Below are 72,089 nucleotides of genomic sequence, written 5' to 3'. Positions count from 1 at the left end.
AATTATTTTAATCTAATGACATCAACTTTGTTTGATGCACAGAAAAGTGTTATAAGATTGTATTGAGTTAAAACGTATCAAATAGTATAAACAATATTATTTAATACATCAAAAAATTTTTACATAATTAAATTAAAAGTACTATTTTTGAAATTTGATCACTAATTATATCAAAAATTGTGACGAAGATAAATTTTAATTTTACATTCATAATTTAAAATTAAAAATATATTTAACTCATTAATTTTATTTACGAGTATTAACCTTTCGCGTAAAAGATAATCACCAATATTTTATATTTACAAATTAAACTACGCTGTTTAACAGATTTTATGATCGAAACACCGAGTATAATTGCTTCCACTGCTTTTTATATAAAAACCATTGTTTTTAAATATTTTAGGAATAAAAAATATTTGTAATTTTTTGAGGGAGCGAAACTAATATGAAAAACATATTTAAAGTATTATATACAAATCAACAAAATCAAATTAAATACTCATTTAATAACCTCGAGATGAACTTTCATACAAAGCATTTAAAATATATATAACATTGTACGACTTACAAAAATAAAATAATCTATCTATTTAAACATATTTGTATCGTGCATACCTAATAAAAGGACTAAAAGACAAAAAATTTTAAAACAAAAACAAAAGGCCACGAAAATATTAATTTAGAATGAAGCAACATTCTTAACATTACTCTGCCAATATATATATATATATATATATATATATATATATATATATATATATATATATATATATATATATATATATATATATATATATATATTATATATTGAGAATTGGCATACAAAAACAGGAGAAAAGAAAAAAAAAGAAAAAAACTTGGGAGTAAATATTGGGCAGTAAAACTAATATCTAAGACAAAGGATTGTATAACACATTCAGAAAGTGAAACCTGCCACCAAAGGCATAAAATTTTATGGTAATAATAATACATGAAATTCAGCAACAGAAAGAAATAGAAAAAGAAAATTGGTGAGACAAACTAAACTATTTAGCTTCAAACTACATGCCATTGCTTTCATTCTTCTTTCTCAGCAGATCATAGTAAACCTTCGGCTTTCTGTACTCTGACATGCACATAGCCTGATTCAACAACACAGTGACATATTTTTCAATACCAACCAAACCAATACTTATCAACTTTGCAAACTTACCATATTCTCTTTCAAGAAATAAATGATTAAAAAAAAATGTTTAGAGAAAGGAATTCTACCTGCACTGCAAATGCCAAATGAATGAGTGTGGCTTCAGACCAAGGCCTCCCAATAAACTGGAGTCCAATAGGCAAACCTAATCTGTCAAATCCAACCTGTGAAATGCCAAACACACAATTTCTTTATAAACTAATTAATAAGAGTTTCATTTTTTTAGAGAAATTATTGTTAGTTTACGTTTAATAATTTTAGTTCATGAAGATATTTAAGTTTACCCAAGATACCAAGAAATAAAGTAAAAGTGAGTATAATCCTACCGGAACAGTGACAGCAGGAAGTCCCAGAAAGTTTCCTGCTATGGAATAACGAACAAGTGCAGCTGAAAATTGTGGCAAAAAAAATCAGATTCTGCAAGGAATTTTTGGTGATTCATACACATAATGCTACCAATAACTTCAACATATCATGCAGAGTTTGAATTGATAGTTAATCAGATGAATTTCATGTATGGTGTACCTCCATTCACGTAGTCAAGTTCACCTGTCTGAATAGCATCATCTTGAATTGGATATGCAGTCACACTGTTACAGATAAATGTGTTACCAAAGTGAAAAACACAAAGAAACCATGTTTGAGGAAACAGGACAAACCCAGTTGTTGGAGAGACAATGACATCTGCCTCGGCAAATATTTTCTTGTGAAATTGAAGTTGACGATTCCTGTTCATTAAAAGAAAAAATAAGATGACATTAATAGTGAAGAGTAGTAATTTTATTAATTGGCTTAATTTTTCATATATTACCTCATTTTCTGAGCTTTAAGATACTCCATGCCGCTGAAAGCACCATATATGCTTTGTGCTACTCTTACATCCCATCCTAATTCTGCAAAATTCCTTTGGTAGTAATTTGGTGATGTCAGCAACCATACTTCTCAAGCTAGAGGATAATGAGGAAGGTACAAAGTTTATAAGATTGCATACTTTTCTTTAAATGAATCAAGTGCAGTGGAAGACTCAGATCCGATTGTTATATAGTGCGCCAGGCGCATTGCTTCTATCTCTGGTATGGTCACGTCTATGATCTTGCATGTTTGACACAGAGAGTTAGCAAGTGATGATTGTGATGTGCTGTTTCTCAATTATGGGTTCAGTAACAGTATTACAAGTTCTTTAAGAATTTCTGGCCTAAAAAGATATGATTTTTTGAAACCATGCTAATATATCAGTGGTCACTATTAGCATTTTTATATTTTTCAGTACCTTCCAATTGTAATGATCCTGAAGCTTGAGCAGAGTTTTGGAGCAGCATATTCTGACATCATTGCTGCAATCATCAAACCACTAATTGGTGGAAGTAGTGGTTAAACAACATGATGTTAACCTATTTCTAAACTTTTTAGAATCATAATGCATATATTTGTAACTCGCAACAGGACTCTAACCTTGCCATATTTTGCTAACTTGATGTCAGATATGGATTTTGTCAAACTCAGTCGTGGAAGATTTATATTGGTCTGAAGATTAAATAATAAGAAATTCAAAGATATTGGAAATTTATAACTTGAAAGTGCATATCTAGTCAGAACCATATGTGATATTAGAAACATCGAAAGACTTAAAAAATCATTAATTTGAAAAACAAGAACTTACCAATACACTGAAAATCTGCTGATATGGAATTTCACCACTGATAGCTGCATAACTATAAACAATGAAACAGTAGATGTTGAAAAACCAATCTTAAAATTTCGTTGAAGAAAGGATATCATAGAAAGGACTACTAACACAATCAAAGCATCCTCAACTGTGCCTGCTAGTATTCCAACCATTCCAACTGTCCAATTCAGGGGAAGAACTCTGAAAATAGCAGAAGATCATTCTCCCAAGTTATTACATTAAAATCCTTCAAGTATTTAAACACGATAAAACAAATATGAATATCTACCCATCATGTGGTATACGTGCAAAAGTTGGTTTTAGTCCAACAACACCGCAAAGAGATGCTGGCATCCTTACAGATCCTGAACAGATAAATAAGCAAACATCACAAGTAATTCATCAACGTTTCAATTATTTGTACTCTTACTAACATTGGTGCACTACTAAGAAAAAATGAATGCTGATTTCAAATACCTCCCCCATCAACACCAAGGGTAACAGGACACAGTCCTGCAGACACCAGAGAAGCAGATCCACTAGAAGAACCTCCTGCAATCTTACTGCTATCATATGGGTTTCTAGCAGGCCTACAAAGTAAATAAGAAAACATGCTCTTATCAGCAACTAGTTCTATGAACATTCCTTGAATATGAGTATAACACAAGGTGATCTTACCCATAATGTGGATTTATCCCACTGGTTCCAGACCCAAGTTCATGCATATTGGTTTTTCCAACAAGTATGGCGCCACATAACCTTAAACGCTTAACGCAGCAAGCGTCATCGTTACACGGCCTTTCTTTGTGCAGCCACGTTGTACCTCCTTCAGAACAACATTTTTAAGAAATCAGCACATAATCATTTGAATAGAAGATTCCTTAGGTAAAACAATAACCTGTTGTTGGATATGGCAAACAGTCTATCTCATCCTTGATAGCAACAAGAACTCCGTCTAACACTGAAATTGGTTCCCCTGCTCAAATAGTATTACATCAGGTAAGTATCTGAACATTGTTGAGTACACATAATATATGAATGAACACAAATGAAGCTAAATCCTAATAAGAACCTCTGCAAATATGACAGTGTAATTTCTTTTAACGCACTCTTCATTATTGATTGAAAATTAGTGAAAAACAGAGAATTGTGCTGGTCTTACTTCTTACATATTGAGATTTACTTCTGATTTCATAGTTCGTAGTAAATTTTAACTACTAACAAAAAGTGTACTTGGAGTTTCTTAGAAAATGTGTTTTTAGCAGTCCTAGAATATAATTCATTAGACTTGTACGGTTGGCAAATGACCCCATACGTTAGTTGAAAGTGGAGTCAGGGAAGGTTAAGTAGCATACATCTTATCTTTGGATGCAGAAAACACATGTGGCCATAATTATGAGTTGCAATAACAATAACAATAACAATAACCCCATCGGAAGGGGTCACTTAAATGTTGAATTGAAATGACATTTGACTTGCTCTGAAGTACCTCTTCGATATCGATGAGTTGATTCAGCTGCTTGTCTAAGAATATCATCAACACTGTAGTGAATAAAGAATCCCATTTGGAGAGAGGGTTTTGTGGATTCATCAATAGCCGCAATAAACCGTTCAGCAACCTGCAAAAAATTAAAGTAGAAAGAGAGTCAATGAATATATTAGTACATCAAAATTCCAAAGTCAGAACGAACTAGAAATGTGAAGGACTTGTGGATGCAGATTACTCATTGTACACGAATACTATTTTTCAAGTTCTTAAGCTTTTTCAAGTTTATGCTTTTAGTCATTAATCTAAATTTTGAGTTTCCAAAGCTTCTGAATAATGTCCCCTGAGTAAAAATGTAAAGACAGAAAAAGAGAATAAAACTTAAGTATATCGAAAGATGAAAATACCAAGCTTGGAGTTATGTCCCCTGACCGGTAAGCTTTGGCATAATCCATTATTGTCCAGCGGCAGAACGAAGAATCTGTTCCATCAAGTGTTTCCTGTGAAGATGTAGGCAAACAATCCAGTGCAAGATGAACTTTCTCCGGAGGAGGTAAAGAAGAGTCTAAGCATTTGACTTCTCTTTCTTTTAAGTCTGCAAGATTAAGCAGAAACGGTGACCCACTTTCTCTTAAGGCAACCTATGGCCAAAATTTTGCAATCAAATATTCTCATGTCCACAATCTCTCAAACCTTCAAAATCATGCAAGGGAACAAAGAGAGGTGGTTCTTGGAACTCTGCATTTGTGATGAGCTGTGAAAATGGAATAAAACAAAAAAGCACTTGCTTAAAGATGTTCTTTAGAATTTAATCTTGAAAAACAAAAGGTTCATGAAATGGAACACAAATGGTCCTGGAGCTAGCATACCCGGTGAATAAGATTGTTTCCCTTCAATATGAACAGTAGGAAGGTTCCAATTATTGGACACTCCAATAGATGAGTGAAAATCTTGACTAAAAGTCCAGTCATGCGGGGAGCTGTGATGGCAAAGATCATTAGTAGTGTTTTTGTGGGTGTGCATGGATATCATCCATCACTATCAACACTTTTACAAGCTAACATTCTGGTTCAAATATCAAATCAAATGCCATTAATGTTAAAGCTTAAAACACCAGCACATGCAGAACCTTTCTGAACCTGATAGAGTGACACATACTAGGGGGGCTAGTCAATGTTATAATTGTCACAAGAACTAAATGGAAAACCATAGTAGAAGAAGAACAAATCAAGATACCATGATGGTAGGAGAGAAAGAAAGAAAGAGAAGACAGTGCATGGTGAACCTTTGACATTAGCTTGCAGGTAGAATTCAGTGCTATAGAAGCCTAAGTCCACATCCTTCACGGGAGTGTAAACCACACCCTTACGGTTCAAGAAATCCATTAGTCCCTGAAGGAGTTTTGGAGAAAAATGTCAGAAGGGTAGATAACTAGTTATAGGAAAATTTGGCGGAGATTACTAGAGGAATGAGGTAGAAATTCGATGTGCTTTTAACTGTCATGTTGATGGATAGAATCTGGTATGAAAACTAGTAGACAAAGTGGTTTGCGTGAAAATGGTAGAATTTATACGGATAAAGTTAAAACAAAACCTTACAAACAGTTTTGGTGTCTCTTTGGTGTGGAAAAAGCTCACCTACTTTTGCATGAACAAAACTTCATAAATTTTCAAAACCAACCATAGGGAATACCAATATAACCCTTTTGTTTTTTCTTAGGTTTAATTGGTTACTTTTCCTTTTGTTCAGATGTCAGTTTGATTTTTACTTTTAAAATTTAAAAAAAAAATATCAATTAAATCCTAACTTTTAAAAATAATTCTCAGTGAGATCTCTTTCAAAAAACAATTATTAAACCTTTTTCTTACCCACACTTTACAAAGTTAGATTGACTTTCACTGCCAAAATGCTTATTGTTTAATTACACTGTCTTTCATATACATTGCCCTTACATCTTTTCACTCTTTGTATGTATCATTTTAGTCTATATCTTAATATTCAATAAATTATACTCTTTCTTTCTTATTTTATTTTTAAGGTTCATCATAATCATTTACTTCAAAAAATCCATTTTAATATTCTAATTGTTAAACTTGATCAGTTTATACTACTATTCCAAGATTCTGATGAACTTGAAGTTATACAACACAGATGATGTTTTTAAGCCAAAAATAGTTAAAAATATAAAGTGCTGTCAAATGAATAATTGAAAAATAGATAAATCTTATATCAAACTCTTGTGTCACTATCTGTTAGACACATTTCCATGCCATCTTTATCATGTTTACGATCGTTTCTTATTTTACTTTTCGTACTTTTCTTATTATGTAAGAAGTTTTATCAGTTAAAAATTGTTCAAAATCATGTAAAAAGAAAGAACTATCTTCATTACACTAAATTAGACCAAATTTAAAAGATAAAGAACTAAATAAGGTTTAACTTGCCCTGTATAAAAATGCTCATATCATGTAAGAATTATAGTGTATAGCTACATACTCCAAAAAACATGTTCAAAAGCAAGTTGTTTCCCTGAAAGTGAGTTGAAATTGTCTCAACCAGAAAGCCAAACATATATCATCAATAGAATAACATAGAAAGAAATATTAATTAGCTCATTGGTGAAATGAATGAACAAGAAAAGAAACTTTAAAAGACAGAAATAAGCCAACTTTTGGATGCTAAGGTAAGAGATGGCAATAAATTGGATTTACAGAGGAATTAATGAGCATCTGCTTCCACTTGATTTCACCAATTTAAAGCACAGTGTAGCATGGTAGTATTAGTGAGATCTAGAAAACCAATTGTGTGAATGTGATGCAATAATTTTGGTTGCCATATTGTTGCAGTACTTATTTTGGTTCTAGGGACTCGGTAGAGTGTGCAGGTTGAAAATGGTGCTAATTTGATAGAGGCCTGCTTCATCTGTGTGACTACGAGGTTCCTTGTGATTCCTCCAGCACCACCATTTTTTGTTTTATTTTATTATTTTGGGTCCTAGGGCACACCACCAAAGTTAATGCAATTTACTATATGAGTTGTTTCTACATTTATAGTGGTCCACTGCATCACATGAGCCTGTCCATTACTTTTCTTCTTCCTGCAAAAATTGTGAAACCAAATAGCTTTGGTTGGTTAAGGGTAAAATATGAGTACAAGAGCACATGAGATTAAAACAACTTTAGTGATGGGGACATATCAAGTTTCCGTAAGGGAGAGTAGTTGCTGCAACTTAAAGTGTTATGAAGATGGTGATAATGCAATGCAATTACTACTGGGAGCTCATAATATGCTGAAAAAGACAAGGAATGCATTTCTTCATCAAAGTGTCTTGTGTTGGGTCTATCTGCCAAAGCGTGAACCAAATATTTATACAACTTCAGATACTCGTATACTATCACCCACTATGATTAACATAAAATGTTTCTGTATATTTATGGAAAATAACATACAAATTATTTTATTATTGAAACTAAAGTAAAAAATATTATTTTTTCCAATTAAAATTAAATAAATGTTTATAGAAACTAAAACAAAACTAAAATGTTTATAAAGACTAAAAACAAACAAATGACGTATATACCAAAGATTGCAATAAAAGTAATATATTAAAGTAGTATAGTGAAGTTAATTGATAAATGTTGGATATATTTTAAAAGAATTTGTGGTTGCTCAAATAATTCATTTAAGAAATGGTTAATTATATTTATTAACATAGAAATGGTTAATTATATTTATTAACATAGAAAGAAATACATTTGTGAATATATCAGTTATTTGATACTTAGTTCTGACATGAATGAAAGTCGAAAGTTATTTTTTAACAAGTTGACGAATGAATTGACAATCAATATTTTTAGGTTAAATTACTCTTTTGGTCTCTCTATTTGTCATGAAATTTTATTTTGGTCCTCACGTTTTTCGTTGTCTCAATTTGGTCCTCATTTTCTTAAAAATGACTCAATTTGGTCCTCACCGTTAACTTTGACCAAACGGTATTAAAGTCAACGCCACGTGCCAATTTCTGGTTTTTTTGAATTTTTTTAATATTTTTTGAATATTTTTTTATTTTTTTTAGTTTTTTTTGAATTTTTTTAATTTTTGACACGTGTCACTTCACAGTTTTGCCACGTGTCAAAGTGACTCAATTTGGTCCCTATATTTGTTTTTAGTTTCAATTTAGTCCCAATTTTTGTAAAAGTGAAGCAATATTGTCCTTCCTCAAATTGACACTAAATTTACTTTTTTATAAATTTTATGGTGATATTCTTACTAAAATTAACGTTTTTATTAAATATTTTTATAAATATTTTAAATTAACTTTAAATTCTACACAAAACATTAGACTTTGATTTTGTTTGAACTTGAAATTTAGTTCCTAAATTTATGTGTGACAAGTTATTTGATTTTTAATCTTTACCAAGTTTGTATAATATGATACACTTGATGTCTTTATATATGATGACAAAATTGTTAATTTTTGAAATTAAGTTTGGGATTTAACTTTATTTAATAATAAAACTAAAAAAAAATTATTTAAAAATATTTCTATAAATATTTAATAAAAATGTCAATTTTATTAAGAATATCATCATAAGTTGTATACAAAGATTAAATTGAGTCTCAATCTAAGGAGGGACAATATTGCTTCATTTTTACAAAAATTGGGACTAAATTGAAACTAAAAACAAATATAGGGACCAAATTGAGTCACTTTGACACGTGGCAAAACTGTGAACTGACACGTGTCAAAAAGAAAAAAAAATATAAAAAAAAAATTCAAAAAATATTAAAAAAATTCAAAAAAAAAACCAGAAATTGACACGTGGCATTGACTTTAACACCGTCTGGTCAAAGTTAACGGTGAGGACCAAATTGAGTCATTTTTAAGAAAATGAGGACCAAATTGAGACAACGAAAAACGTAAGAACCAAAATGAATTCCATGACAAATAGAGGGACCAAAAGGGTAATTTAACCATATTTTTATGCTTGAATCTTTCATGGTGAGAGGGTGAAAGGGGTTAAAAACAAGATACACGGTAATTTTGTTATCACAAAAGAGCATAGTTGTGTCATTTGAAACTTCAAAATGTTTCAGTAATTGTTGTAATCAAATGACTTTACTAACCACTAAAGATGTATAAAACATGATATTTTGGTTTTGTTGATAGCTTTGAAACAGTACCTTGTTTGATTGACTTCAAAGAAATTAGATAATCACCAAGAAAAACACAAAAATCAGTGGTGAATTTTTTGATATCTAAATAAGTGCCCTAGTCTGCATCATCAACATATATGCCGAAAGATGAAGTTTGTTTTGGTTGGAAAGAAGAGACTTTGACTTGAAGTGGACTGCAAATCCTATAATAGGTGACAAACTACACCTAAATGTGTGATTAATGGATTATGTATGTACTAACTATGCTTGTGAAATGTTTGGTTTCAAAATCGTGTACACAAGCTTTTCAATTAATTTTCTATACACATAGGGGTCCTCAATAGGGTCACCATTTAGGAGGTTGGGTTTTAAATTGGAATCCATAGATAATATAATTTGTTTGTTATTCGAAAACCATTATCACCAAGTAAAGATAAAGCATTTTTTCTCCGACTTAAAAAGCTACCCTTATTGAATTTGGCAATTTCAACTCTAGAAAGTATTTATGAGAACCATGAATATTTAGTTCAAACAAGGAAAGCAATGTCAATTATACCTTATCAATACAAGAAGAATCAACATCTTCTATAACGAACTCATATTTCATACAAAAGCTTTCTTGATTTTTTTTTTATTGAACTCATTTCACATTTCCATTTCAAATGAATAGAAGATCTAGAAATAAGATTAAGAAACATAATTCTTCTAATAGAATTTAAATTTAAGTGACTTAGTCTAATATGTCACATCACAACTTTCAACATTTGCAATAATCAAAATAAAACTATTAGATATTTTATTAGAAGATAAAGACATAAAACTTAACAAATAATAAGAAGCAATTTTGAAATCATAAAAATCATAAACTATATTTTTAAACTAATGAATTTCATAAAAAAATACATTTATTATTAATCATTTAAAATTCAATTATTTATCACAAAAATATTTACATACAATTTTTTCACAAAGATAATTTTAATATGACAAATATCTTATAAATATTATTAGACAAAGCATTTAGAATACAATTATCACATAAGATAATTTTTTTTTTTTGTCGGAAACATCATAACAAACTAATCAATAACTCTATATATCATAAAAAACAATTTCAAAATTTTATTTGTTGTTGCAAGCAAAACAAAAATTTATCCGTAAAATTCTTAATTTTTTGACCTTTGCAATAAAAGGAATAATGATAAATCAAGTAAAGTTTTCTCTCTAAGATGGTTAGAAAATAAAATCAAAATAGAAAATAATAATAATAATAATAAAAAAGACAGATATGCATAAAAGAAAATTGACCAAGCCAAAAAAACAATAGGAATATAGGATAAAATTTTAACTGAAAACAAAATTTGAAAGAGTTTAGTTGAGGCACGCTATAAAAATATTCCAACTACATAAAATTGAATAATAGATGTTCTTTTATCGACATACAAATAGGGATGTCAACGGGGCGGATAGGGTACGGGTAGTAGTTCTCCCGTACTCTACCCGCTGGAAAAATATTTGCCCCGTACCCGTACCCATATCCGTCGGGTATCTGTTATGCAGGTACCTGTCTATTTTTTTCATATCCGCGGGTATCCACAGGTATCCGCGGGTATTTACAAAAATATTTTAAAAAATAAATATTTAATCATAATTAGTGCTTAGATCAACAAGTCTCCTTTCTCCGATTGATTCTTGAAAAACAAACAAATAAAAAATCACTACCAATTTATATTGTAGTTTATTTTTGAATAAAATATTAAAGAAATTACTAACTTCATCAATGTCCACCTCTTGCAACATTGTATAAAGTTTCATGTTGTCCAATTTTAATCTAGAAAAGCCTTAAAACATAAGAAGTTCAGTAAAAATTTCTAACAATCACTTAATTAAAATATCTAAGTAAAAGTGTTAATTTCATTACCTTCCATGTTGGTCCATAACCAGTCTTAGAGACACATCAATACCTCCACAGTATATGGAAGTAATTTACTCATTTGTGGGGTAAGAATCTGACCACCATTATTGGATGAAGACTCATAATGTTGTTTACTAATATATATAAGGTAAAGTTTAGCGGGTACGGGTATCCACGGGTACAGATACTATGATACTCGTACCCGCCCCGTTAACATGCGGGTATCAAAAATACCCATACCCGCAGGTAGCGGGTATCCATTTTTAATATCCATTTCCTATCCGTTACGGATTTTATCCGTGAATACCCACGGGTACGGATTTTTTTGACATCCCTCCATACAAACAATTGAGTGCAACGAAAGATTCATTAATCTTATGGACATTATTATTTTAAAAACACTTTTATATAAGTTGTTGTTATGTGTTTGCATCATACAGATAAATTATATTTATCGATAGAAGAGAGAAAATACTAATAAATCTGATTAAAATAAAATAGTTAATAATAATAAATCTTATTAAAATTAAAAATTGTTCACCCACAAATAATATTTATTTATAAAATTAATGCTACATAAAAATATAAATAATAATAAAATACATACCAATTATCTATACATTCCAATTTTTAAAATGTTAAATGGAAAATAATTCTTTTACTATTATTGAACAAGCTGCGCAAAGTGTGAAAGATAAGAAAGATGCAATAAGAGTGAATATGAAATTAAGAAGGTTTTTTTGTAAGCAGGAGTCAAAAGTAGTTATAAATTGTAGATATTATACAGCTAAAATTGCCTAGTCAAGAGGGCACATATAATTATGGTGTGTACAAGTATTACTTTTTTAGTGAACAAGACAAAATATAATTATAGTCATTTACCACTCATCACATGTGGTTAATTAATTTTCGCTTCCTAGTCAGATCAAAGTAATGGTAATGATAAATGAAGATAAGATATTTAGCTCAACACCTATTCAACATTTACAAAACAATAATTTTGTTTTAAGCAATGAATCAAGTGGGAAAATTAAAATATAATAATACGTAGAAAATGAGTTATATTTTTTAATTGAGTTTTTAATGTTTAATTTTTTGTAATTAAGTAATGTAACTGTTAATGTTATTTTTTTCATGTTATCCAGTTATTTTTTATACTTTTATATTCTTATAATCATATAATTTTATTATAAATAATTTTATGAATCCATTCTTTTCTACCTCTTTCCTTTTGCTATCTCCAAATAATTTTTTTCTTAATTCTTCGTGAAAAGTCTATATTTTTCTACTCAATCATAATTCACAGTAATATTGACAATAACTTCAATAATAACTTTAAACAAAATTAACTAACTAATTACACTTTTTTTTTTCAAAAAAGTGAAAAGTAAAAGTGGTCGGCAAATTTACTTTATAGGACTACTATCTTTACAACATGATAGATTCAAAATATATATATATATATATATATATATATATATATATATATATATATATATATATATATATATATATATATATATATACCATTATTTTTTATGAAAACTTAAGTTTAAGTTTGATTTTAATATGTCAGCTAAGATATACAATAATATCCGACATGAATTTATATAAAAAGTTACAATTAGAAATTATTATAATGGTACATTTAGTGAACAACGACGACTATATCACATGAATGGTTATAACTCCAAAAAAAAAAATGAAATGACAAGGAAATAATAAGAAAGGAAGAAAGGATAAATTATTTATTTTTCTAATCACAATTATTGTTAAAAGGGCTTTTCATATAATACCCAATCAATTATTATGAAAATGACGTTTTATTCTGTAGAAAATAAAATTCCTGAATATTCACTACATTTTTGTAGAAAATAAAATTCCTGAATTATTGAAAATGTTATTTTTATTCCCCTCTCCATTAACTTTTAGCAGTCTTTTATACTCTGAACAAGTGACCCTCTCTTTTCTTTCTATACCACTTGATTAGAATGTCCTCTCCCTTCATTTAAATCAAATAAAGTACAATAAAATGTTGCCATCTTATGATCCAACCATTTCTGCCCAATAATTAAAACGTAACGTAAGACCTATTTCAAAAACCCCTTTTAGTTACTCTCACAGTTAACCAATAATTTCGGTACAATTATAGTATTTCTTTTAGTAATTGAGATAAAATTTATGTAGATTTATGTAGGACTAATTATGAGAACTTATTTTGATATTTTCCCAAAATTTTAATTAATTGACTCTACAATTTAATTTTAATTTAAATAAATATTAAAAATAAAAAGGTTAACATAAGTTAACATATACTAACTTTAAAAAAAAAGATTAAAATTAGACAAACTTAATATTAACTAAACCATCTTAACTATCTAAAAAAATTAAATGAACATTGAATGAGATAAATAAATAAAAAATATACATAAGATTATGATTATAATTTTTAAATAAAGTAATGTTAAGTATGAGTATGAATTTTGAGATTTCAGAGTTATATTGACACCTAAAACTCATAAGTCATTTGCTCATAAAAGTTTAAAATATATTTTATTAGTGCAATAATTTGGACTAAAATAAATACAATGTTATTAATACTAATTTAAATAAATAGTAATGTCTAAGTAGTAATTAAGTATTACTTTGGCAAGTGAAAAATAAGGAATCAAACACATATGAGAAGACTAAAAATCTTAACCTTTTTTCACTTTAGACAAGTTTTAATGTGATGGATGTTGTTTGTAACTTGGTGGTGGGGCCATGAAATCGTGTAAATGGAAGAGTACCCTTTAGTTGTGAGCATGTGGCCCTTTGTTGAGGTTGTCAAAGTTGCATGGGAGGCTGTCGATGGTGGCTCTTCGGTTGTGAATTCTATAGTTGAAGGATTACTCTACCTGTGAGGAACTCATGTATGATGGAACATGTTGGAAATTCAAATTCGAATAACTCACCTATATTTAACTCGTAACTCGAATTATCCATATCCAAATAATTGAAAAATTAAATGGTTGGATTAGATTTTAAAATACTAAATTTAGATTATGTTGGAGTGATCAGGTTGGATCCGAACTTGATCCAACTTAATCGTTGCTCAACCCTACTAAAGGTCATAAAGTTTTGACCTTGTTCTTAAAAGTTACAACTTCAAGGTATTATGAGAATGGAATCTTCAAAATGGATAATTATGTTAAAGCTTAAAGAACGATAAAACTCGTTCATCCATTAACACGAGTTACTTATATCCAAGGACAACTTAGGGGTTCTAAAGACCTAAAACAAACTTAAGAATGAATCTTTTTTTAGGTCGTTTTTCTTGGAGACCTCAAGCAATTAGTACTAAAAATAAAAATTGAGGCCTTTTTATCTTAGAGACCTAAGTAGTGGCATCACCTCCTTGAGCCTTGAATCGACCCTTCTTGTACCGTAGTTCTAGTTTATGATCTTCGAAGACTTGTTTACCTAACCGAACTCAGATACTTGATTTCGTGATACTTAAAGTTAGTCATGACATACTTAAAGCTGACATCAAGATACTTAAAGTTGAATATATAATAGAGATAAGTTATTTTTGTTTTACCTCAACAATTCCAATAAAAGTTAATTTAGATTTAAAGGAATAAATATTCTAGGCAAGTATATTTGTTCCTAGTCTTTATCCAACATAATCTCAACAAGCATTTTATAATACATATTTAAAATTAAATATAATAACTAGGTTTAATTATGTTTTAAGTCACTGATAAATTTGTAAACTGAAAATTGCTAATAAATTGTTCTGATCTATTGAGTCCTTAACATTTTAAAAATTTTCAATTGAGTCTTTATCATTTAATGGTGTAGTTAACTGTGTGATGTGGCAGTTATCTTGATTGTCACCCTCCTAGAATGTCATCACATAATATATATTTTGTTACAAGAGGCCGGCCGTGATATGAGATATTTTCCAAATATTTACTATGTTGAACGAAAATTGTTTTTAAATTTAACTAAAATTATAAAAATAAAAATAAAAAATAAAAAAGAATAAAATTATAAAAATATAAATATGTAATCATAAAATTATGAAATACAAGATTATATAATGGCGATAACTTAGCAAGGTGACATAACAAGATAATAACCACGTCAGCGACTTAAGAGCCACATCACCCAATTAACAACAAAAAATTAATACTGAAACTCAATTCCTCAATTCAAAAAATTAGATATATTAACTATTCAATATATCACAAAAATTCATCAGGAACTGAATTGACACTTTCCAAATTTATGAAGGACTTAAAACATAATTAACCCTCTAATAAATAAATATCTATGATTCTTTCAGGATAATTATTTATACATATTTCACAATCAATTTTTTTTTATTAATATAAATTATTTTATTAATTATATATTATCTTCAAGTTTTATATTTCTTTTTATTATTGGTTAAGAATTTATTTTTATAAGTTTAATAACATATTTATTTTAATAATAATCATAGTAATTAGACTTTTAATTTTTATAATCATAAGACAAAAGTGGGTGCATGTGTTTTCATTTGTCATATTTAATTTAATGAGTATATTAAAAAAATGGTTAAAATATTTAGTATTCATATTTGTTCGAAAATTTCAATAGGTCACTGTATCTCGTCATATTTATTAAATTCATTCAATTCAGTCTATTTTTTTTTAAATCGAGTAATTTTGTCTCTAACCAAATTGAGACTAAATTTAACCTTTATATAAATATTATAGTGATATTTTTATTAAATAGTTTTAACAATATTATGTTTATTTAAATTTATATTTACATCAAATTTTATTTTTATTTTGTTTTAAAATTTTAAATATATTTACATCAAATCTTCATAACTTTCACTTGTGTTGTCAACCTGAAATTGTAGGGAGTTAACACCAATAGAAACACTACCACGTGATGAACAAAATTGGTTCCACCTCACCCTTACTGTAGAATGGTTCACAAGAGTCTTTAACTGTGTGCGTGGTTGATATGATTGGTGTCCACCCTCACTATAAAAATGGTCTTCATCAATTCCACCATTTTGGTCGTCAATATCCACTAAAGGAATAATAGGATCTGAGACCTTCTTTATTTCATTTTTCCTCTCATCAACCACAACTTCTAAATTGGCTAGGGCTCGTCAAAGTTCAGCAATTTGATGTTCTTAGTTTTCAATAACAACCCTAACTTCATCTTTATTTGTGGCTCCACCTATTGTAACATGTTGTGTTTTACTTCTCTTAAATTGATGACCAAGTACTTCATACGCTTCTCTCACTACTGAATGAACAAGCTCTTCCTTTGACACATAAATCAGGAACTATCTGCCAAATAGGTAAAAAAAACCACATTTCAAAAATCAAACCATAACACATAACTCTAAATAAATAAACCCAATACAACTTACCACATTCTTTTCCAAACTAGTTTTTAAAGCACTGTCACCTACTTTAATATTCATCATACGTAACAACCTTGGATATTTCTTTCCCACACATGCAGCCTTTCTCTTCACAAATAAAAACTGATCAAAAGCCCAAAGCTGAAACAAAAGAAATACAATATATTTAAATGAAACAAAATAATTAATATAAAATAACTTATGTATGTTCATGTAACTAACTATGGTTCACCTATAATAAATAAACACAACCCACAACATGGAAGTGTTTTCTATGTCTTTGCTTCTTCAAAACCATGGACCCATTTGCACAAAATCCCAACCAAATACTTGTAAATTACGCCATCCTAGTTATATTTACCTAGACTTTTCAAATCGTCCACAATTTTGAAAAGTATGAGAAATATTGTTCCATTTCTATTAGGCAAAAGAAAATCCGATATGCCTAATAAAATGTAAAGCCTACAAAAATTATCTTCACCAACATAGTGAGACTGATTCAAAACATAATTATATATGAGGGTAACAGTAACCTTCTTCTCACTAAAATTCTTCCTAAATACACTATCAATGTCAGCCTCATCAAATCCATTCCATCTCTAATAATCCTTAATCTCAAACCTAAACATACATCTAATAACTTAAATGGCACAACTTTAGAGTTAAGTAAAAAACCACATCTTCTTTCTACCCACAAATTACATAACACGCTAAGAACATTTCAACTTATCTTAACAAACTCATTCAACAAAGTGAACCACCAAAATGGTGTTCCTTCAATACATAGCTTTTGCTCCTCAATTAAGTTCTTATTCAATAAACCTAAATATTTGGTCTTACAAGAATGCCTGAAACAAATCTGCAAAATAACAATAACATATAACCAAAAATTAGATCCAAATATGTCAAAACACAATGAATAGATGTTTAGATGTATCACGTACAACTCACTTAACTCAATTGCATCACTGAATCTCACTTCACTACCTTCACTATTGTCATTATCATCACTACAATTACTATCTTGACTCTTGTCACTATCTTCACTCATGTCCACTAATCTAAAATAAGGAACATAATACTCAAATCACTTCACAACAATCAAAAGTTAAAACAAAACCATCAAATGTAATCATACAAAACAACACAATCTCAAACATATAAACACATCATCAAAATTAATTGAAATACAAATGTAAAACCCCTAAAATGTAAAGAACAACAATGTACCCTAACAGAATTAAATGAATGACACAACATCCACACTAGAAAATTCGTACCCAAAATCGAAAAACTCACAACCCACAACAATAAAACTTCAACTGCTTTCAATAAGTGTAGGGTGACCGACAATGAACCACGCAAAACCAATGACATATGTTTTCGTCTTCTTCCAATGTGCGGGTCAAAGTTCTGCAACCACAACAAAGATTTAAATGCTTTTAGTGGTTCATGACTTGCATAACATGAAGATCACAATCATAAATGAACACCCAGAAGGGTTTCTGATCAAGCACGAAGGGTTTCCGACCAAGCACGTAGGGTTTTCGACCAATCACGAAGGGTTTCCGACCAACCTTTGAACAACACAACCGGTGAACCTTGTCGCATACAATAGAGCCTTCACCAACAATGATTGATTCAGACAACTTTTCTTGCCCACAACTTTTCGTGCGAACTACTTTGCTCCATAAGTTTTTATTTTGTGACCACCGTGACCGCTAACCTAAGTTGTTATGTTTCTTTACACGAGCTTTCCCCAACCCTTTTTTCATTCTCACACTCGTAGGTAGATGACAAAAGAGAAGAAATAGAATGTGTTGTAGCCATGTTGGTCTTGTGAAAAAGGTCTTTAATGTATTTGTTTTCAGTGAGGAGAAGGGACTTGTCAAGTAAGTGCTTAAATTCAATTCCAAAGAAATACTCCAGCTGACCAAGGTTTTTTGGAGAAAAGGTAGAGTTTAAGCTGAGTAGTAAGTTGCTAAACGAGAGAAGAAGAGTTGCATGTGATGATGATATCATCCATATAAACCAAAAGAAATACAATTTGAGATTGATGCTTGTAGATGAACAAGGATGGATCACATTTACTAGCCTGAAAACCAAACTGAATCAGTGTAGGTTTGAGTTTGTAAAAACATTGGCATGGGCTTGCTTCTATCCATAAATAGCTTTATTTAGTTTACACACAAGAGATTTATCAGCAACCTCAAATCTAGGAGGTTGAATCGTATAAATTGTCTCTTCGAGAAGGCCATTAAGAAAGAGATTGTTGACATCTAACTAAAATAACTCCCAATGATAAGATAGAGCAAGAATAATGATAATTCCAATAGTAATAGGCTTAACAACTAGAGAGAATGTGTCATGAAAATCAAAGCCAAGGACTTGATGAAAACCTTAAAAACTAACTAAGCCTTATAATTGTTGATGGATCCATCTACATTTTCTTTTATTCTAAACACCTATTTACACCATATTGCTTGTCGATCAGAGGACAAGGGAACTAAATCCCATGTGTGATTTTTTAGTAATGCATAATACTCTTGTTGCATAACAAAAAACCAAGTTGGGTCAGACACAACTTATTTAATTCCTTTGGGTTTAGTATGAGCCAACAATAAGGAAGGACAAATTCATGGACAATGAATGTCTGATTTGGACTTCGTTTGCATAGGATGATTATTAATAATTCTAGGAATAGGTTCAATAGGAGCACTGGACTCAGGATAAGAGGGAGAGGGGGATGCATATTGTGACACAATGGGTGACACAAACAAATCAATATTTTGATTAGGAGGGAACATGTATGAGAAGATACAAGAGATTGTTGTAAGGAACTTGCAACTGAAATAGAATTTGGAGGGGTTAAAGGAGTGGGGGACAGTGGTAATAGATCATGATTAAGGTTAAAGTATGGTGAGAGAGAAGAGACAAGTATAGGTTGTTGTTGAAAAATATCACAATAAGGAAATTGATGTTCATTGAAAATCACATCTTTAGGAATGTAGATTTTACCTGAAGAGGAGAGACATTTATAACCTTTATGAGAGGAAGAATACCCAAGAAAAGCACACTCTTGTGATCTGAAGTTAAGTTTGTGAGCATTGTAAGGATGGAGAAAAGGAAAATAAGCACACCCAAAGGTTCTCAAAAACATGTAATCAGTCTGTTTTTGAAATAAAATAGTGAAAGTAGTGTTAAAACCCTAATGTTTTTTATAGTGGCTTACTTTACACCTACTCCTTCTACATCTTCGCCCTTTCTCACTTCTCTTGCTGAGAAGCTTGATAACACCAATTATCTGTTCTAGCAGCAACAAATTGAACACATCATCAAAACTCATAAGCTTCAACATTTCGTAGTCAATCTCGTCATTCCTCCGCAATACCTTATCGAAACATATTATCAAGATGGGAAAGTGAATCCTGCCTATGAAGCTTGGAAAGTTCAGGACCAATTGTTGCTCACTTGGCTTTATCCTTCTTATCGAAATCCGTTCTCTCTTGGGTCATTGGCTACACTCATTCATATCAGGTATGGGACAAAATTAATGAGTACTTTCATTTGTAGACGAAGGCACACATTCGTCAACTTCGCACCTACCTCCGAACCACCTCTCTTGATGACAAAACGATGAGCGAGTTCTTGTCTCAGATTAGGAATCTTGCTGACAAGCTTGCTGGTGTGGGCAATCAAATATCGCTTGCAGAACATTGGATGCTATTTTAGAAGGATTACCACAAGATTATGCCTTTATGATTTTTGTCATCGAAAGCAAATTTACGACACCTCTTATCACTGAGGTTAAGGCTCTTCTTCTCGCCCATGAATATCGCATTGCTCGATTTAACAAAAAGTCCTTCTCTCCCTCTATTAACTACTCACAAGGCTACCGCATCCTAACTCCTTTGATATTGCCACTCACTCTCATTTTGTTGTTGGATTTGTTCATGGCGGCGGTGGTCGTGGTAGTTATGGAGCTCGGGTGGTAGTAATAAGGGTCATTGTGGTGGGGTACTAATTGAGGGCGTGGAAGTTGTTTTGCCAACTTCCAAAGTCAAATCTTCTTGAAATATGGTCATACTGCTAATATTTGCTTTTATAAGGTTGATTCAAGTTATCAACCTCATGAGTCTCTTGTGCTTTAATACCATCTTAGATTAAAATATTAAACAATGTCTTTATTACTTTCAATGCATCGAAAGCAAAGAACAAAAGGGAACATTTATAGTAGCTACCCTTGTTCAACAACTGTCTACAATGGCGAATCTTCATAAAAAAATTTGAAGGGACCAACATAATATATTCAAAATTTATATATTTAATTATTGCTATTAATTTAACTAAAATATATATAATTGAGTATTGAATTTCTCCTTAGAAAAAAATGAAACTTTTTAAGTTATATTTGATATATAATCCATTTTAAATAAATTTTTCTAATTTCACCTCTTTCACTTTTTCACTTATCGGATACTCTCATATTTTAGAATGTTTCCTGATTAAGTTTAAAGAATTAATATGAAACCCCTACCTATAATTCTTCAAATCTTAAGAAATGATTCCTCTAATTCAATCATTGGATCTTAGTATCATGTTTGAAAATATGTAAAGAAGGTAAAAAAGTAAATCTATCTTGTTTCCATCTTCACGGATATCTTTCCTTCTCTCACTTTAAAAAAATGAATCTATTATTTTATTTTTCATCAATATACTTATTTAAAAAAAAAATAAGACTAAAAATAATTTATCAAAATTTAATCGAAAATTAAGAGACTTAAATACTAAAAAAATTATATGATAATCAAGCAAAAACTAAAAAATGGTTACAATAAAACATATATTATATAATGTTTACTTCTATATTCATAAAAATATAAATATACCAAAAACTTATGAGATGAAAAAACACTGACTATTAAATTAATATTTCACTATCAAGAATATCAAAAGACAAGAGAGAATTATCTTTTTATCTTAAAAATGCAAGAGAACACATGAAAAAATGAGAGCATGAAGAATGAATTTGTGTCTAACTTCCTCTAAAAAAACAAAAGAAATTATGCAAAATTGAAAGATGAGTAGAATATGTAAGAGACTTAAAAATGAGAGAGAACATAAAAAATATCTTAATAATTTTTTTTCTTTATTATATTTAATTTTATGTTTTATTATTTATTAACATTAAATATTATACTTTATAAAATAATAAAAAAAAATTGAAATATACTTTTTAAAAAAAATTTAAAAATTTTGGAGGTAGGCCATTCTCCTTTAAAGATACACAAAAATCCACAACTGACAGTCTAGGTATAAAATCACAATATTACAATTAGCAAAACAAAATCTCATTCTATTGAAATTAAGGGAGAAAAACCATACCATAAAAAAGAAATATTTTTCATATTTTATTCTAATAACAACAGGTATTGCCACTGTTATATTACACAATATTAGCTTAACAAGTGACATATTTTTATTTTTAATTTTTTTTAAAATATTTAAAATTAAAAACTTAAAAAAATTAATTTTTTTTAAAAACTACACTCACACATGATACTTTTTTAATATTTTAATATTATTAATCCGTACTAATAAAATCTGATTGCAATAAATTTTTTAAAATAAAAATCAAATAAAAACAAGCATGATAATAAATAATAACCATTAACCCGCATGATTTCTGTTATTTGAATTAAAGTAAGTATTATTTTATCTGGATTAAAGTGGGTTGATTTGTTCCGATATCTATGTGGAATTTTGTAAGCATTTATGAAAGGTGGAGGTTTGACTTTGTAGGTTAGTATGAGAAGGTTGTTTTTGGAAATTGGAACCTGTGGATAAAGTGTGATTTGGTAACTTGGTGTTTTCTAGTTTGTTTTTTTTTTTTAAGGGTTGAGATATGATAGATGAAGATAGCAACAATTTCCACCGGTTGGATTATTCTAGTTCCAGATGAGGATTTTTTCAGCATTCAGCCAAGGACACAACACATTTCCAGTTTGAAACCAAGGTCTGGATGTAACTTTTGTTTCATAAACCTTCTTCCGGGTTTAAAAAAAAAAGGCCATAACGAAGCAGAGATCTTTGTTCCCTTTGTCTAAAACATCTCTCTGAAACCTTCAAGTAAGCTAGACATGAGGGAAGGGATTCTCTACACCTGCTCCAAGGAAAAACCATGATAAGAGAATCATCCGGAAGGAATATAACTCAACCTTGAATTTGAAAAATAAATAATTAAAAATATGAATGATCGAGAAAATTTTGAGTTATGTTTGTTTCAGATGAATGAGATATTTATAAGGAGTCATATCAATTGAATTTTCGTGGGAGGTGATACTTTGAAAGATATTCCTTATTGTATAATAGTTGTATAAAATGATAAATGGTCAAAATATCATGACTCTTCAAATAAAATTGAAAATATATCAAACGAAAGTAGAAAAAAAAAAACCTAAAATGTCATGACTCTTGAAATAAAATTGAAAATATATCAAACAAAAGTAGAAAAAAAATTACTAAAATATATATGGAATTGAACTCTTCTTTATTTAATGTAATGAACATGTTTATATGGAGATGGAAAAGTGGGTCGTCACCCCTACAATCAGGCAAATCAGGTTGAAAATATTTTTGTTTTGGCTCGACCAGTTTTGCCCGACTAAATCGACATGAACCGAGTTAAATTTTCGGTCCGTTAACCTATTTTAAATGGTTTACTTATCCATCAAATTAGCGGATCTAAGATAAAAATTATTACCTTTTTTAATTTAAAATTGAAATAAAAAATAATTTAAGAAATTGATTTTTCCATTTATATTTTTTAAGGACGCAAATATAGAATATAGTTCTAACATAAATTTTAATCCTTACCAATTAAATTTTATTTATTAGTTAAAATAAAATAATTTAACATATAAATATAATAATTATTTTATTTAAAAAAAAATCAGTATGCCAAAATAGTGAGAAACCATTTTTGTTTATTAAAATAATAATATAATTTCTACGATAAAACAAAAATCACAAACATATAATAAGGTAAAACGAAATTTAAAAACAAAATTAAACTAAAAAAGGAAAGTGAAAGAAATAAGACTATTTTATATGTTGAAAAAATTTAGAAATATTAAAATAATCGAACTATGTTATGAGAATTATATATTTGTAGTTTATCTAATATATCTAAATATATCTGTGTTTTTTTGAGTTCGATAGTTTTATTTTCAAGAATAGAAGCTTGAAAAATAGAAAATCTAGCCCATTTCAAATGATTCGGGCTTCATAGCTTTCTAATAATCCAGTCCAATTCATGACCAACTCATAAAACGGTATCTAGAACCTTCTGCCTGGTGGGAACATATTCCAGATAATTTCCGAATTTTCTAGGAGAATCTTCGAACTTACCAAACCAAAAAACATTTTCTGGAAGATACGAGATTGACCCATGCTTTCATTTAAATACCTCATGTGTCCTCTCAGAAGCAAGTACAAGAAATTCAGTATCTGCTAACAATTCACACCTTTGCAAAGTTGAGAACAAAGCATCAGCTAAGGAAAGAAGAGAAAATGTCGCTTATCCCAAGTTTGTTCGGTGGTAGAAGGAGCAACGTCTTTGATCCTTTCTCTCTTGACGTGTGGGATCCGTTCAAGGATTTTCAATTTCCATCTTCGTTTTCTGCTGAAAATTCTGCCTTTGTGAACACCCGAGTGGATTGGAAGGAAACCCCAGAAGCGCACGTGTTGAAGGCTGATATTCCAGGGCTGAAGAAGTAGCAGGTGAAGGTGGAGATCGAAGATGACAAAGTTCTTCAGATAAGCGGAGAGAGAAATGTTGAGAGAGAAGATAAGAACGATAAGTGGCACCGCGTGGAGCGTAGCAGTGGTAAGTTCTTGAGGAAGTTCAGGTTGCCAGAAAATGCGAAAGTGGATCAGGTGAAGGCTTCCATTGAAAATGGGGTTCTCACTGTCACCATTCCCAAGGAAGATGTCAAGAAGCCTGATGTTAAAGCTGTTCAAATCTCTGGTTAAAGTTGAACTTAGAAATCTTAAGCTTTGCTACTCTGCTAAAAGAAGTATGGCTTATCTGGTAACATTGTTATATATATGTTGAGTATTGGAACAAGTGTGTCTGGTTGTGAGTGATGTTCATGTGTTAAACTTCAAATGTTTTAATTATCATATACGCTCTTACTTTTAATTATCATATCCTTCTATAAATATATTAGCACCTAATTCCAATTTCCCATTATGAGGAAACTCGTGGGATCAACACTAACATTACGTTACTGCTGATATTTAGTTTAACGCATATTCGACAACATCTTCAATGTATATTGCTCCTACAAGGAAGAAAAAAATATTTGGAATTCTCCGAAGATGTTCTTGTTAGAGAAAAGTTCATTATTGGAAACTACTATTTTTAGAAATGATCAAAGATCGAAATTCAGATCAACTGATACCACTAGTTGCTTGAAAATATTAAATCAGAGAACATAACCTTATCGAATTCATTTCAAAACTTCAGATCGAAAAACTTTCTTAGTCATGGACAAACTACAAAAAAAACTAAAAACACAAGTACAGACAAATGTCACTGCCATATCTTATATGGTCACTGAAAATACCAACAAAAAGTAACGTGATGCTAAATCTAATTCTATTTTTCTTGTAATATACTTCGGTTCTATCGCAAATGGAAATCCCAAGGAACTAAGACGAGAGAATTATTTGGTACATTCCCATAATATTTCAATTCTAACCTTAAGAAGTTCACACCATTGATCCTAAAGAAGTATGACAAAAATCAATAATCAGAAATCAGGTATTTTATTCTTGAGACAATCCTCATGATTCTTGATGGTTTGGGGTCACAGACAACCTACACTAATGATTGATAAATGTGCATTCATAGGTCTTCTTCTTCACTGAGCATTCAGAGTTCTGAAGTGATTGGAGCTATAAAACCAAAAATAGATAAATATGTTCCATATTTGTCCAAAAAAACCAAGGGAATTCAAGTGATTATAGACCCCGTACAAGCGTTGCCTGTGAATAGATGGAAACAACAGCAAGACATGGTATCGTTGACAGCAATTATGTTTTTGGTATTTTAATTACAACTGCAAAGATGGAAACAACCAATTCTGTCGTTGCATATAAGCTTTTGTTGAAATGAATGGTTAGAATTTCACACAGAATAAATGGTATTATCAACTTTTAGTCACTTTAGTTATTGAAATGTGCTACATCTTTTTGGCTAAAGAAACATAGATGGATATGAATATAGGTGGCTACAATTATATTTAGGGAGTTGTAGGTCTTAAGGTAACACTAGCTTAGAAACTTGCATTACCTTTAAGTAGCTCTAACTGCATCCATACATCATCTTCCAGATCTGCATTAGTGTGGTGTGGTTAAGGTTATGCCCCTTCCAACATTTCTTCCAACACCACCCCCATTACAAGACAAAACCAGATGAGCCCTTTTGTTGCCCATCTCTTCTCATCATCTAACAACACAGCATTTTATTTTTCTCATTCAATTTTTTTTTAATCAGAACGTAGTACCAATTACACTGTGAACCCATCATGAATCATCCAAATCACAAAAATTGCCATACATCATAAATGGCTGACTTTTATAGCAACTGTAAAAGTCGGATGATTTCCAACAAAAAATTCATGAAAAAAAAAAAGCCTAAAGTAATAGAACACTTACGAACATGTCATGCCAAACAGAAGATGTCACCGGTCATTAACAAAATATACTGCAAAATCCTCAACGGAGCATTTCCAAAATCCAAGTATGGTAGCCTCAATTCCCTCACTCTGCATGCCCCATCCACCGGTGCTCCAAGCCGAACCCGGTTCACATCCACCCTTCTGAAGAGGTAAAAAGCGCCGCCGCGCCGCTGGTCGGAACAAGGGTTTTTCTTGGTTTTATAAAAGCTCCAACCTTTGCCAGCAAGAATCCGACAAAACTCCTCCATGGTGCCGACCCGATGGCCGAGGTCCCGCGAGTAGAGAGAGAAAGAGTCGCAGTCCCAGTTGCCGGCGTTTCCGGCGGCAGCGGCGGCGTCAGGGTGGGAGCTGAAAAGGACGATCTTGAAGGCGCGTGGGGAGAGCGTGAGGAAGCAGCGAAGGTGGGTGAGTGGGGTTGCGGAGAGTGAAGGGAAGGGAATGGGAACGGCGTCGCTTTGGAGGGAGCATGAAGAAGAAGAGAAGGATAATGATGAGGGTTTTGATGATGATGATGATGGGTTGGAGAAGATGATGTGAGAGAGTGAGGGTGTAGGGTACAAGTCCAAACCCAAGTCCCTTGCAATGGTAGCAAGCCTATATGTGTCTGTAATAATCTCTTTTGTTGGGAGAAAAATCAAACCTGGGATTTTGTACCTTCTTCTTCTTCTTCTCCTTCTTCTACGATGGTGGGGTTGGGACGTGCCACGGGCTTCATCATCAATTTCACTATCTTCATCATAATGGGTGTTGTAATGGTGGTGATTTTGGGTTAGCATGTGATGAGGGTTGTGGTTGATGGTTTCCCCTAAGACCAGAGAACGAACCAGCATTAGTGGAAGCATCTTTCTTTTTCTTTCTTCGCCTTGTATGTGTGTCCACTTTACCTTGGCTTAACGAATCATAAGTCACACCTCACAAGACATGTCTTTGTCCTTCTCATTCTTTTTTTTTTTTTCACCAAATCTTCACTCCTACCCGGTTAGTTCTTTGACTTTTAGTAAAGCAACTCTGAATTAAATTAATTTTTCGGTTCTATTCATTATCCTTAGTATTGCCACCTTAGTTGTGTGTATTTTATCTTTCTAATGCATAAATGAAGGCATGGTATAATAATACCAATACTATAATTACCAACCGAAAGGTAATAATACTTTGCACTCAAAACCCTCTTTACAAGGAAAGAGATGGGTGCTATATACATGACTGTTGGTATATGGGACCGTAGCTTTATTAGACTAATTATTATGTTGGATTTCTGCATATAGTCAATGAATGAATGGGTATTTTTCCTTCTTTGTCCAATATAGATGAATGATTTGTAAGTAATTTTTATTTTTTATCCAATTACACGATCTATTTTTGATATAATACTCATAAAATAAGATAACTATACTATATTTAAGAACATAGAAATAACATACTGAATTTTTATCAAATTTTTATTTTATTTTAATTTAAAGATAAAATAGTTAATATGTTAATTTAGATTATATTTAAGAATGGAACACTTTCTTCCAAACAATAATTAAAAACTAAGAAATAAATAATTACCTGTGTCACCGGCTAAACTAAAACTTTATCCTACTGACTTTCCTAGTTCTGTCGTTGGGCCTTCCTGTTGTTTCAATTGAATGAACAACCGAAGACATCAACGCCTGGGTTACCATTCAACTGCAAACACATATTTCTTCCTATACCCCCATAATTTCAATCTGTACTTCCATAAATTTCAAATTTCAAATTTATCCTTCAACTTAGGATTTTCAATTTTCATTTTGGATTGTGTATTCCAAAAATATTTTATATTATATCATCTGAAATATTAAAAATTAGTATTTTTTATTTCGAAATATAATATAAATTAGATCTAGCGCTGTTATGGGATTTCTCCTAGCTGCAAGTACATGGCCATCAACGTGTTTAAGATATATTATGGTGATGGCTGGTCTTTTTGAGACCATAACTGTTTATGGTGTTGGTGGATCTTCTATAACTTTGTTTGGAAGAGTTGATGGAGGTATGTAATGTTGGTGTTGATTCCTCACAATGTTGGTGACAGTGTATGTATGGGAATGTACTGAGAAGAAGAAGAAGAAGTGGAAAAGAAGAAACGAAGAACATAAGGTTAAACTAGCCATTTCACCATACCATAGAGGTTATCGGGTGAGGAAGAAATACTCCGACCAAGTATGTGGTTTTTTTAGACACTGTTGTTATATATATTTTTTTTCTTCACAGTATCTAAGTTTTTGGATAAAATCATAGGAGTATGATACAAATACAAAAGAAACTGATAATATATTAGCTTTAATTCAATAATGTATAAAATTGATCATAATAAGTGATAAGATTGGAGAAAAATCAAGTTGAATGGATCAAGTTAGGGTTGGAGTTTATTTTATAAAAAAATTCAGGTTTACGGGATTAAATAGAACAACCCTCACCCGAATCTCGATTCTTTTATTAAAACATGATAATTGGAATTTGTATATTTATAATTATATTTTAAATATTAAAAGTTAGAAAAATTGTGTTAACTTTTTTAGAATTGCAATCTAGAACTAATTAAAAGTAATGTCATTGCTTTTATTTTTTATTTTTTAGGTTAAAGTATTCTTTTTCTCAATTTTTGTCAAGTTTTGTCGAATCGGTCTTTTTTGCTAACATCGTTTAAATTATTTATGATAATGACTGTCACATGTCATCGTAGTTTTTTTTTTAATTTTTAAAATTTTTTTAAATGTCACGTGTCAACCCAACAATGTGTCATGTGTTATATTCAATTTAGTTCTATATTCGTTATTTTTGTTCAATTTAGTCTTAATTTTGTTTTAATAGAACTAGTTTTGTCCTTTTTTAAATTGAGATCAAATTTATTTTTTATATTAAATTCATATTTTTTATTAAATATATTAAAATTTACATCATTATAATTTGTATATAAAAGTTAAATTTGATCACAATTCCGAGAGGAACAGAATTGTTCAATTTTAAACAAAATTAGGACTGAACAAAAATAACAAATATAGGGACTAAATTAAATATAAAACATTGACTCTGACACGTGGCATTTAAACACGTAGACATTTAAAAAAATAAAAAAATTAAAAGTTTAAAAAAATAAAAAAAATTTAAAAAAATTATAAAATGACACTGACAACCACTATTCATTACCATCAATGATTTAAACGGTGTTAACAAAAAAGAACCAAATTGAACAAAATTGACAAAAATTGAGACTTATTTAAGCACAAAAACAAAATTATGGTTGATTTGACAAAACTTGACAAAAATTAAGACAAAAAATATATTTTAACCTATTTTTTTAAGTTAAAATCTATTAATTTCAATCTACATTGATAAGTTTTACCGTAAGAAAACTCATGCTTCTTTATTCATCCAATCATCAATGTAAATACATATTATAAGATCTTTACATAAATTAAGTTAAAATTATAACCACTAAAAATGTCAATCAAATAATGTTCATATAACTATAATTTTGCTCATAAGAAGAATAAGAATATATCTCCTAATCAGTAATAAAATAAAATAAATATTCATAATAATAATATATCAATATCTTCTAATCAAGTTCCAACATGAAGATCTTGAAGATCTTGAGTGTTTAACTGCATAGAAGAGACTCAAGTTGTATTTTTTCAAAGTCTTTGAAAAAAATGTTTACTTGTTGTACCTTGGTAGGAACATGCTAGGGACAAATGATGTCAGTTATTATTTCATTACAAACAAAATGACAATCGATTTCGATATGTTTTGTTCTTTCATGAAAAATTGGATTTAGAATTACATTTAGAGTTATATGTAATGTTGATTGACTATCATAATACAATTGTATTCCTTTAAAATCAAGAACCCCAAATCACCAAGTAAATGTTTAAGTTATTTTAACTCACATGTAGTCGTAACCATAGGACAATATTTAGCCTCTATAAAAGAGTGAAAGATTATTGATTGTTTCTTAGTTTTCCATGATACGGGAGAAGAACCAAGAAGTATCACCTAACTAGTCAAAAGATGTCTTGTAAGTGGACAACCTGCTCAATCAATATTAGCATCTTGTAGTCATAATTTACTATCAAATTATAGAATACATTGACCCCAAATGTTTCTTCAAATATCAGATAATCCTTAAGGCTTCTTCTTAATGCTCTTTATGAGGTTTCTATATAAATTGAGATAAATTGTGTATAGAATAAGCAAAATCACGTATAGTTACAAACAAATAGATTAATCTCTCAATTAGTCTTTGATAGGGTTTTGGATCTTCAAAAGGTGTACTAGAAGCCGACACTAGCTTTTGGTGTTGTTCCATTGAAAAATTTACATGCTTGACACCTACTAAACTTGTGTCTTTCATAATTTCCAACACATATTTTCAATGACAAAGATGAATCCCTAAGGGATTACAGGCTATTCCAATCCCTAAAAATATTTTGAGGCTTCCAAATCCTTCATATGAAAACAAGCATTTTTGCAATAATTAAGTCATCCACGTAGCACATAAAGATGTGTTTTTCCCTTGTGCAATATAAACAACAAGTAATCTAAATGGGATTGAACAAGCCATAACATTCCAATGTCGTAACCAACATAGCAAACCAAACAATGGAGAGCTTGTTTTGTGCCATACAATGATTTTTTCAACCTACAAACTAAATTTGGATTAAAAAAATTTTACAACACGTTATGTATGTGCAGTTGGTGAACTTCTCACTTTTTAATTGTTGTCACAACCTAAATGGTACTATGGTCACTACTTTTTCCACTAAGGAAAATGTTTCATCATAGTATATTCCCTTTCTTTGATGATGTTCAAATATAACATGTCTCATTTTGAAGTGTTTTATCCTTCTGAGTGAGGTTTTAGTTTGTATACCCATTTATTTTTGAGAGCTTTCTTTGTTGGTAGTAGTTTCTACAAAACTCAGGTCTCATTTTCTTCTAAGGCTCATATCTCATTAGCATTACAACACGCCAACCAGAATCTTTTATGTCTTAAAATTTTTAGGTTCAGTCTTTGTTGTCATAATTGCAACAAAATTTCAATCTCTAGTAAGAAATCGTTTATTATTTACAAAATAGGGTAAGGAGTACATAAGGCATGTTACTAAGTAGATGAACTTTCTAAGGACTTTATTTTTCTAATGAAATGAGAAAAAAAAAATCCATCGACTATGTATAAGGAATTTTTCACTCATTTCTTTTCCCATTTTTATTTCCATACTTTTTTTTGCATCACCATGACATCATCCTCATCAACTTCGTGTGAGAATACCACCTCACCATCCACACCAATCATACTTTTCACTCATTTCTTACCCCACCCTTCACACCATTCATACTTCCTCCTTCAATTCCATGAAAATCTCCACATAACCCCCTAAAATTGTGAGTACTCTTCTCAAGGCAATGAATTAATAAGTCACTACACCATTTTTGACTTTAGGCCACACTAAACTAGTCAACGTGTATAAAATTGTCACCTAAATATAAAAAGTCACAATTTTATAAGGGTAGGTTAAAAACTACTAAAACAACCAATTATAAATCGTTGATGAAATATACTACATTTTTTAAGAATTGGCTTTAAAACACGTTACAATAAAACCGTGGCATATGAACTTAAAAAAAAAACTTATATTTCTGTCCCAAAAATAAAATATAAAACAGTAACCTATAAACATAAAAAGTAAAAACTTCTTTACTTCTTTCTCAAAAATTACATTTAACAAAAAGCAATAGTACATCCATTAACTTTACATTTTCATGAGATTTCCCTCCATATTCTAAGGATCTTCTTCACGTTGCACTGCCCCCTTCTTTTTCTCACCCTCAACAATGCAAGGTTCCTCTAACACCACTTCCTCTAACACCACCGTACTGCAATGTCTCTTCCCACTACAAGAAAATCCTCAATTAGAAACCAATTTTAGAATCCATAAATAGTTAGTTACTATAGTGACCAATTTAGATACCAATTTAAAAAATTAAAAATTATTGGTTACTAAAATAATCACTACTATAAATAAAAAATTATAATAGTACACTAATTAATTAGAGACCAATTTAAAAACTAAGTCATTTTAGTAGTTAAAACTAGAGATGCAAAAATGGGTTTCAACTCGTAAGCCAACTCGACTCACCACGGGTTTGAGCCGGGTTGGGATTCAATTTTTTCAAAAGTGGGTTGAACTAAACCCGACTGACTTAACTCACGGGTTCGAGCCAGGTTGAAGGTGGGTTGACTCACTTAACCCACACTAACACAAAAAAGCCCTATAACGTCACCCATATAACGTTTGTCCAGAAAAAGTCCCACGTTAAAAATGACCAGTGTCATTTTTGTAAATTATTTGACTTTTTTAACGTATGTCCATTCCAACACAGACGTAATTTAATGTTTGACCCACAGTACCCCGACGTTATGCTAAAATTAACGTCTGAGCTCTCTACCCCCGACTTAATTTAACATCTGACCCACTCTGCTCTGACTTAATTTAACGTCTGACCCCCTCTGCACCGACGTTAAGTAACGTCTGACCACGCAGCCCCGACGTCAATTTTTGGGTTTTCTTTGCACGAAACGCAGAAATCCTATCTGTTTCATCGCGCCACCAATTTTTCACGAAGTTTCTTCGTCGGCGACCACCATTCCGAGCTCCTCCAAGTAATTTTGGAACGTTTTTCACCACCAAACTTGTTGGGATTTGATTGTGGATTGATTTTAGGCGTTTTGAACCGAATATTTTCCGTTTTCATCCCCATTTGTAGTGTTTCGCGATCCTTCCCGTCGACGACCATTATTCCGACCTCCTCTAGGTGAGTTTCGAATATTTTTCACCACCAAACTGGTTGGGATTTGATTATGGATTGATTTTAGGCGTTTTCAACCGAATATTTTGTGTTTTCATCCCCATTTGCATCGTTTTGAGATTATTTTGCTTGTTATCTCTTTTTCATTGTATGTATATAATTGCTTGTTTTTTTATTTGCAATTATAATTTTTATCTTAGACTATTTTTCTTTAGTTTGTTTTGGCCTATTTCTTTTTTTAATTGAATTTTTATAATAATATTTGTAAAATTACGAAATAAAATTATAGTTATTGTTTTTTGTAAAATTGAACTAATTGTATTTAACGTCCTAACTGGAAATTGCTTTAATAAAAGAAATAATATATAAATAAAACTCAATAGTCATAAAATACTCTTCCCAAAATGCGGGAATCTTTAAAATTTGTTCGACACGCTTAAATTCAAATGAACATAACTATGAATTTTGTTACAAGTTCCAAAAATCAACCGAAGGTAAATCAAATAACTATAAATAGTTCATAATAAAACTTCCAGTATAGCCCCCTCTCCGTCTCTACGCGTCCTTAACATCACCTGGAACATCATCTGCTCTTGTGTGACAAGTCACACGATGATCGCCAAACACACACAGAAAGGGTGAGCTCATAACAATACAAATATACAATTAATAAATTAGAGATTCACCCTAGACTACTTTATTTCATCTAAATTGTTTAATCTTAGCACTCGATACCCAAGGATTTCAGATCATCGTCTCATTATACAAATGAAACTACTAATCCTTTTACCCATACAATTACTTGACCATGGACCCAGGATATATCATGCTTCCACGAATCTGCTTGCTCGCAGCAGCCCTTAAGTGTGAGCACGAAAACATACGAACCTCTCCGCTCGTATCTTCACACAAGAGCATCATTAATATGAACCTCCCCGCTTATATTAATCATGTGTTCACCACCAATCATGAACCTACCCACTCATGACCCTATCAAGCATCTCCTGGTCCAAGTCCACATCTCAACACATCAAAACAAAATTAAGAAAAACACATTGCCCTATACAAGATACACACTAAAGCTAGTCTTAGGGATTTCAATGCTTCCACGAACCTGACCGCTCGTGGTCCAACTCTACGAACCTCCCCGCTCGTAGTCCAACTCTACAGATCTCCCCGCCCGTAGTCCAACATGCGTGATCCATCCAACTACGAATCTCTCCGCTCGCAACAACTTGTAAGACCCGTGAAACTTAATTAATTAAATAATTAATTAATAAATGCGGGTAGTGAGAGCCTTTATGGCATTTATTTCTAACTTGTATGACGTGGAAAAGTGCTAGCTCATGTGTTTGAGAGTACTTTGATTGTGTGAAAGGACTTAGGTTCAAGTCTTATGTATGCCTATTGTGTGTTAGTTAAATTATTATTATTTTTAACAATAAGCTCGACCATGTTAAGTGATAATATAATCATAGAATTATATTAATTATCACGAAACATGAATTGGTTAAATGGTTATGCATTGATTTGACATTGGCATGGTATGGGTTTGAACCTTGGTGAACCTAAACTAAACTTTCTTTGTCAAAATTCCTTTAGCATGAAGGTGAAAATGTAACATCCTAACCGAATATTACAGATTTAAAATAATAAAATAAAGAAAAAAATAAACTTCATTTATTATAACTAATATTCCCAAAATGCGAGAAAATTAAAATTTAATAAAATAACTAAAGTACCCTAAAAACCAGAAATAAAATAATGAAGTCTTATCAAATAGGCCACAAGCCTTTACAAATTATTTTTCCAAACATAAAATAATACAAAGATAAAACTCCCGAGCTATCCCCTCTCCGCCGCTAAGCTCCACCAGAACCACATGCATCAACATCACTTGTTCACATGTACCGCGTACACGATCATCGCCAATCACAAGCAGATAGGGTGAGCTTAACAGATAAAGCATATAAAATGGCATACACAAATATAACACATTTATATATAGGAAACGCATTCATCCCAAATGAATTCCATCCCTTTTAATTCATACCACATGGCCACAACTAGGTTATTCGTGTTCTACATCTTCTAGTGATTACTTCGAGGTGACTTGCTGCCATACTTATCGACCACAACCGATAGAGCACGTGCGAGAAACCATATTACGGATCATACACCGTAACGCCAGGTGGAGTTCCCAAATACGAACATAGTTCGCAATGTCCCAAGACTACCAAATTCGTCAGTCAATATAACATCCCTGCTAGATATTATGAGTTTAAATAATAAAATAAAATAAGAAAATAAAATCTCATTAATTACCTCAAGATGACCTGTTGCCATACCTATCAGCCACAACCGATAGAGCACGTGCGGGAAACCATTACTATGGCTCATACACTGTAACGCCAGGTGGAGTTCCCATATACGAACATAATTCTTAACGTCCCAAGACTACCAAAATCGTTAGTCAACTACTGAGGAGGACAATCTATCTGGACCCATCCGTACTGGCCACAACCAGCACACTCACACCGACAACACTCACCAACCCGAGCTCAACTCAAGGGTTCCTCGTGTTCATCCGCCATCCCGAGCTTAACTCGAGGGATGTCATTCCGAGCTCAACTCAAGGAATGCCACGTGTTTAACCCCTATCTCGAGCTCAACTCAGAGGATACGTTCTGAACCAATATAAATACCTTGTGCAATTTTCTCTTCCCTACTCTCTTTATTGTATCTACTGTTTCATATCAAAAGATCATAGGTCCAATTATTAATCTCTTCAAATAAAGAGATTAACTCAATCACTAAAAATATCATATTACAATAAGATAACAAAAGAGTAGGGGAAAAAACACCTCTCTTGAAGACACAAGAGATGAACAACCTTTCTCTAAATCACACAGAGAACTTGACCTAGTTTTCCTAGCAACAGCAGCAACCCTCAATCTCCTAGAAACGATGATGGTGAGCGGTGTGTAGTGTTTAACAGTGTATGATGATAGGAGTCGAAAAGGTGGAGTTTTCTTTTGAGAAGGAAAAGGTGTCAAGACCCAATTTTGTCCTAGTGAGTAAATTTATTTTCAAAAAAATAAAAAATAAATAAATAATGTTTTTTGTTAATGGTAAATAAAAAAAGGTGAAATAAAATTTTCTTCAAAGATTTTTAAACTTTAATTCTAGAAAAAACAAAAGAGAGAGATGAAAAAAAGAAAAAAGGAAAAGAAAAGGATAAGCCCATTTTGTTTTGAATTACCACAACTCTCCTCATGGACCCAACAACTTAACATATTTTCATTCTACTTTTTTTTTTGTACCCTTTGTTCCTAATAGAGAAAATAGTGATATGATTATAATAATTAGAAACAATATCTCTTCTAATTATTCGAATCAATATTACTGATAATGATTGATATTATGCTCTGATTTGGTGTGATTTGATTCCTGTAACGTGCTACTATAATGACCAATTCCTTCCTTATATTGTTCATTACAATTAAGGCTAGGATTGCATTGGTACTACAATTTACGGATATAAATACACAATTTGTCATATGAAAAGGGATTAGAATCGAAAAAAAAATTATCTATACTTCTCTAATTCTTTCTCATCACCACTCACACATACACCCCTGTTTTTTGTCTATCTTTTGAAAATAAAATAAAAACATATTGAAGAATGTAGAAAAAAAAAAGAAAAAAGAGTAGAAAAAGTAGTTGTAATGTAAAGTAAGAGAGTGAGATTGATAGAGAAGAAGAGGGATTGAAGAGTTTGGAAGGTACGTCACTCCTTTTTTTTATTTGTGAATTCACAATTTTTATTATATTTTGTTTTAATACCATATGTGTTTTTTTTACACATAACTTTGGCATTTTTTGTTAGAGACATTATTTTCTACTATTTACAAATATTTTACTCTAAAAATCATACACAAATATTTTTACTTACTTTTTTAGTGTATGTCCAGTCGTTCGCGTCGTGTTACACCTATTCTCAAATTTCTCTTTTCCAAATATAAATCAAATCTTTTCTCAAATCGGTTTTTTTTTTCATTTAGAACTATGTGGTTCTTGATTTTTCATTTTGAATGAAAATACATAGGAAGGAGGTACATCCTTGACGCGCTCAAATAAAATGAAAATATTTTTTTATTCTTTTTTAACCGTGTTTTATTATTTTGGGGGAAAATTAAATATTTTGAAAATCACATACTTTTGCATATTTAATTAAAGGTACTGTCTTAGGACGAGCGTTATGGGATGCTAATACCTTCCCCACGCGTAACCGATCCTTAGACACAAAATCTAGTTTTTTGCAGACCTTGTCTTATCTTTTTGGTTTTTTCGTAGTTTTCCAGAATAAACTATGGTGGTGACTTTAAACTCTATTTTTTCAAGTTTTATTTTCAGTTCATCGTCTTGTCGTGATTTTGGTTGCGACAAAAGAGTTGTAAGTTAGGAAGAAGGTTGAAGGTAGAATTAGCAATGTGGAGGGAAGAATTTAAGCCATGCCTTTAAAATTATTGCCTATACTATGATTAGGCAACACTTTTATATTCATGGACAAATTTAGTGTTTTCTAAAGCCAAAAATGTTGTAGTGACATAATGGAAACTCTAACTCCATTATTTGGATACATGTAATGAAATCAAATTCACTGGAAACTTGCACTTGTGGTGGCCTCTACTACTCTGCAGAGTCATTGCCAATGAATTTCTTCCTACCACACACACGGTCCATGATCATCTAATGTCATTATCTTGCTTTAGACTAGAATCTCTTACTCTTACCACATGAACCATTCTACTCTATGTAAGTCTAAATGATCACTTAGAGTGTCAAAATGTAACCTTACATACACTACATTACAACCAAAGTAATTTCTCCATGAAATTCCCTTATCTTCCATATGTTATCTTAGAATAAATCATATATCATGCAAAAAACCTCAACTCAAGTCTCAACATACCAACATCATTCTCACTTAGGCAACAAGGGCTCTCGCTTGAAACAAAAAAGGAAGTTCCAATGGCTTTCTCGCCTAAGTGAGAAGTTTGTCCCTTGGGTGACACCTTTTGTCGTGTGAATGACAACTCGAACAAAGAGCGAGGTACATCCTTGTCAGACCCAAAAATAAAAATGAAAACAATTTTGTTTCTTTTTTAATAATGTTTTCCTATTTTTTGGAAAAAAAAATAAATATTTTGAAAACCACATATCTTTCTGCACATTTAATTAAAGGTATAATTTTAGGACATACGTTGTAGGGTGCTAACACATTCACTATGTGTAACCATCTCCTCGACCCAAAATCTAATTTCATAGATCACATTTTATCGTTCCAGTATTTTTGTAGTTTTCCAAAACAAACTATGATGGCGTCAAACTTTGTTTTTAAACCTATGTTATTGCACCCACATAGGTTACATGCCAACTATGATAGACTCTTTCACAATTTAGAATGAAATCAAAAGGACCTTTGTAAGACCCTAGAAAATTAAATAAATAAATAAATATTTATTCAATATATATGCAATTGAAGGAATCTCTATAGCAATTGATGTGGAGAGTTATGAAAAGGAACAATACTAGCTCAAGTGGTTGAGAGTACTTGGTTATGTTAAGAGGACTTGGGTTCGAGTAGCTCAAGTGGTTGAGAATACTTGGTTATGTTGAGAGGACTTGGGTTCAAGTCTTATGTGTGTTAATTTAATTATTTAATTGTTTTCCATGTGTGCTTGATCGTGGAGTGTGATAATATAATCATAGATGTGTATGAATTAGCATGAAACATGTAATGGCTTGCTGGTTGTGCATATGCTCTTTGATGGTGTGGTTGAGAGTTTGAACTTGGCTAGCGCAAAATAGTCTTTACTTTTACGTTTGGATTATTTTGGTCACTTGGGACATGCTTAGAAAACCCTAACCGTCTTAGAAAGAAGCTAGAGGTACAGAGAAACCACCATGACAATGAAACTTGAATGGCCATTATTTATTTTATTAAATTTCATTTTTTTATTTTATTTCTACATCTCGTGGCTTTTGTGATGTTTTGGGGGCTTGATAAGTGTCAAGAGTAAGTAAATTTTCCATTTGAAATCGACATTTATCATGTATCAGTTGTGCTATTTGTGTGCAAAACAAACCTCTTTAGCTTAAGATACAAGATGAGATATTGAGAAATGTCATTTTAGAAATTATAATGATATTTTGTTGTTTTGCAGTAAAAATAGAAAACAATATCAAGTATGCAACTAAGCCACAATACTAGAGTTGAGCCATGGAAGTAGAAAAGACATGACAACATATTTGGACTTTTTGGTTGAGCACAAGAAATGGAGCTAAGCCTCGTGAGAAAATCCTCTTTGCAAGGAAACCTGGAGCCCAAATCCATGAGGCTGAGCAGCCAAGAAAACCCTTCCAAGAAGGAAAGGTCATGTGCTAAGCACCAAGACAAAGGGTTGAGCTGAGAAGGAAACCCACTTGTGAAGTAACCCTTGTAGCTGAGTACCAAAAGTTGGGCTGCGTACCAAAAGTTGGGCTAAGCACCGCCCAAAAATTCCTATAAATAAAGAGTTTGTGTCCTCATTTCAGGCATTGAGTGGAGGCTCCACAATGTAGTAGTAGGATAGAATAGGGTCTATGAGGCTCGAGAGAGAGAGAGGTGCTCTTAGTATAAATCTTATGTGTAGATGCTACTGGAATTGCATTGTAATATTCTATGAGTAGTTAAACTCCCTCTTGTCCAAGTTTGATGTAATCAATTTTGATTCTATTCACTTCTCCTTTCGTATTTATCTTTGCTTTCATTCAATTATTTGTGGTTTGATTTATGCTTAATGACGACTTCATCACTCATCTATTTAACTGGTTTAGATTGAGTTGGAAAATCGGTCTCAAACTGTGGTCCAATAAAATCATCATACATGTACTAGATGCTCCATGGCATACCAGAGTGGATGCTGAAGAAGAGAGTCTTGCACATTAAAGCAAGGACTCATTCTATCAGGAGTTGAGGAATCACATTGGGTTTGGAGTCCTTAAGTTCTAGTGTATCAAGGATGAACCTAGATCTACATGGAAAGAGTACTCCAGGACATTGAATGATTTGTATAGTAAGTAAACAAGATTGTAGTGGTGTAGTAGAAAAAGATGTGATGAAATCAATTCATAGCCCCTACTCCATTCAATCTATCTAATTACTACTATCTAATTTTACTTGCACTCTTTATCACAAATCAAAAAACTCAAAAATCAAACTATTAATATACTTGCTAAATCCCTGTGGATACGAAACTTGTTGATACTACTACGTACTAGTACACTTGCTAGAAAATAGTTGCTGAGAAGCAATCATCATGACTTTCCTTGAAACTATATGTATGTTAGTGTGAATTGTGATGTGATTTTGAGAGTAATCATTACAAGAAAATCATTGAATAACAATTAATTTCAGAAATAAAAAATAATTAGTCACTATAATGATTCATTTGAATACTAATAAATTAAAAATTATTGGTTTTTGAAATAATCTCTATTAAAAATTAAAAAAAAAATAATTATTTGATCTCTAGTATTAGCTATCAAATTTAGTTACTATCACTAGTGCAGTAAGGGCTTTTGGCCCCAGTTGTTTTTGATATTTTGCCCCGGTTCCAGAACCGAGGCATATTAGGGTGAGGCCAAAAGGGATGGCTTTTGGCCTCGGGTGTGAACCGAAGCCATAGAACTACTCTTCTACCTCGTTTCTACTGTGAACCGAAGCCATTGTGTCAACGGTGGCTCACCCGCGCAACGGTGGCTCTTCGAGGCATTCCCATTCGCCAACAAATCATCCTCTACAATCAACAACTTCTCTACGACGATCTAAACGTTCAGGGATGCTTCATCCATAACGGCTCGCGCATCATCGTCCAAATTCACGCCGATGCCCCATCTCCTGCAGCATCGTCGGAGCACGACTCTGATTTTTCCACCGGGCGCGACCTTAACTTGCCTCCAACGCCATCGTCGGAGCGCCACTCAGAATTCCCTCCGCCGCAACCTCAGGTGCGTGACCTAAACTTGCTTCCATCGCCACCTCTGTTGTGTGACTTAAACTTGATGCCATCGCCGGCACCTCCGCATGACCTAATCATGCCGGTATTGCCACCAGTGCGCGACTTAAGTTTCCCGCCATTACGAGCGCCGGTGCTTGACTTGAATTTGCTTCTGGCGGTTAGGTTGGCGAACTGGCACCCCATCCTGTCCCTCTGGTACCACACCAGCTTGCTCGTCACGTTCGCCACTTGCTCGCTCCACCGCAGCGGCTCAACGCCCACCGCCGCCCTCGCCTCATTGTGCGCCTCCAAGAAATCTCTCGTCGAGGTTCAGTTGTGGGAAGAGAGAGAGGAAGGAGTTGCAGATTCGCGGCGCGGGGAAGTAGAAGGGTTCGCGAAATTGAAACCCTAAATAAACTCTATGGCTTCGGTTCCTCTAACAACCAAAGCCATATACCCCTTTTTGGCACCGGGTCTTGTTGGACCGAGGCCAAACACCTAATGACTACTTCAGTTTTTTAAAAATGCAGACCTTTTTGGCTTCGGGTCTTGTTGGACCGAGGCCTATAGCACTCTTTGGCACTGGTTTTGCACGAATCGAGGCCTATAGCTGTCTTTGGCTTCGGGTATTAGCTGAACCGAGGCATAAAACTTGGCTGGAATTGCAAAAATGCCACCGCGCCATTATATACTTCGGTTCTTGGCCAACCGAGACATATAAAGCGAGGTAAAAAGGAAATTCTCACTAGTGTATAAAAAATTAGTGTTTAAATTAATCTCTAAATTAAATTAAAGACTAATTTAAACACTTATTATTCAATAATTAAAAATTAGTAATTAATATTAGAGATAATTTAGATTCTAAATTAGTACCTAATTTGCATGGTTACAAGATACAACAAACCTAACCAAATTAAAGCATAAGTGGTTGAGTTCAGTCATGCTTCTTGTCTGTCTAGTGAACTCGTATAAGAAAGATTATAAAATATATTTTGCAAAAAAAGTGAAAAGGGTATTAAAAGTTTGATGAGGTGGGGTTTGATGGGATGAAGGAAAGAATAAGCAATGCATTAGAAGAAATCCCAGTTTGAATTATGGAAGCAATGTTTTGTGGACCCACATCATCGTCTCAATTCATATATAAACCTTTCATGCATTTCCTCAAACACGCAACCTACCCTCAATTCCAACATGAAATCAGCCAATTGGGGATTATTGCTGCTGCTACTCTTCTTCACCACCTCTACTTCTTCAGCATGGTTCGGCACCAAACACAAAAGTTCCGCTGGAAGGTTTCGTTCCGATGAAGCCTCGTCTTCATCGTCATCGCCATCACCGTTCCTACTAAACCGTTTCCGTTCCGGTTCAGCCGTGGTGTTCCCTGTTCACGGCAATGTTTACCCTGTCGGGTACGTAAAAGGACATCTTCCTTTTCTCTCAATCTTCTCTTTCTCTTCTATATGCCTTTCTTTCTCCTCTCGTTTTCTTCATCCTTTTCCCTGCTTCCACCCTCTTTCTGTTCGCTTTATTTATTCTGGGAAAGATCACTCATTACGTTCAAACATCTCCTAATTATAATAATTAATTACCAATCAACATGAAACTATTATAGAGAATCTTTAATCTGATCCACATTCAAATAATAAAGTTTAAATGATTCATATATTATTTGACAAAGAGGAATGACTCATTATTTTTTTTCAAGCCCTTAATCAACCATTATCATCTCTCTTTTATTATCTTTCTTCCCATCAATCTATACTTCTAATACTTTATTTTTTCAGTAGGTTTCATTTAACATTTTGGAGGTTAATGAGTCAATTTTCTTCGATAAATTTAACTTAAAATAAGTATTTCAAATATAAACTCTCCAATTTACATGCAAGATTTATAATATTCATTTATTATTTAAGTTATTATTTTTTAAATGTAAATTTATTTTTAAATGTACTAAAAAAATTAAATTTAAATGTATTTTTTAGTGTCCATCTATCAAGTTTTGATTGGGTTCCTACAATTCTTTTCCTCTTTTTTTCATCCTTTTAAAATTTGCAAGAATTGTTTAGTCCTTATAAAATTTGCGAATTTTTGTTTTACCAATAAAATATATATTTTATTTTTTACTTTTCTCTTTCCTAAATTTTAAATTTGTATGTTCCTTCACCGTTGATTTTAAGGTATATAAATAATGAAAACTATTTTTTAACAATTAAATCTTGAGAATTACTTTTACAGATATCATTTCACTTTTATTTTTTATTTTTTTATTTTTTTATATTTTAAAATTACTTAAAAAATATCACCTTTAAGTTATAAAAAAAAGTTATAAAATTTAATTGTAAAAATATTATTATTCATAAATAATATTTATTTTATGGTCCTTACAGTTTTCTTTGGATATCACATTTTGATATTATCATCACACTGGTATGTATAGATAGGAATGGTAATTTGATATTTTTTTCACCGCGTCAGGCTAGGTAAAAAAATATAATCATTAAAAAAATTGAACCTAATGCACTTATTTATGATATAACCCACGAAGATTGAATCTGTGGTTGGTCACGTGAACCAACCAACCCCGAAAGGACAGTCGAAAAAATTCTCATTATAAAAATAAAGTTAAATTAAAACTATAATTCGTTATATTTTCTTAAATATAAAAGAAACTAAAATTAACTTGTTCTTTTAAAATAATTGTTTTAAAATTTTGGAACTAATATTTTTCAAATCTCATGTTAAGAAAATCATACATAAAGTGAGTTCAGACTAATACGACTATCACATCTAACAAATATAACATGTAGTGTCATATAATATTAAATCAAATACAAACTTTTATTAAGAGAAAGTAAATAAAAAAAACTACTCGAACCAAAATTAAAATTCATAAACTAAAAACATATTTAAATCTTTAAATATAAATCATACTAAGTTCATGAATGCCTAAATTAGTAAATGCGTGGAGTCCATTTCCGTTTTCCTTTGTCACATTCAAATATCATATTGCTCGGAAGCTTTTTTTTTCTTTAAACACATCTTGGAACATGTTCATACATGTGAAGTCACTGTAATTTCTTCAACATTCACAGGTTTTATAATGTCACTCTCAACATCGGGCAACCACCTAGGCCATATTTTCTTGATATTGACACAGGTAGCGACCTTACGTGGCTTCAATGTGATGCCCCTTGTTCCCGTTGCTCTCAGGTGAAGGGATTTATGAGTGTTCAGAAGCACCTAGCAAATTCATAATGTTTTGTTTTTCCTTGAACAAATGTCATGTCAAATGAGACTAGGCTCATGTTATCAAATAGATACACATGTAATGTTGATTTGTTTGATTACAATATCCTGCTAATACTACTCTCAAATATTGTTGCTTATTTTCAGACACCACATCCACTTTATAGGCCCAGCAATGACTTAGTGCCATGCAGGCATGCCCTTTGTGCATCCTTGCACCATAATGATAACTACGACTGTGAAGTTCCGCATCAATGTGACTACGAAGTTGAGTATGCTGATCATTATTCATCCCTTGGTGTACTTCTCCATGATGTCTACACTCTCAACTTTACAAATGGTGTCCAACTTAAAGTTCGTATGGCCCTTGGGTTAGTATCATATCTCAAACCAATTTTAGTTCCTTTGTTTACGCTCTAAATTTAATTCAGAATCTGAACTTTCCACAACAAAAACACTATTTTTGTATGATCCACTGTTTGCGTTGTGTTTTGCAGATGCGGATATGATCAGATTTTTCCAGATCCTTCTCATCACCCGTTGGATGGAATGCTTGGCCTTGGCAGGGGAAAAACTAGTTTGACATCACAGCTGAATAGTCAGGGTTTGGCGCGAAATGTGGTTGGTCACTGTTTGAGTGCACAGGGAGGAGGGTATATCTTCTTTGGAGAAGTTTATGATTCTTCTAGACTGACTTGGACTCCAATGTCATCCAGAGATTAGTAAGTAGATCTTCAAGTTCTATCCTAATGTTACATTCTCCTCATGTATACTCATCGTTTCTATTTTTTTTCTGAACACTGAGATCTCATTTCTTTGATCTGTCTCAGCAAACATTACTCAGCAGCAGGGGCAGCTGAACTCCTTTTCGGAGGGAAGAGGACCGGGGTTGGAAATCTTCATGCTATTTTTGACACTGGGAGTTCTTACACCTACTTCAACTCTAATGCTTACCAACTACTAATCTCTTGGGTAAGTTGAAAACATTCACTAACAATCCTTCTATTTCAAGCATTTTACAATGTTTGAGGCTTTTCAATGATCATATCATGTCAATTTCATCGTGCGAGATTTGAGTTGTCTGTAGAAGGACAAAGTAGAAATAAGTTATTTCTTTAATCAATCATACGAAAAAATATTGACATGTTATTTAACATGGATCTTTTTGTTTAATTTCCACATGAAGTTGAGGAAGGAATCAGGTGGAAAGCCCCTAAAAGAAGCACAGGGTGACCAAACTCTTCCTCTCTGTTGGCATGGCAAAAGACCTTTCAAAAGCATATATGAAGTGAGAAAATACTTCAAGCCAATCACGCTTAGTTTCAGCAGCAATGGCAGAAGTAAAGCTCAGTTCGAAATCCCTCCTGAAGGATATCTGATAATATCTGTGAGTCCCTCCTAGTGAATTCCTTCTAGATTGAATTTTTTAACGTAACAGACACATTTCATGTATGAATGGTAATAAATTTGTTGTGGCAGAATATGGGAAATGTTTGCTTGGGCATTCTAAACGGCTCTGAAGTAGGAATGGGCGATCTGAACCTAATAGGAGGTAGAAATGTTGTTATTATTTCTTTTTCTATTGATGCTGGTTCTGGATGATGGATATTATCACTTGTAGTTTACCGTTCATAGCAGTTAGCAAAACTCATAGCATGTTTGATTTTACATTTCATGAGATTTTCACATTTACCACTATACTAATAGTTGTAACTTTCACCTCTTAATATGATTTTTCACTTCATGACGAGTTTCCAAACACACCTAATGAACTCTTCATTATGAAATCCCTGGTCTGTTTATGCAGACATATCCATGTTAAACAAAGTGATGGTATTTGACAACGACAAGCAGTTGATCGGTTGGACATCGGCAGATTGTGATCGGGTTCCAAAATCCAGAGATGTCAGCATTTGAACATACCAGATACCTTCTCTTAATTACTCCTCTGTCATCGTGTCAAATAGTACCTATTGTCCTACTTTGTAGAACAAAGTCATTGTATAATATGAGAGTCAGATATGTGTTTAATATATTGGTACGTGATTCAGAGATCTAGCATTACTATAATTGCTTATAGAGATCTAGCGCGATTTATCGGACTGGTTACGTGTACTAAGTAACCACTCATAAAATTATATCACATTAGTTTGACTGCACATCTTTTGCCAGACCCCCCAGTTTAAACCCCAAGATAATATTTCTCTTGCGGTTGTTCATTCCGTTGGGAAAACATCCGTGGAAAGTAATTTTTCACGATTTTATCCAACTACCGAAAACGCATAACTTACTCCAGACAACGCCATAAAAGTTGTCACGGCTATTTAATCCTGTATTTTCAGATATATTCAAATTTGACTGTAGCAACATTATCAACAATTTATAAGTTCGTTAATTCCATAAACACTATCAACTTAGTATTAATATCATTGGCAGCTGTTTTGAGCCTTAATTTTTTCTGCAAGTTCTTTTATTATATAGCATCGTTTCTGTTCTGGCTATAAAGTTATTTACACTAGCATATTATATAGTCTGACGAAGTGTCAGATGTATACACTTTGAGACCAAGATAGATCGAGCAACTTTTCCATCCTTTGAATGGAAGAATTTTCATTCAGCTGTTTACTACGAATTGAAAAGTACAAGTTGTATATTACAAATATATGAAAAAATCATACTCCAATACCATGGAACAGGAATGTTCCAAGTTGAGTTCCTACAGCTACACATTAACCCTCCAATAACCTATGAATCGACACCTTGTTGAGATCATTCTGCTCCTAATCTCTTTTACACAGTACCCTTATTTCTGTTTTTCTTCACACCTAATCCAAATACCCATTTCAGCCGAGTTCACCATTCCCTGACCTCTCTAGAACAAAGAACAAAGAAGAAGAATAGTTACTACACGTGCAGCTCAGTTCGGTTCACAAACTAAGCCTGACTCCACATGTTGTGATAGTAGTCGTAGTTAGGTGAATGCAATCGCAAACCAATGCTGACTTTACAAAATAATAAAGATATTTTGGGGTAGGGGGGCCCCATGTAATGCACATGATGAAGCCCCCTTGTCCAAAAGGTTTCATTTTCACATCAACAGGGCTTCCATGAGCACGTCCTGCATTTGGTACTCAACACTCCCAAAAGGGTCATCCACCGAAAGGTTATTATTGTTGTCAAAGTAATTGTATTCAAAATCAAACGCGTTTTCTAGCTGTAGGCCTATGTCATTCCATTTCTGGTGGCTCTGCACCTCTCTCTCCCACCTCACGTCCGGCGAAACCACCTGCCCTGAACCGCTCGACTCAGTCTGCAACCTCTGCATCGAATCTGAACTCTCCGTAGACAATTGCTCATTCCTAAGCTTCTCAATCACAGGCTTCGTCTCGTGTTCAAAATTATAAACCACCCCAGTCTCCGATTTCGGTGCCCCCGTGTTGTATTTCTCAATCTTCCCTTTCTTGTTGTAAATTCGACACAACACCCAATCATCAAGCTGCACCATAACACCAAAATCAGAAACTTTTCAAACAAACCAAATCAAAACAACAAAAATAAAACAAAGCAAATCAAATCTAAACATACCCTCAGGTTGTTATTTTTCTTGGAGGCTGATCGGTCAACATTGGCCAGCCGATATTCGTGCATGATCCAATTGGTTTTCTCTCCTTTGGGGGCTTTTCCCGAGTAAAAAACCAGAGCTTTCTTTATCCCAAGCGCCTTCGGTTTTCCGATCGGTTTATCGGCGCCGGTGGCCTTCCAATACCCACTTCCGGCAGCCCGATTCGGCCGTGAGCCGTTGGGGTATTTGCGGTCCCGAGGAGAAAAAAAGTACCATTCTTTCTCGCCGTAAAATCCGATTTCTGCATGCAGAATATCATGATGAGTGAATTGAATGATAGAAATTGAAATTATACGAAAGGCAGATGAAATTAAACGGACCTGGAAGCTGCCATGGATCAAACTTGTACAAATCGACCTCTCTGATGATAGGAACAGCAATTGGTTGACCAGCGCATTTCCTACACAGATAGTGGTTCACCAATTCATCATCCGTGGGGTGAAACCTGAACCCTGGTGGCAACTCTAATTCACTCTTCATTTGCTTTTCCTCTCCTCGCTTATGTGTTGTAGCTGTTGTAGTAGTTGTTGTTGGCTCTGCTTTGCTTTGTTACTTGAAATGTATGAAAGAATAGAGTAGGTGGGTTTTATAATGCGACGGGATAAAAAGGAAGAGAGTGAGTTTGAACACGTGGGTTGGTGAGGTGGAGGGCAAATCTGTTTGACAAATTTAAAAGAAAATAAAGAAAACAATGTAATTTGTATGACAAGTTTCGCTCTACCTAGCTAGGACGCAGTCACAACGTGGCAGTGGATAAGTGTTTCGCTTTCTGGATGATTCTGTCATCGCTTACGTCAAATTTTGAGGCACTAGCCTTTATTTTCCAAAACGTGGGCTCTATAGTTATTAGCCACGGTTGAGTGTTTACGCTAAACGACAAAGGTTGTGTTTAGTCCAGTGTCCACACAACCAAATGTGTCGTGTTTCTTGCTCTGCCCAATTGCGTTGTGCCATGTTTCATATTCTGAATCTTAACCAAGGCACCCACGATGGATTTTGTACAGAAGCAGTGTAAATATGGAAGTTTCTTACTCAAATATGGCCACAATTTACGAGTTTAAGAGGAAGAAAAAACGGTGAATTTGTAGAAAGTACGTCTCTTTTCTGCAGCTAGATCATTGACGAAATGTATGGAAAGTCAAGTGTGGGAGTGCTGCTTTGTTCGAAATGTTTGTTTTATGTTCAAAAGCCAACTTGGAGGTTTTGCATTATGTTAACGCCCATATACTTCATTACATTCCATATATATATATATATATATATATATATATATATATATATATATATATATATATATATATATATATATATATATATATATATATATATATATATATATATATATAATTGATCAGGTAATTCTAAACATTAAGCTAAAAATTTATATATTTTTATGTAAATTGAAAATAACTTAATTATATAATCAAGTTATTCAATTTCAAGTTATGTTTTCAGACTTGCAATTCAAAAATACATACTTCTTAGTCACTTTTCTTATCAAGCCACTCTTAGATAGAATACATGAACAAATTTAACTGTAAAAATCATTGTTTACATCATATTCAATAATTGTTATCTTGAACAAATTTATTATTCTCAATCATTATTAATCAAAGGATGATATATATATACAAAATAGTTTTTTTTTTTGAGAAATAAAATTCACATATCATTTTCATTGATATATTTTTTTAGATAAATATTTTGTTCTTATATTTCTGTAATCAAAACTAAATTAATTTTTTTTAATTATATAATATTTTATATTATTATATAAATTTACAATTTAACTAACAAAAGATTTCCAGCACATTAATCCATCATGGTGATGGCAGACGACCTATAACCCTAATTCAACGCCCCGCTTACAAACAATACGTCAAAATAGTTTATTGGCGCAAACGTATGCAAATCATCGTCATCACCTACCTGCATTTTCCATCTGTAACACACCAATAACAACCACTGTTTCGTTCTTTTTTAGGTTCTTGTCCTCCAAGATATTGAACACACCCTTCGCCAACCACAAGAATAGTCTTCACACGTTTTCCTTTTCTTACTATTTCTATCACTGTCATCTACTCCATCACATTAAATATTCATTGAATCTTCGGTTCATGAATCACAACCCTTTCTTAATTATTTCTTAATTAGCATATATGTGACAGTGGCCTGTGATGCGAAAAATCAACATTGTGTTATGTTGGGTCCCATCACAGTTTAATTACTAATGCTGCATATTCAATACGTTTTATTTTTGTTAGGGGAATTAAAAAACATTTATTTTCTTGTCATCACAAATACCTATAACTATAAGACAGTGCATTTCTTTGGCAACTATATAATTGAGTTAGACTTATTTCAGCTGTCTTACTATGTTTAGCATAAAAAGAAGACCAATGTTGTGGCACTTACACCAAAGAAACAGGATGCATGCATGCAATGGTCAGAAACATTAGACAAATTATGAAAATGCTGCAACTTTTTCTTATGCTCACTTTGCGACAAATTTTTATGAAAAGTTTTTCCTATTAAAATGAATGGGAATATAGAAAAATAGAGGGTATTATAGGAGCGGGACGGGAACGGGTTTTACTATCTCATATTCAGTCCCCGTAAAAAATTTATCTTCATCTTTATATCCAAATTCAATGGGTATCAAACTTTTGTAGTCATACTCCTGCCCATTTTCTTACTGCTTCAATATTAATTTTAATTGATTTTTATAAAATAATCAAAAATTATGCTAAAGAAAACATAATATTATCAAATATTCAATATTAGGAAGATGTTGTTTCTTCAATATCAAATACTTTGAAATAAATTATAATTGTTTATATTTTATATTAGAATACCAAATAAAATTTCATGAGAACCAAAATATTTATTAAATTTGCAAACATTAATGAAACCTAGTTGATAAAATTTAAAAATACTTTTAAAAAAATATAAAAGAAAACAAATATTCAAATTAAAATATATTTTAAATGTTTATTTACTTTAATTTTTTAAATTCTAATGAATCTCTTTTCAGTAATAAAAGTTATAATACATTACTCGATCAAAATTATGCAAAAAACAAATAATAAACATAATAATAAAATTCTAACATAGATCTTGTATCTTTTGAACTCCAATCTATGTTGGATGGTGATAAAAAAATATTCATGACAATTGCATTAAATTTTATATTGTAGTAAATAAAAATTATTTATACAATTATAGTGAAAAAATTACAGTATGATTGATAATGAGTTAGAAAATAAAAAATAATTAGATAAAATATATCGAAATAGTATTCTACATGATGAAAATAAACAACAAATAAAAATATTAAAAAATTAACAAATATTTAGAAACAATTTGTGAGACTATTGAAAAAAATCGCACAAAGAAAAATTAATGTATAATTAAGGGTATGATAAGATGAAAAATATCTTAAAGATCTAAGAAAACTCTTCAAATATCAACATATATACTCAATGGTTGAGAAATAACAAAAATTATTTTAGCGAAACAAAAGAGTTATTCAAATAAAACAAAAATTAATAATAATAAGTAAAGAATTTATTTTTATATTACCTAGTAAATGAAAGGTTTGTGCTATTAAACACTTAAATTAAGAGTATTAAACATTCTCATGTGAAAAGAAAAATATACAATAAATAAAAATATTAAAAAATAATAGAAATATTCAAATTGAGACATAAAATTTTTTTAATTGACATACATCATTTTAACATAATTACATAAAAGTTATGATAAGATGAAAAATATAGTAGAGATGCGAATGAGTTTCAAAACAAACCAAGCAATTAGAAGAAATAAAAATAAAATATACTTATATATATATATATATATATCAATATATATATATATATATATATATATATATATATGAGGTTACTTAATTAATTGTGAATATTTTAATAATTTAAACGGGGATGGATATTATGGCGGGGATATGTACATTCACATACTCATCTCCATACCCAATTGAAAAAGTTAGGGATTTTCCGTACCCATACTCATACCTAGTCAATGGAGGAATTTTCCCGTCAAAACAGGAACGGATTCGAGCAATACCCACAGGGACAGGTTTATTTGTCATCTCGACTTGGGATGCTTTGAATTCCAGATACGGACATGATATATACGTGAATATAGAAATACAGTTAAATCGAAAAAACATAGGACACAGGGACACAACATATATATACATATTAGTTTCAAACTTTTAACTAATATATTGCCAACTAACACAAAAATGAATCTAATCTATTTATCTAATATCCAAAAAAGTGAAAAATAGTGATCATATATGATTTTTCTCTTATTTTTATAATCATAATAGAAACTTATGTGATAAGTTTACAAGTTTTTTGATTTTTTAGAAAATCATTGAATTTGTGATTATTAACATTGTGTTAGAGTCATGTCAAAATCATGTCAAAAACAAAAAAAAAATGTCTTTCAAATTGGACACTTTATTAATACATATGTCGTACGAGTATGTGTGTTCGATACGTGTTGAACACGAGATACGCCATATGTTAATATGGTGTGTCCCGACTTCATATGTGATGTGATGTGTAAGAGGAGTTAGAAAGTGGATTAAAAAATTCAGATTCAATCGAAGAAACGTAATGCATGACTTATGATGATGGTGTGTGTGTGGAAGATACCTGGATCTTTCCTTCATATTTATTTGGGGAGATATTATAAGATGATTAGGTATAAGATATTAAATGAATTATGATACATCACACCCTTTTTTTATTCCTCCACTCGTATCATTGTCCCTTTCTTTGCAATTTTCCCAACTTGCATCAAAACCTTTTGAAAATCCTTTGACTTCCACTTTTCTATTTTCCTCTTTTCTTCACAGCTCCAAGTTCTGCACATAATTAGATCATTCTTTATTAGGAAAAACTTAGATATCCGATGTTATAATATTTTGGATGTAAAATTTCACTTTATGATGTTTGGTAAATATTTTATTGCATTTTAATTCCAATTGTAACTGCACCAACTCTCACATTTCTATATCGAAATTTTGTTTCTCAAGATGATTTGGATTTGGTCTCTGCATACATAGGGTGATGACTAATTCTCTGGAGATGAAAAATGTATTAATAAGAAATTTAACTTTTTCTATGCAGAAGATTACACATAAATGCTTAATGAATATAACTCTCAAATTAAACTAAATTTACGAATTCAGATATTTTTACTGGTTTTTTTATTATTTTTATGTTGTGCCTTCAAAATATATTTGATAATAGATACTAATTTTAATGTTTTAAAATATATTTAAAAAAATTAAAGTACCATACTTCACTTTTAATATTCAGTTGAGGTAAAAAAAAAACAGTAGAAAATCGCACTCCTAAACTTACGAATTCAATAATTAAACTTTAATGATAGGTTTAAAGAATCAAAATTCACTGATTATTGTTATTATTATGAGTATGTATAAACTTTAACCAGTCTTGGTTCTTCCATTTAATAGTGGTATATTGATTGAGGGTGTTTGGAATGGGATATTTTGTCGTGTGGCAGTATAGGTTTTACTTGGGAAATAAGTAGTAAAACCTGTTTAGGAAATAGTCGAAATCAATTAAAAAAATAATTTGATAGGGACTAAAAGCAGTATAAAAAATGAAAAAGAAAAAAAAAATGTAGCTTGGTCCAAGTGAAATGAACATCGTTGTTTCCATTAATTTAATGTGGAACACTCACCACCCCTTCTCGGAACCTTCTTCATCCTTATTGCCAGTTGCCAACGATATTGACTTCAGCTTTGTCACTCTCATTTCTATGTCTCAAATGTAATTTCAGAAATAACATGGTAGAATTCGTAGATTGATAGTTTCACTTTTTATTTAATCTTCTTCGATTTACCAAAATTGTAAGTCATTTTTTCTTAATTTATATAATTATAGATATTAATCAATTATTTAAAGATCTAGAAAATATTAACGTTACTTAATAGTTTTTGAATATATATTACAAAAACAAAAACAAAAACAAAAAACAAATTGTTTTAATCGAAAAGATTTTGTTCTCTTTAGCTACCATACATGTTTTGTTGTTTTTTCTAAGCTTTTACCAGTTTCTTTTACAATTGAGTATATGATAAATTGTTGTTGGAGCTATCAAATAAATTTTGTTCTTTGTAAATAGTGAATAAAAATAGAAAGAGTTAAGCTAATCAAATCATATATTTCAATGAATCTTGTGCAAGAATTTCATTTAGAACAATAATTATAAAAATATGTAGAAAAGGGTTTAAAATGTATACAGTAAATGGGTTTAAGAAATAGTACAAGAAATAAAGAAATAAAAATAAAAGGATAGGTTGCTCATCCAGTTCTTCCATAATTATCAAATAATTATCATTCTCTTAATTTATAAATAGAAACATAAAATTAATTAAATAAATTTCAATTAATTTTTTAAGACTTTCGTTCATTCCAAACGTATATGACTGATTTTCTTGTTATATAATTTATAAGATTGTCTCCAAGATTTTTTTTTTAGATTATCTAGATTATTTTGAAAAATATCCTCAAAGATTTAGAGACTTTTGTAAAGCCCGCTTTATTTCTGCCTTATGTTTAAAGGTTGTCTTAAATCTGTTGGGCCTAAAGGCTGACCTATAGGGTGTCAAGGCCCCTAAAGCAATATATATTTTGTTATGACCTTTCAAACAATACACTAAGATTCACACTCGACTCATCCGGATACATATAATCTAGTCGGATTTAGCGGATGCTTGCACTTGCGGTGAATTTTCATGCTCACCCCCGAGCTAAGTGTTACAATGTCTCAATCCCCCACACACAAGGTTAGCCCTTAATGAGTTTCAGGCCTCTGGCTACTCTCATCACGAGAGTTAGTTCGCTCTATGTGAGACTAACTGACTCCTTAGAGCGTCAAGATGCAACCTTACCTTGAATCCTTACTAAATTATAGAGATGGGGCACCACCATGAACCCCCACTAATAGGGGCCATGGAATTACGTCCCGACCAATTGAGACACCACCATAAAGTCTCACCTAGAGGCCCATGGAATTACGTCCTAAACACATACCAAACATATTCCGCCAACCAAGTAATACTTATCATGCATATATATATATATATATATATATATATATATATATATATATATATATATATATATATATATATATATATATATATATATATATATATATATATATATCTCATGCCTACTCTTTATAATCAACCTCTTTCATATTCCAGGTTAATCCATACCAATTCATCATTCTCAATCCATGAATATAGAATTGTATCTCATACCAACATCATGCCACTTTGACTACCAACCATCTCATTCATTTTACATACCAAGGCCATACCAACATCTCAATCCAATTCATAACCACAGATATTCCATGCATTTCACAAGCCTCACACTTTAAATAGAGTAAACCAATAAATCAACAATCCATAACAACCAATTGGAGAAAATAGCGTAGCCTGCAACGGATCTCGCTCAAGCTAAAAGCCCTCGCTCAGGCGAGAGGGATGCTCTCGCTTAAGTCACAAACTCTCGCTTAGGCGAGCTCGCGACAGTGGCCCATGGGAGGTTTTGCGAACGCTCACTTAGGCGAGCCCTCCTCGCCTGAGCGAGACCACCCCTCGCCCAAAGGTGAGGTTCCTCGCCTGGGCTAAGACCGCAGCAACTTACCAAGCTCCCACACGTTCTCGCTTAGGCGAGCGTCTCTTGCCTGAGCGAGATAGTACCTCGCTCAAAATAAGAGCTCTCCGCCTGAGCGAGAGTTTGAGTGTGAACCTGGCCTGCTTCTGCAAGTCTCGCCTAGGCGAGATAGGCTCGCTTGGGCGGGAGTGTCAAACCTCGCCACTGTTTCTCCCTGCAACAACTATATTTTCATACCCAAACAATAATACCAACCATCCCATGCATCCACAGTAGCATACAAGCTCAAGAATCATGAAACAAAGGCAAGACAAACAACAATCACATTAAATAAAAAGGTTATAGCTTCCCTTACCTGGAATGAGCTAGCAAACTACTTCGACACCTAAGCCCACCACCACAGCAGCTCCAAGAGCATATTTAAGAGCTGAAGATAATGACACAAAAGGAAGATTGGGTTTACTACAGTGAGCCCCAACATAAAACACGAAAACAACTTAAAAAGGGTTTATGGTTAGAGAACTAACTTACGTGTAGGAAGAACGAAGTTGAACTAACTTGAACGGGACAGAGGAGCAAACCCTAGCAGAGCCTTTGTGGAGAAAGTGAGAGCGTAAGAGAAGGGACAGTTTACAAATGAGAGCTGAATGAGGACTCTTGGCTACTTTAGGGGCCTTGGCACCCTATGGGCCAGCCCTTAGGCCCAACAGATTTAGGGCAACCTTTAAACATAAGACAGAAATAAAGTGGGCCTTACAACTTTAATCTTGTTGTATTTATCATTATTTCAGTAAATAATAATATTTTATCTCATAAAAAAAATCACGTAATTGTTTCATAATAACTAGCGAAAACATATGTGTTATCGCATCTGTGTGTTCTATTTTTTTTAATTTTCATAGAAATTTAAGTTAAGATTAGAGCTGTCAAAACGGGTAACCCGGCCCGACCCGTCTCGACCCATCACGAGTTGATGATTTAGTGAGCCAACCAAACCCGACTCACTTTTTAGCGAGCCAAAAAAATTTGAACCCGACCCGACTCACCACGGGTTGACGGGTTAAACGGGTTGGCTCACGGGTTCACTTAATTAAAAAAAATATTTTTTTTATTTTTTTCAGTCAAAACTAAATTGTAATTCTAATTAAAATCTAAATAAACTTTAATACAATCCAAATATAAACCAAAATAAAAAAAAAATACAAATTATTTATGTGTTGGATAAAAAATAACCTAACATGACCCAAATGTAAAGCCCAACTTAATAAAAATAAATAAAAACACTTGTGTGACCCTTTTATCTGCGGGGTTGGTGAGCCAACCCGGCTCACCACGGGTTCAACCCGGATGAGTCGGGTCAAAAATCAACCCGTATTGAAATTTGTAAAAAAATTTCAACCCAACCCGACCCAAACCTGTGGTGAGCCGGGTTAGCTCGCGAGTTCAAACCCATTTTGACAATTCTAGTTAAGATGAATAAAAAATATATAACTAATTTTTAAAATAGTTATAAAATGTAAAATTTGAAAAATAAAATATATACACAAAAGAAGTTTTGAAAATAACGGTTAAAGACAAAAAAGATTTTTAAAATAACAGTTAAGACAAAAGAGGATATCTTCTTTATATATTATTATAGATAACCAAGATTAACTTCAACAATTGAAATATCCAAGTCCAAAATCGTAGGATTCATATTGGAAAAGTTGCTTCATCACAACTTTTGCAATTTCCATTCTAAGGTCATCAAAAGTATGATCATTTTTAGATGAGGTAGTCACCTGGTTCTTTCTCACTACTTTATATAGTATACGTCTAACATTTGTTGTAATTTGTAGCATTTCTTGAAGATTTCATTTCAACTTTATAAAGCTCTACTCTTTTTTTGCATAAATTGTCTATAATTGTCTACCCTTTAGATTTTATAGTTTAATCGTAACTTTTACCTTTAACCAATACTTTTCTTTTCAGTTTTTTTTTTCTTTTATCATAATTAAGCATCACCTTGAGTTTTTTTTTTTTTTTTTTTTCTGTTGCTTATTGTACATCAGATAAGGCATATTAAGCATACAAAAAAAATTAACTTATTTTTGCATTAAGATAGCAAAGGTGGATAATGTGAAAATGAAAAAAAAAATAGTGAGAGAAGAATGCATTCACCTAAAACTTAATATTGTATGGACATAAATAAAGAAAACAATATTCTTAATGTAAAGATAAGGAAAAAAAAATGTTGGAAATCCTTCTAAGGGATATATATATATATATATATATATATATATATATATATATATATATATATATATATATATATATATATATTCGGGAGAGATTTTATCCCAAATGACTTTAGCAAAAATAAATAAGATAGCATGACCGCTACATTTAACTCAAAAAATTTATGACTAAATAAACTTTCTTATTTGTATTTAAGGTGAAACTTTTAACTTATACTTGAATTTTTAATTATGTAAGTTGAACTTTATCATAGTTTTTTTAACTCAACATGACACGTTTGTATACATCTGAGTGGGTCACAAACATAAACTAGACTGATAGTATTGTTGAAATTTTTAGTAGGATAGGTTGAAAAAATTATGACAAGCCATACTATGAATGAGACAAATATGACCTATTGTGGTAAAGAAACCCTTGATAAAATTGAATTCACACTTGAGAGCAAGATAAATTATAAATACAAATATAAGTCGAAAGTCTAATATTAAATGAAAATAAAAGAATCGAGTAATATATAAGAAGAAAAAAGACCTACAAATACTAAGCCTTAAATATTTAAATTAAAGGTGATTATGCTCTTTTATATGAGCAGTTTAGATCTCTTTGGTGATAAATCTTATGAATTTATCCAACTGACAAATTCTTTTATATATATATATATATATATATATATATATATATATATATATATATATATATATATATATATATATATATATATATATATATGAAAAAGTAAGATTATGGATAATTGGATCATGGAAAGTTAATGTAAAAAAATAAATAAATAACAAAAAATAGAAGGAAATTTTGGAAGGGTGACCCATACCATAGAAGATATTAATAATAATAGATAGATAGGATTAGGGATGTCAATGGGGCAGTTAGGGTACGGGTAGTAGTTCTCCCATACCCTACCTGCTGGATAAATATCTACTCCGTATCCATACCCATATTCGTCGGGTATCCGTTATGCGGGTATCTGTATATTTTTTTCATATTAGCGGGTATCCATGGGTATCCGCAGGCATTTACAAAATTATTTAAAAAACAAATATTTAATCATAAATTCAAATAAAATAAAATAAAATACATCACTGTCATAAATTTTAAATAAAGTTCAAATAAACTCAAGTTTATACAAGTCCAAATGATTATAAAAATAAATATAAAATGACATTCAATACAATGAAATTCTTTAATTAGTTCTTTGATCAACAAGTCAACTTTCTTCAATTGATTTCTGAAAAATAAACAAATAATAAACCTCAATTGTCACGTGCCAAGTATTCTTATTTTGATTTCATCATTTGACAACAAGCATACCATAAACATCACTATCTATATAGGGTTTGATGTATATGTCCAATTTCAAAGAAAAGAAAGAGAAGAACGTCAAAGGGTGTACCTGGAAGAAGACAATATATCAATACTTGAAGCTGGAAGAATGAAGACAGAAGACAAGATATGCAGCTTAGAAAAAATTAGGTCAGAATGATTTTTATTAATATATATATATATATATATATGAGAGTATTTTTGTGAATTAAAGTTTAGCGGATACGGGTATTCACGGGTATGGATACTATGATACCCATACCTGCCCTGTTAACATGCGAGTATCAAAAATACTCGTACCCGCGGGTAGCGGGTATTCATTTTTAATATTCATTTTCTACCCGTCGCAGGTTTTATTCGCGGATACCCATATGTACATATTTTTTTTAACATCCCTAGTTAGAACGAGGATTTGTGGTCTTCAAAATTTCAATTTCTTTGATTTTATTAATAATTAATGAAAACTTTAACATATGTTTGATAAAATCTATTCTTTTAAACTTACTTTTTTGTTTGTATAATTTAAATTTAAAATCTTATCTAAAAAGACTAAATTGAAATCTCTTAATCTAGTACATTTAAAAATTGTTTACCCTCATTATAAAATAAAAATATAAATTCAATTATTTAATTATTTAATTAATTCAAATAAAATAAATAAACATTTTTATCATACTAAGTTAAAAGTAATGACAAATTTATAATATTACATATTCTAAACATGTACAAGATTATATTATAATAAAATAAGACAAATGTACATAGCAAGAAAACTCTTTAATAATTATCTATTTTAATAACAAAAATATATTTAGAAACTAATTTCTAATTAGAAAATAATTTAAAAACCAATCCTTTTTATAATCAAAACTTCAATAATTAATATTTAATTAATTTAAAAATTAATTCATAACATAAATTATTTTAAATATTAATTTAGAGACCAAATATAACTTTTTAAAATTAATTTAATTATCAAAAGTGTTTAATTTATTGATCATTTAGTAGCTAATTATTTTTTATTATTAAGATTATTTATTATTCAAGTATAGTAGTAGGATGGTAAAAAACCATTAAATAAAAATTAATTCCGGATGACGAACTGAACATAGTAGTCGTTGATTTTAAACTTTCTTTCCCATGCTTTAGTTACCAAAAATATATGAGAATAATAAAAGAAAAAAAGTTGACATATTAATTTTACTAAATAATTTAATAAAAAATGATCACCGTGGTTGTCGCGTTTGTAACCGAAGGAGAAAGAAAGTTGAAACTGTAATAAACTAAGATATCTTACATTCAAGCAGAGTACTCAAGTAACCAGCCGTAAAGTTACTCTTACATATTGCTCCAAAGAGTATTTCATTTTTACTATCAACATTTTCAGATTTATGGATTGTAACATCCTTAATTATACACAGTTTATATGCACAATAAGTCCATAAACCTTATCAACTTATTTATTAATATCATTGTCAGCTGTTAGTTCTTTTCTGTCTATGATTAAGTCATTTACTTGGGAGATAAAGACAAATAGCAAAATATATAGAATGACGAACTGACACCAAGATAGACTGCACAATTTCCATTCTTTGAATTGAAAAGTAGAAGTTGTATATTACAAATATATGAAAAAATCATACTCCAATACCAATGGAACAAGAATTTTCTTAGTGAAGTCCCTACACCTACACATTAACCCTCCAACATCTCCTTTACTCATTTTCCTTTCTTCTGTGTTTCTTCACACCCATTTCACCCGAATCCAACGTTCCCTGACCTCTCTAGAACAAAGAACAAGAATACTTACGACACGTTCACCTCAGCTCGGTTCACACACTATGCCTGGCTCCACATGTTGTAGTAGTTAGGTGAATGCAATCGCAAACCAATGCTGACTCTACAAAAATAATGAAGATATTTTAGGGGTGGGGGGTCCCATAATGCACGTAATGAAGCCCCCTTGTTCAAAAGCTTTCATTTTCACATCAATAGGGCTTCCAACAACACGTCCTGCATTTGGTACTCAACACTCCCAAAAGGGTCATCCACCGAAAGGTTATTATTGTTGTCAAAGTAGTTGTATCCAAAATCAAACGCGTTTTCTAGCTGTAGGCTTATGTCATTCCATTTCTGGTGGCTCTGCACCTCTCTCTCCCACCTCACGTCCGGCGAAACCACCTGCTCTGAACCACTCGACTCACTCTGCAACCTCTGCATCGAATCTGAACTCTCCATAAACAATTGCTCATTCCTAAGCTTCTCAATCACCGGCTTCGTCTCGTGCTCAAAATTATAAACCACCCCAGCCTCCGATTTCGGTGCCCCCGTGTTGTATTTCTCAATCTTCCCTTTCTTGTTGTAAATTCGACACAACACCCAATCGTCAAGCTGCACCATAACACCAAAATCAGAAACTTTTCAAACAAACCAAATCAAAACAACAAAAATCAAACAAAGCAAATCAAATCTAAACATACCCTCAGGTTGTTATTTTTCTTGGAGGCTGATCGGTCAACATTGGCCAGCCGATATTCGTGCATGATCCAATTGGTTTTCTCTCCTTTGGGGGCTTTTCCCGAGTAAAAAACCAGAGCTTTCTTTATCCCAAGCGCCTTCGGCTTTCCGATCGGTTTATCGGCGCCGGTGGCCTTCCAATACCCACTTCCGGCGGCCCGGTTCGGCCGTGAGCCGTTTGGGTATTTGCGGTCCCGAGGAGAAAAAAAGTACCATTCTTTCTCGCCGTAAAATCCAATTTCTGCATGCAGAATCTCATGATGAGTGAATTGAATGATAGAAATTGAAATTATACGAAAGGCAGATGAAATTAAACGGACCTGGAAGCTGCCATGGATCAAACTTGTACAAATCGACCTCTCTGATGATAGGAACAGCAATTGGTTGACCAGCGCATTTCCTACACAGATAGTGGTTCACCAATTCATCATCCGTGGGGTGAAACCTGAACCCTGGTGGCAACTCTAATTCTCCCTTCATTTGCTTTTCCTCTTCTCGCTTGTGTGTTGTTTCGTTAACTGAAAGATCTTCTGATTTGCAAGCTTCTTGCGTTAATGTTGCAGTTGTTTTTGTTGGTGAATGTTATTGGCTCTACTTTGCTCTGTGACTTGAAACATGTGAAAGAGGATCCCTTGGGTGGGTTTTATAGCGTGGGGAGAGAAAACAAACAAAGTGAATTTCACACGTGCGTTGAGGAGATGGAGACCAAATCCATTGAACAAATTTAATATAATTAAAAAAAAATAACAAATGACGTAATCAGTGTGACAAGTTTCATTCGAACTAGGCAGGGCTCGCCACGTGGTAGTGGATAAGTGGATGTGACGCACGTGAGACTGTTCTACTTTTTTATGATTCTGTCATCGCTTACGTTTATTTTCAAATGTCGGCTCCCAAGTAATTAGCCTCGGTTGACTGTTTTTGCGAAACGACCAACCATTATTGCGTTTAGTTTAGTGTGTGCCCACAAAAATGTGTCGTGCTCCTCGCCCTACCCAATGGCGGTGTGCCTCGTGTCAACATATCGTGGAACTTAAGCATGGCGCCGACGACATTTCTTCTTGGTCCACTTTTTGCACTCTTTTTTAAATGATTTTTTTAAGTAATTAAAAGAAATCGTGAAGAATACTTGTTTGTATATCCTATTCTCTTTTTTTATTTATTTTTATTAATTCTTTAACCATAATAAGTATAATAATGATGTTATATTTTGGTTTTGTCCCCGTTTTGTGATTTGTGGTCCGCACGCTCGAAGATCAATATTCTTAGGTTTAAGAGAAACAAGTTTAATTATAATGGATAATAAAATAATATTTTGAAGAAATTTTTAAATAGATTTAAAGTATTTTGCTTATCCTTTTAGAACTTAAGCATTTTATATCTTTCCTAAATTTTTGGGTTGATTAATTCTCCTCATATGATATGTAGATTCTTATCTCAATGATCGAAAGAAGTATTTCAACAATTCTAAGAAATTGAAATGCATTGCATTTGAGATTTTTACAGTTGAATTTTTTTCATTTTTTAAATAATATGTTTGAATAGAGTAAGTAATTGGAATACCTCACATTTCAATTTCTTGTTTGGATAAAATAATTGAATTTATCTTATGGGATAAATTTTTTTTTAACAATATTTATTTTAATATATAAAATTTTGAAATTAAATTTAAAAAATATAATAGTCAACTTAAAATATTTAAATTCAATCAAATTTTGATCAAACCAACTAAACTGAATTCAGCCAAATTTTAGCCAACGTAAACTTAGTCTAATAGGGCCAAATTTAGGTGGGGGTTGACTTGGTCAACTTCGACCAAGGTCGATTTGGCCAAATTTGGTCAAATTTCTGTCAGGCCAACTCCATCTCATTCGGCCAATTTTGGTTGGGGACGACTCGATGGAATTCAGACAGGTCAATTCAGTCGAATTTTGGCTAGGTCTACTTGGCTTAATTTCAGTCAGGGTCAACTCAACCAAATTTCGACTAGGGTGAATTCGACCAAAATTTGGTCGTACTCGGCCAAGATGGCCTCGACTGAATTCAATCGAGTTAGTCCAGACCAAATTTCGGCCGAGTTCCCCCTAGCCAAATATTTGGCCAAACTCGGTCAAATTTAGTTGAGTTAGTCCTAACTGAAATTTGGTCAAATTCAACTGAGTTGGTTCGGACTGAATTTCGGCCAAGTTCTCGCATCAACTGAAATTGGATCAAATTCAACCGAGTTAGTCCTTTTCGATTGTCAGCCAAGTCGACCCAATCTTTTTTTATCTTGAATAATGAGGAATTCCACAAATTGTGAAATTTCAATTTTCTTCTTTTTTGAGTAAATTTCAAATTTTACTATTTTAGTTATTTGAAATACCTTTTTAAAATTCCTAAATTTCCATTTCCTCTTAATTTCCTCATCCAAACAAGACATTCTACATCAAAGAAATTCAAATTCTCCAAATAAATGAATTATTCTCTTAAATTGCCTCATCCAAACACACCATTAAAGTTTTGACATTTTAGAAATTTAAAAGTTGATTCAAGATTAATTTTAATGCATTTTGTACCATTTTAAAAGCTGGAAGTTAGTTTTAAAGATTTCTTAAGGATTAGAATACTTTGATGTAAGGAGAACTAATTTAGAGTAAAGATAAGTTTAATTTTTTGAACTACATATGTTTTTTGAGATATTTGGCTATAAAAAGTGTTTGGATGGGGATTCATAAAATAAAGATAAAGATAAAATAAAAACCAACTTGATGGACGTTGATTTATAAAAAGAAATTGGGGTTTTGTCTCTGGCCATAAGGTTCTTTTCACAGTAACCCATCAAGAACGTGTGAGAAGAGAAAGAAAGGCAAAAGAGATAGATTGGGAAACGGTGATTGAAGAGCACACAATATTACAAATTTGAAGAACGCATATTCATAGGATCTCTCATGGATCAAGGTTAGTGCTCTATTATGTTTTATCGAGTGAGAATCATAACTCTTACAGATCCTTAATTAGTTTCACATGTGGTATCAGAGCAAGGTTGTAGGATTTATGATTCTCCTATTATGTGATGTTTCTCTTTATGATGTTTTCCCCTATTAGATAAACCCTAATCAAGAATTTAGAGATTTTAAGATTTATGCTTCCCAATTTATTTTGGTGAACCCTAATTATATAATTTAGGGGTTTTACCTTTTTTTCGCTGCTGCGTACGTAAAAGTGAATATACACCTCATGATTGAATTGAAAGTTGCGTGTTACAAAGACTAAACGGGCATGAATTGGTTTTCGGTGGAAACTGTTACCGCATAATTTAACTGCAAATAGTAAAGCTTCTGAATAATATGTGCGTAATTCGAAAGTGTTTTCTTATGAATTGGTTTTGATGTGGATCTTAAACCGCAAATGCATGAATCATTGTTGCAAGCTTTTTATTAGATTTGATTGGTATTTGATTTCGTGTGCAGTTATGTTTCTACCAATAACAGGTCTTTTAGTTGTATTCAATAACAATAATGCTATTGGATTAAGTTCGTGCATTATGTCAATTATAATTAATGTTTCAATTTTATTTTGTCATTATATATCAAAAGGTTTGGAATTGAGAAATATTCCACTTTACGAGTTTTAATCGCGTGAATTGAAATTATGGTTTTCGATTTTATTTATGGCACATAATATTTTATGTGAATAATGTATATTTGTTATTGTTAAATTAAAATTAATGAGGATGCTATATAAAGTTTATAGCAATTAAATGTGTATTTATTTATTTGAAATCAATTATGATAAATTTTGTTAGTCACCAAAGTGGCCAAAATTTTAAAGTTTTGTGATTTCAAATTATTAATGTTTTTTTTTTAATTACCCATAGTATGGATGCTAAATTATTAATAATTAAATTTATGGGTTAATTAAAATTCATTAATTATAAGGCATTTCAGGATCACCCAAAGGTTGATTAATTGTTTTCATAATTAATGAACATGATTATAGATAATTTTGTATACGTCACTAGTTTTATTTATATACCCAAAGGTAGTAGGTGATTCTAGTTGATGCATATTTTAATTATCAATAACGTTATAATATGATTAGCATCATTATGTTTATGTTTGTATATTATTGGATCTCCCAAAGGAGAACATTAGTATGCATAGAATGATTGTTTACATCTGAATCTGTTTTTACGTTTAGTTTTATGACTCAAAGCATTAATGTTAGGCATGTGTTAATTGCAGTCTCTGTTCCAGTATCTTTACACTCGCATGCTTCGTCTGCTCCAGTCTTTAATGGGTTGAATTTCCCTGACTGGAGTGAGCAAGTCCAATTTCACTTAGGTGTGTTGGATCTTGATCTAGCTCTTCTAGTTGAAAAGCCGGCTGCTATCACGGATGCTAGTAGCAATGAAGAGAAAACCCATTACAAAGCTTGGGCAAGATCAAACAGACATAGCTTAATGTTTATGAGAATGAGCATAGCAAGCAATATAAAGTCAGCTCTTCCCAAAACTGATGACACAAAAGAATTTATGAAATTTGTGGATAAGTCTCTCGCTGGGACACTGATGAGTACGTTGACCACTATGAAGTTTGACGGTTCGCGTACTATGCATGAGCATGTGATCGAGATGACAAATATCGCAGCAAGACTTAAGTCTTTAGGAATGGCAGTGGATGAAGGTTTTCTCGTGCAGTTCATTCTGAACTCATTACTGTCTGAGTATGGTCCGTTCCAGATGAACTATAACACCATGAAAGACAAGTGGAATGTGCATGAATTGCATAGTATGCTAGTTCAGGAGGAGACCCGACTGAAGAACTTAGGAAGCCACTCTATTCAATATGTGAAGAATCAAGGAGCTGTTGGAAAGAAAGTTGCTAAGAAACATGGAAAGGGTAAAGGACCACTGAAGATTGACGAGTCCTCAACCAAAATCCAGAAGAAAAATGAAAAATGTCATTTCTGCGGAAAGTCTGGACATTTCCAGAAGGACTGCATAAAGCGTAGAGCTTGGTTCGAAAAGAAAGGTGAGCATAATGCTTACGTATGTTTTGAATCAAACTTAACTGAAGTTCCCCATAATACATGGTGGATTGATTCTAGATGTACGACTCATGTTTCTAATGTGATGCAGGGATTTCTTACAACCCGAACCATAAACCCAAATGAGAAGTTTGTCTTCATGGGTAATAAAGAGAAAGTTCCAGTGGAAGCGGTCGGGACTTATCGTCTAATCCTCGACACTGGATATCACTTAGACCTTATGGATACTTTTTATGTACCAAGTATCACTAGGAATTTAATTTCTTTGTCTAAGCTTGATGTTGCTGGATACTCTTTTAAGTTTGGGAATGGTTGTTTCAATTTGTTTAAGCGTACTTTTATGATTGGATCTGGTACACTTTATGATGGTTTATATAAATTGAATTTGGATAATTTATATGCTGAAACTCTTATGACTTTGCATCACAATGTTGGCACTAAACGTAGTTTAGTGGATGAACGATCTGCTTACTTGTGGCATAAACGTTTAGGACATATTTCCAAAGAAAGAATGCAAAGATTAGTAAAGAATGAAATCCTTCCGGATTTAGATTTTACTGATCTGAATGTGTGTGTGGATTGTATTAAAGGCAAACAAACTAAACACACAAAGAAAGGAGCCACGAGAAGAACTCAGCTTCCTGAAATCATACACACCGATATATGTGGTCCGTTTGATGTAAATTCTTTCAATAAAGAGAAGTACTCCATCACCTTTATTGATGATTTTTCGCATTATGGACATGTCTATCTACTGCATGAGAAATCTCAGTCAATAAATGCCTTGGAAGTTTATATAAATGAAGTGGAAAGACAATTAGACAGAAAGGTGAAAATCGTAAGGTCTGATAGAGGTGGTGAGTATTATGAAAGATATGATGAAAGTGGACAACACCCTGGTCTGTTCGCTAAGTTCCTTGAGAAACGTGGTATTTGTGCTCAATACACAATGCCAGGCACACCACAACAAAATGGTGTATCAGAAAGGCATAATCGAACCTTAATGGATATGGTTAGGAGTATGTTAAGTAATTCATGTTTACCTGTATTATTGTTGATGTATGCTTTAAAGACTGCCATGTATTTGTTGAACATGGTTCCTAGTAAAGTTGTTCATAAGACTCCTTTTGAGTTATGGACGAATAGGAAACCCAGTTTGAGACACCTGCATGTTTGGGGTTGTCAGGCAGAAGTAAGAATATACAATCCGCAAGAAAAGAAACTAGATGAAAGAACAATCAGTGGATTTTTCATTGGTTATCTAGAAAAATCAAAAGGGTATATGTTTTACTGTCCTACCCATAGTACAAGAATCGTTGAAACTGAAAATGCTCGGTTCATTGAAAATGGTGAAACCAGTGGGAGTGAAGCTTCACAAAATGTGGAGATTAAGGAAGTTAGAGTACAAGTTCCTATAACTAGTACTTCTTTATCAAGAGTTGTTGTTCCACATGTTGTAGAAACTCACAACAATCAAGAAGAACAACATATTAATGATCATGAGGTTAATAATGAACCAATAGTAGAACAACCACAAGAAATAGTATTTAGAAGATCTCACAGAGATAGAAAGTCTGCTATTTCGAATGACTATGTGGTTTATCTACAAGAGTCAAAAAATGACTTAAGTATTGATAATGATCCAATTTATTTTTCAGAAGCCATTAATGGTGATAATTTTGATAAGTGGTTAGATGCCATGAAAGATGAACTTAAATCAATGGCACATAATGACGTGTGGGACCTTGTGGAATTGCCAGAAGGATGCAAGAGAGTTGGGTGTAAATGGGTCTTTAAGACTAAGCGTGACTCTCAAGGCAATATTGAACGTTACAAGGCCCGTCTTGTTGCCAAATGTTTTACTCAGAAGGATGGCATTGACTATAAGGAAACATTTTCGCCTATTTCTAAGAAAGATTCTTTTAGAATTATCATGGCATTAGTAGTTCATTATGATCTTGAGTTGCATCAAATGGATGTTAAAACTACTTTTCTGAATGGGGATTTAGAAGAGGATGTCTATATGGACCAACCGGTGGGGTTCGTTGAAGAAGGAAATGAGCACATGGTGTGTAAACTTAAGAGATCGATATATGGACTTAAACAAGCTTCTCGGCAATGGTATCTTAAGTTCAATGATACTATTGTGCCCTTTGGATTTAAGGAAAACACCGTTGATCAGTGTATATATCTGAAGGTCAGTGGAAGTAAGTTTATATTTCTGATTCTGTATGTTGATGATATCTTGCTTGCGACTAATGATCTTGGTCTATTAAGTGATACTAAGAGGTTTCTCTCTAATAACTTTGAAATGAAAGATATGGGTGAGGCATACTATGTGATAGGAATAGAAATATTCCGTGACAGATCACAAGGATTGTTAGGTTTGTCTCAGAATGCATATATTAATAAAGTTTTAGAGAGATTCAGAATGGATAAATGTTCAGCATCTCCTGTTCCAATACAGAAAGGAGACAAGTTTAGTCTTATGCAATGTCCAAAGAATGATTTGGAACGGAAACAGATGGAAAATATCCCTTATGCATCTGTTGTTGGGAGTTTGATGTATGCTCAAACCTGTACGAGACCAGATATTAGCTTTGTAGTTGGTATGCTTGGTAGATACTAAAGGAATCCAGGTCTGGAGCATTGGAAAGCTGCAAAGAAAGTTTTAAGATACCTACAAAGAACAAAGAATCACATGCTTACTTATAGAAAATCTGATCACCTTGAGGTGATAGGTTATGCAGATTCAGACTTTGCCAGCTGTGTGGATACAAGAAAGTCTACATTTGGTAATGTGTATCTTTTAGCCGGAGGAGCGATTTCATGGAAAAGTGCGAAGCAGTCTGTCATTGCTGCATCCACCATGGAAGCTGAATTTGTGGCATGCTTTGAGGCCACAGTTCAGGCTAATTGGTTGCGGAACTTTATTTCAGGACTTGGAGTAGTCGACAATATTTCCAAGCCGCTGAAAATTTATTGTGATAATTCTGCAGCAGTCTTCTTTTCTAAAAACAACAAGTATTCTAAAGGTGCTAAACATATGGAGTTGAAATACTTTGCCGTTAAAGAAGAAGTTCAGAAGTGTAAAGTGTCAATAGAACATATTAGCACAAATCTTATGATTGCTGACCCTTTAACAAAAGGGTTACCGCCCAAATTGTATGCTGGTCATGTAAAGAATATGGGCATTATGTCTACTAGTGAATGTTGAATGTTAATGTTTTTAATGTTTATGTGACACTCTGAGCTCCCTAGTGTATAAATTTCTGAAATCTGTGTTTTCTTCTTTATGTTTATGCATGCAAACTATGATGAAGAAAACAAATTATGTTATGTTATTGCTTTGTAAAATGACATTATGTTTGAACCCATTATGGACTTCTCGTTTTTAAGGTCATATTAAGGAGAAAGGGATGATATAGTAGTACATGGAAGGGATCATGTCGATCAAATGATGTGTGACCGTCATGACTCTTATTATTTCTGTATCTTTAATTATGAATAATGATGGAACCAATTTATGCAAGGTCTTTTAATGCGCATTATGTTTATGTATTAAATCACATAATATTATGACATCATATGAGTCAAGTGGGAGAATGTTAGAATCAATTGACGAATTAATTCTATTAGTGACTCATTTGAAATATTATGATGGGCCCAATTGTGATTTAATAAAATATAAAGGCTTATTGGTTATTATTATGGGAAGTGATAATAAAATAAAATAAAGATAAAAATAAAATAAAAACCAACTTGATGGACGTTGGTTTATAAAAAGGAATTGGGGTTCTGTCTCTGGTCATAAGGTTCTTTTCACAGTAACCCATCAACAACGTGTGAGAAGAGAAAGAAAGGCAAAAGAGATAGATTGGGAAACGATGATTGAAGAGCACACAAGATTACAAATTTGAAGAACGCATATTCATAGGATCTCTCATGGATCAAGGTTAGTGCTCTATTATGTTTTATCGAGTGAGAATCATAACTCTTAAAGATCCTTAATTAGTTTTACATTGATAAGTAATCGTTAAAGTAATGTAGAGCTAAGATTTAAGTTGGGATGTGAAATTGTTGTCTTGTTGCATCATGTCATGTACTTGAATGATGGTGTGTGGTGATTTAGTGAAGAGGGGATTAATGTTGATTATCTTCTATGAGAGTGCTTAAACATTCGTTTGAACAATTAAGTAAAGAAGAGATAAATGCAATTATTTCTCCTCTTAAGTTTTTTATTGCTTAAGCAATATAGGAGTCTTTTTAAACTTTGGGTTTATAGCTTAAGTGAGAGGTCTTCCCATGTTTATATATATATATATATAAAGAATCGATGAATTTATGTGTACGGATGAGCAAATATGATGAACGAGTATATATATTGATATATGATACTTGATATGTGATATTATCATAGCCTTTTATATTTAATATTAAGTATAATAAACTATTAAATAGAGAAGATATTATATACTATCTGACCCAAGTCTGACTGGCAGCCATCGTTAGGAATAATTATTGTATTTTCAAGATATTGTCCGCTTTGGAGCGTGGAACTTCATCACGATTTTATCCTTAAAAGGCGCCTTGAATGGTAGAGGGAGAAAAGAGTATTTAAACTGTGTTTGACATCGACAGCTAAGCAATGTGCGACTTGCTGGATGTACCAGAACAAAGATGAATTGGGGAATGGACTCAACCTGTTATGAGAATGAAAGGTATGAAGATGAAGATGAAGATGAATGGTAGAATCATAAGAGAGGAAAAAGCCTCTTGTGGAGATTTGGGAGGAAAAGCCCTACTCTTAAGAAAGAAAAAGGTGTGATGAAAAATCAGTTTCATTTTTTAAATTAAATAATTTATCACGTGTCCCAAACAAAATGTTGATGTAAAATATAGTTAGTCACGTTAAAAAAAAACACCAACATCATTAGTCATTGAAGACAAATTTTATT

At 32.1% G+C, this 72,089-nt stretch overlaps 5 protein-coding genes and 1 pseudogene across 7 annotated transcripts; 2 read left to right on the top strand and 4 right to left on the bottom strand.

Moving 5' to 3' along the window:
• Nucleotides 1–884: 884 nt before the first annotated feature.
• LOC114162271 (fatty acid amide hydrolase-like) lies at nucleotides 885–5,885 on the bottom strand. Its single transcript, XM_028046096.2, has 20 exons — nucleotides 5,621–5,885; nucleotides 5,205–5,314; nucleotides 5,029–5,089; nucleotides 4,743–4,930; nucleotides 4,339–4,468; nucleotides 3,748–3,825; nucleotides 3,528–3,675; nucleotides 3,327–3,439; nucleotides 3,139–3,214; nucleotides 2,979–3,050; nucleotides 2,844–2,895; nucleotides 2,636–2,707; nucleotides 2,454–2,534; nucleotides 2,175–2,275; nucleotides 1,995–2,087; nucleotides 1,843–1,911; nucleotides 1,709–1,773; nucleotides 1,510–1,571; nucleotides 1,252–1,347; nucleotides 885–1,121 (listed from the first exon to the last, which is right to left on the bottom strand). Exons 1-20 carry the CDS (start codon nucleotides 5,718–5,720, stop codon nucleotides 1,041–1,043), a joined length of 1,848 nt encoding a protein of 615 aa, XP_027901897.2. The 5' UTR covers nucleotides 5,721–5,885; the 3' UTR covers nucleotides 885–1,040.
• Nucleotides 5,886–24,228: 18,343 nt separating this feature from the next.
• Nucleotides 24,229–25,029, top strand: LOC114164823 (17.5 kDa class I heat shock protein-like; annotated as a pseudogene).
• Nucleotides 25,030–25,460: 431 nt separating this feature from the next.
• On the bottom strand, nucleotides 25,461–27,481 carry LOC114164822 (topoisomerase I damage affected-like protein). Of its 3 annotated transcripts, XR_003599601.2 has the most exons (3): nucleotides 26,544–27,480; nucleotides 26,179–26,334; nucleotides 25,461–25,945 (listed from the first exon to the last, which is right to left on the bottom strand). XR_003599601.2 is itself a non-coding variant. In XM_085666980.1 (2 exons), the coding sequence occupies exon 1, from the start codon at nucleotides 27,406–27,408 to the stop codon at nucleotides 26,551–26,553; it is 858 nt and encodes a 285-aa protein (XP_085523106.1). In that variant the 5' UTR covers nucleotides 27,409–27,481; the 3' UTR covers nucleotides 25,461–25,945; nucleotides 26,544–26,550. The 3 variants fall into 3 exon arrangements, 2 of the variants coding, with proteins under 2 accessions (XP_085523106.1, XP_027905397.2); XM_085666980.1 differs by lacking the exon at nucleotides 26,179–26,334 and having other exon boundaries at nucleotides 26,544–27,481; XM_028049596.2 differs by having other exon boundaries at nucleotides 25,461–26,334.
• Nucleotides 27,482–42,608: 15,127 nt separating this feature from the next.
• Nucleotides 42,609–46,746, top strand: LOC114196183 (aspartic proteinase Asp1-like). The gene is made up of 8 exons (XM_028086743.2): nucleotides 42,609–42,857; nucleotides 44,541–44,658; nucleotides 44,842–45,065; nucleotides 45,192–45,416; nucleotides 45,525–45,666; nucleotides 45,881–46,081; nucleotides 46,174–46,246; nucleotides 46,502–46,746. Exons 1-8 carry the CDS (start codon nucleotides 42,640–42,642, stop codon nucleotides 46,609–46,611), a joined length of 1,311 nt encoding a protein of 436 aa, XP_027942544.1. The 5' UTR covers nucleotides 42,609–42,639; the 3' UTR covers nucleotides 46,612–46,746.
• A 520-nt stretch (nucleotides 46,747–47,266) lies between these two features.
• On the bottom strand, nucleotides 47,267–48,907 carry LOC114196185 (NAC domain-containing protein 2-like). Its single transcript, XM_028086745.2, has 3 exons — nucleotides 48,637–48,907; nucleotides 48,280–48,557; nucleotides 47,267–48,190 (listed from the first exon to the last, which is right to left on the bottom strand). Exons 1-3 carry the CDS (start codon nucleotides 48,794–48,796, stop codon nucleotides 47,783–47,785), a joined length of 846 nt encoding a protein of 281 aa, XP_027942546.2. The 5' UTR covers nucleotides 48,797–48,907; the 3' UTR covers nucleotides 47,267–47,782.
• A 12,371-nt stretch (nucleotides 48,908–61,278) lies between these two features.
• LOC114196184 (NAC domain-containing protein 2-like) lies at nucleotides 61,279–62,719 on the bottom strand. The gene is made up of 3 exons (XM_028086744.2): nucleotides 62,421–62,719; nucleotides 62,064–62,341; nucleotides 61,279–61,974 (listed from the first exon to the last, which is right to left on the bottom strand). Exons 1-3 carry the CDS (start codon nucleotides 62,578–62,580, stop codon nucleotides 61,567–61,569), a joined length of 846 nt encoding a protein of 281 aa, XP_027942545.1. The 5' UTR covers nucleotides 62,581–62,719; the 3' UTR covers nucleotides 61,279–61,566.
• Between the last annotated feature and the right edge of the window lie 9,370 nt (nucleotides 62,720–72,089).

This window comes from Vigna unguiculata, chromosome 9, assembly GCF_037176805.1.
Source record: "Vigna unguiculata cultivar grain cowpea cultivar isolate G323 ecotype 2 chromosome 9, ASM3717680v1, whole genome shotgun sequence".
NCBI classification, from domain to species: domain Eukaryota; kingdom Viridiplantae; phylum Streptophyta; class Magnoliopsida; order Fabales; family Fabaceae; genus Vigna; species Vigna unguiculata.
This window is presented reverse-complemented; position numbering and strand designations above follow the sequence as displayed.

What these genes read in the sequence shown, in the direction of transcription:
- LOC114196184 (XM_028086744.2), bottom strand. Translation starts at nt 62,580, where the DNA reads ATGAAGGGAGAATTAGAGTTGCCACCAGGGTTCAGGTTTCACCCCACG. An exon ending in TGATCCATGGCAGCTTCCAG is followed by an intron (nt 62,342 to 62,420) that starts GTCCGTTTAATT and finishes TTCTGCATGCAG; the next exon opens with AAATTGGATTTTACGGCGAG. An exon ending in AGAAAAATAACAACCTGAGG is followed by an intron (nt 61,975 to 62,063) that starts GTATGTTTAGAT and finishes GTTATGGTGCAG; the next exon opens with CTTGACGATTGGGTGTTGTG.
- LOC114164822 (XM_085666980.1), bottom strand. Translation starts at nt 27,408, where the DNA reads ATGCTTCCACTAATGCTGGTTCGTTCTCTGGTCTTAGGGGAAACCATC.
- LOC114162271 (XM_028046096.2), bottom strand. Translation starts at nt 5,720, where the DNA reads ATGGATTTCTTGAACCGTAAGGGTGTGGTTTACACTCCCGTGAAGGAT. An exon ending in CCTTGGTGTTGATGGGGGAG is followed by an intron (nt 3,215 to 3,326) that starts GTATTTGAAATC and finishes TTATCTGTTCAG; the next exon opens with GATCTGTAAGGATGCCAGCA. An exon ending in ACTTGACTACGTGAATGGAG is followed by an intron (nt 1,572 to 1,708) that starts GTACACCATACA and finishes CACAATTTTCAG; the next exon opens with CTGCACTTGTTCGTTATTCC.
- LOC114196185 (XM_028086745.2), bottom strand. Translation starts at nt 48,796, where the DNA reads ATGAAGAGTGAATTAGAGTTGCCACCAGGGTTCAGGTTTCACCCCACG. An exon ending in TGATCCATGGCAGCTTCCAG is followed by an intron (nt 48,558 to 48,636) that starts GTCCGTTTAATT and finishes TTCTGCATGCAG; the next exon opens with AAATCGGATTTTACGGCGAG. An exon ending in AGAAAAATAACAACCTGAGG is followed by an intron (nt 48,191 to 48,279) that starts GTATGTTTAGAT and finishes GTTATGGTGCAG; the next exon opens with CTTGATGATTGGGTGTTGTG.
- LOC114196183 (XM_028086743.2), top strand. Translation starts at nt 42,640, where the DNA reads ATGAAATCAGCCAATTGGGGATTATTGCTGCTGCTACTCTTCTTCACC. An exon ending in AAGGATATCTGATAATATCT is followed by an intron (nt 46,082 to 46,173) that starts GTGAGTCCCTCC and finishes TTGTTGTGGCAG; the next exon opens with AATATGGGAAATGTTTGCTT. An exon ending in CGATCTGAACCTAATAGGAG is followed by an intron (nt 46,247 to 46,501) that starts GTAGAAATGTTG and finishes CTGTTTATGCAG; the next exon opens with ACATATCCATGTTAAACAAA.